Source organism: Beta vulgaris, chromosome 9, assembly GCF_026745355.1.
Source record: "Beta vulgaris subsp. vulgaris cultivar EL10 chromosome 9, EL10.2, whole genome shotgun sequence".
Classification (NCBI taxonomy): domain Eukaryota; kingdom Viridiplantae; phylum Streptophyta; class Magnoliopsida; order Caryophyllales; family Amaranthaceae; genus Beta; species Beta vulgaris.
Window position 1 is genome coordinate 23,824,098 of NC_079210.1, and position 72,089 is coordinate 23,896,186.

Below are 72,089 nucleotides of genomic sequence, written 5' to 3' on the forward strand. Positions count from 1 at the left end.
CTGATGAGCGCCATGTGTTAGAGCCTGAAGATTCAGATAGATAGTAGCCTCACATATGAGGAAAGACCTGTCAAGATTCTCGACAGGAAAGTGCGTAGTAGCGAACAAGGATGTTCATATTGTCAAAGTTCTTTGGTCTAACCACGAGTCAGAAGAGGCAACGTGGGAAGCCGAAGAGGATATGAAGAAAAAGTATCCAGACCTATTCCTTGAGGTGAGTTACGAGGGCGTAACTCGTTTTCTTTAAGGGGGGTAGAATGCGATAAATTTCGCGCTTTTGCTATTTTTATGAGATTTTCATGCATATGTATGCCTATGTTGGGCAATTTGCACATGTTAGTGCAAAAGAAGTAGAGTCTCCGCATAAGAAAAGTGTTCATAAGTAACACAAGTGTTTTAAAAATGGGAAAGTGCACGAGAGGCACTACCTTTTCTCCAAAAGTTTTCGAAATGTTAGTTCAAACTTTTGAAAGTACGAGGGTTTTGTGTTAAGTTTCGGGACGAAACTTCTTTTAAGGGGGGTAGACTGTAATCCCCCACAATTTTAAAGGATTTTCATAAATATATTAAAGTATTTATGTAGTTATATTTAAATCCAAATGAGTTTGGAAAATGATTTGATTTTAAAAAGGGTTGACTATTTTAAAAGTCAACTAAAAATATTTTTCATAGCTTAATAAATTTGTAATATTTTAATTAAGCATGTTTTAATAAGAGTTTAATTATTAAAAGCATATTTGAAAAGAAAGTTAATGGAATCGAAAGCCCAAAAGTAATAAAAAGGGAAAGGATATTTGATGACTAAAGTCCTAAAAGCCCATCTTGATTAGTCATCAAAGTTTTAATTATTGAAATCTCTTTTCCTAAGCCCAAAGGATTAGCCTATTTAAATATCCTAAAAACCCAAATATTTTACCCTACACTTATTTCTCTTCCTCCCTTGCACGTGAACTTTCTTTCTCTCTCACCGCTTTTCTCTCTCCTCTTCCTTTGTGCGTGAGTTTCATATTTTTCTCTCAAAGATTGTTTCTTCTTCGCTAAGTAACGTTTCTTGTTGAACAAGAAACGTCACAAACTTTTTGAACCAAGAAAGCTGCTGCCGCCGCCCCTTGCTGCTGTCACAGCCTGCCGGTGCCCTTCCTTCCTCTTGTTTTGGTTGTTTTTCTTTTCTTCTCCTCTAAGATTCCATTAAAGTATTAATTTTTATTATTTTATTTTTATTAGCATGTTTATGATTTAAATTATTATTTTATATGAAAATATATTTCGGTTGTCATATATGAAAAATAATAAATTTCAGATTTATTATTTTCAGTTTTTATTATGAAAGATATGTTTTAGGGTTTTAATCACTAGAAACTATATATTTAAAGTATAAATATGAGTTTGGTTAGCATATGATTTTATATGTATTAAATATTTTCAGAAGTTTATAAATTTTATAAGTGCTGGAATTCAGAAAGTATGATTTTAAGGTTTTTAATGATTTTTAATCACTAGAATAGTTGTACTATACTAGGGATTAAAAATAACGAAAGTTTAATACATAAAAACGATTTTAAAGACGTTTAAAAGGGTTTGGGACTTTTTAAAGTTGCTGTAATTTTTAGTTCAAGTATTTATTTATTATTTTATTTTCTAGGCGGAGAATTCATAGTAGGGAACTTTTAGAGCGTAAAAGTGGCCTACGATTCGTTTAACAAGGTACGTACATAGTCTACGTGCTATATGATTTAGAAACATGCTTTAGGGATTTTTATTTAAGTATCATGTATAGGACTTGTTGTTCTATATATGATTTACTGAATTGTTTTACATGTTATTTGCCTATGTGCTACATGTAAACTAGAAGATTTTATGAGTATGTTTGTATGGAAGTTTGATGCAAGCAGATAAGTCAGTTATGTATTAATTCGTGAGTGAATTAATGTAAGTAAGTTGAATCATGTGTTACATAGATTCTGAGTATTTTATTTATCTTATAAGAACCGCGGATCTTATTTGGTAAGTATGAGTTATATATATATAAAGATACAGTTTACTGTTGGCTAGGTTCAACAGGCAAGTTAGTAAAGAATAAAAGAAGTTAAAGGAGTCTTGGATGATAAGTTGTGAACACTTGTTAATTCTAAGATAAAAAGGAGTTTTGTGATGTTTATGTGATTATTAGTTATATGTGTTATGTGCTTGGTTGGTGTCAACACAAGTATTAAAATGAATGCAACGTAAAGTGAAACGAGAGTAGGTTATAGACTTTAGACTGGTGCACGTCTAGAGTTGGACACTAAGGGTTGGGATACATAGTCGCCGTGATATGTATTTTCTAGGATTGGATTGATCACCTTTCCTTTTAGCTCAAAGGTTCTCGATATCGCAGGTCAATTTGGAATATGTGTAGCTCCATATCTCCTACTTCAGTATAGACAACTCGTCCCATAACTATTCCATTAAAGAAGAAATAAAAGTTTGGTCTAGTTCAGTAGGAGTCGTCTGCAGATTGTTATATTTTTATTATTATCTATTCCTGCAAGTTATGTTTTTCTAGTATCATGTTTAGGGTTATGTATGTCTGATATGTAGTACTCAGCTTTGCTGATTACGTGCTTGTCTGTGTTTGTGATCATGGCTTTGCCTATTGATCCTGTGGTGATCCTTCGGGGAAGCAGAATCAAGACATCATTGACATTACAGGTTCGATGATGCATATCATTGGGAAATCTGGAATGGAGAGGCTCTTGTGACATTAGTTTTATTTAAGTTGTTTTCTAGGAGTTTATATTTTCAGACAATAGTTTAAGTTGGTGTGTTTAATTCTGACATTGTCAGTTGGTTTCATAAGTTTTAATAAAGTTGATTTTTAATAAGTTTTCCGCTGCAAAATTCTGAGTAAGCCGAAACGTTATCACACGGGCGATAATGCCTGGGTAATTCTCTAAGGTTTATTATAAAGTTATTTCTAGAAAAAGAGAATTATCGGGGTGTTACATACATACACCCCCCACTTGAGGAAAACAATACCCTCGTTGCGTCTAAGAACTCCATATATTAAGCAAAAACAACTTGTGGGTCGCCCCAGCCTAAAAACTAATCACATAATCGATTCCAGTCGCCGATATAACCCCAGTATCCTCCCCCCCATTAGGTGATTAACCTTGGATTAATTATCCACACAATCAGCACACAGTCGTAGGGTTGTCCTGATCTATTTGTAACACTCGACCCATCCGAAGTCGAGTCTATCGTCATTAATGCGCAACTGTCCTGAATAACCAACACAAGTTCTTGTGATGGGTTTTGTCCTCATTTATGCGTACCCTGAGAAACCTTCAAGAAGATCACCCATCCCAATAATACTCCGAGTCAATTATGCTTAACCGTGGAATAACTAAGGAATTGAACTCCCTAGAAAATAGATGCATCTTGTTGCAAAAAATGACCTGCTAAATCCTTTAAAGCAATCATGCGGAATAGACGACGGATTTAGGCAAGCTGATATTGCAAACAACAAATTAAATAGGTGCATCGTCATACTAAACATCAGTAAACCAATAAGTGTTGTTATGGTATTGTTCAAGTTGTGCTATTCACATCATACTTTGAGCTAGCAATAGCCGACCCAAACTACCAACCCAATCCGAAATTAACCTAATAATAACAAATTAGGTCAAAATTTTATGCCTGTTTGAATAAATGGGTCGACCCAATCCAACTTGTGTAATTAAATGAGTTTTTTCAGCCTAATTTCAACCCATTTAACCCGTTTATTTAAATGGGTCAAATTCGAGTTGGATTAACCCACTAACCAATTTGTTTTTCCATCCAAAAAACAAATTTCCAAGTTAAACGACAATAAAAATGTATTTTATTTAAATTTGTCTTCTTGTGCTGTATACTTTTTAGTACTTCAAAGTTCCTCGAATGTAAAATACCAAGTAATTAATAAACGAATTGCAGCTAATAGATATTAGAAGATGCTTTTCAGGTAGACCCAATGATTATCGGGTTGTGTCAAAAATCCCAACCCGTTTAACTAAACAGGTTGGATTGGGTTGGGTTGGGCATGTCAACCTGTTTAAGTAAATGGGCCAATCCGAACCCAACCCAAGTCGATCAATTGCCAGCCCCTAGCGGTAACTTATCCTGCTTGAACCCGAAGCATCAATTAGAAAGTCCCTAGTGGAAAATTGATAAGTAAAAAAAGCACAAATTTCACTTTAGGATACTTATGAACATTGAACTTCAATCTAAGTAGACTTCAAAGTTGTAATGAACAATCATCTCTATGCCGATTCTCGAAATTACAACACTCAAGGCGAAGACACCTCCATACAATGACAGCTATACGGAACAGCATGTAACACAAATTTCGGTTAAAAATTGGAAAAAGTAAAAGAAAATAGTTGAACCATTATTGGACATTCACACATCACATCTTTCCACATTTTTCATTATGCACAGCCCGCAGGTAAGAAGTTTCAATGTCAATGTAGGTGGTTCAAAGTTCAATCAATGATTCAATTGTAGAGCCAGCCACAGCGATCTGTCCATTAAATTTCACGCGACGTTAAAATATTACAAATTTGCAATGATAGAGGATGAGATCTAACGCGTTTAAATTGAAAAACTGCGGATGCATCTTTCTAACCCCATTGGAAGAAAAAGGAATGGAAAGGATGCAAGATTGAGTGAAGGAAACACCTATGCTGCCTCCTCGCAGTCTTCTGATTTGTCCAACTCTGAACTCAAGATACGATGGAGTAGTATATCAACTCTTTGGCTTCGTGATTTATGTCTGAAGAAAAAATTTCAGATTATCAGCTTCTCAAATAGATTTTGCTATAGGCTACCTAATTCTAATGCATACCCAGTATATCGGCGGCGGCGGCGATCTGTTTTTGTTTTCTCCTGTAGACAGAAGTAAGCAATGGTTATTTAGCTTCAACATGCATAGTAGGATGACTTCGAACAAATGAACACATAAATCACGCAATAGTAACCTGACATCTATTATGTTCTCGCAAAAAAAGTGGAATGAGTCGCAACAAAAATAAAGTCCCAAGGATAATTAGTTAGTGAACGCCACTGACCTTCTCTTCATCAGCTTCTTCTTCTGATTCCTCAAGCTCCAGTTCTGAGAAGAATGCTTCCAACACAAACGCAATAATCTGGAACCATTCAACGCTTTCCGTTAGTTGTCACAATAGAAACTACTAAAATATGTCAGCAAATCAATGATATAGGAATACCTCTCTATGCAAATGTAAACTAGCAGCTCTATTGTTAAAGAAGTTTAACCATCTACAGACCATAGGTTATCATATAAAGTAATCATTTTTTGTTTTTTCTAAATTCTGGGACATAGAAGCTTAATCTTCAATAGATAGAGTCCAAATAATAAAAATAATATATAGGATATAGTTCTAGACGTGAGAATAGTGGCATCACAATCTACATATTAGTAAAAATGTAATCCATTATAGTAGATAGATACTGCATGGCAATCGTTTTTTTTAAAATGCAATCCTTTTGGAATCTTGGCCCCCAAAGGAAAAAAATTGTTACATTTTAGCTAAGATGGATTACTACATAATGTTCTCACGTACTCATGTAAGAATTTGGTCTATATCTATTACTATATACTAAAAGAGAATACACTATTCAGCTTTTCTCCAAAAACTATCCTACGTGACATGTTCTGGTCATTCTAAATCCCACCTAAATGTACAGATGATGTCATGCTCTTTTTTAAAAAAAAACTGAACTTGCTTCTTTCTTGGAAAAAAAGTAGTCTGACGTTATTTGTTTCCAATAAAAAGCATTTATGATTATCCCTTTTTCTTTTGGTTTATCTTCCTGGCAAAATTCACATATCTATCCCATATTCATTCCCTTCATCTTCCTGGCGCACAGTTCTCTGTCCTTCATTCTCTATTACTCAAACTTGAAACGCAAAAAAAAAAATTGTAATGGGTCTTCCTTTAATTAATCTTTCTATTAAATATGATCATTATCTTCCTCCTTATTTATCTTTGATGTTGATATTACTGAGATTTGTTACGAAATTCGAAAAAAAAGAATGATGAAAATGACGTATACAATGTTGAAACTCAGGTAATTGTTTTATAGTTTGATCTGATTGCAAATGTTATTAGAAAATTTCTTATGTTTTGTTTATTCTCCTTAATCTACATTCCATTTGTGTAGAAAATTTTGTTACTCTATCATCTGATTTAGTAGTAATTCCCATAAATACCTTCTCCCTCTTTCCCCCTTTTTTTTTGTTAATCTATCATCAGATTTGTTAGTAATTAACAAAAGTGAAATCAATAAAAAATCGGAGCCTCCCCCATACGAATACAAGCGCCAGTGTTTTGAGAAAACTACTATAGGTGAAACCCAGATTCTTACCCCTAATTTGATTGTTTATGTAGGCCCGCAATCGATCTAAAGTTCATATCTAATACTGTCACCAGCCACCAAGATGTTGAATACTTGTTTCAAGTTTCCCTTTTTTCCTACCCAGAATTACTAATGACAAATCTCGGTGGGCTCAGCGCAGCCCACACAAGAGAAGAGTATGACCACACACAAGCCCAATGGGGTTCCATCCTAAAACCATATGGTGATAGGTGGAGTAACCCATTAGCTTATATATTAGTCATATACTTTCAATTCTTCCAATGTGGGACACATGTGGATTACACTCTCAACAACTAAATATTCGATTAATAAGAAGGATTTTTTAACTACAAAAATATAAAATTTTGCTTGTTCTCTCTCTCGCAATAACAAAACTTTTGAATATTTTTTAATAATATAAACTTTACATCAAAATTGTAACCGGTAAAACAAAATGATATAGATATTTTTTTTCCCTCCTCCCCCAACCCCCACCCACCTGAACCACCTCAACTTGTTACCTAATACAATAAGTTAATAACTAGTATTGCCTTACTGGAAATATTTTGATCAAAAGTTTGTATTATTAAAAAACGTCAAAAGTTTATATTATTGCGAAAAAATGTATAAAAGTTTGTATTATTCTTATTAAAAAAATCCTAATAAGAACATAAGGGGAAAATTTATTTGTTTTACTTTTGGAAAGAAAGAATGAGGGACGGGAGATGAAGATGATAGAAGTTTTTGTCCACCGTCTAATATCACTTTTAGTTCTATTACTTATATGTTGTTTTTTTTTTCTTTCTGGTACTTTCTAGGCAACTTGTAATGTAAGATGATAAAACATAAATGATAATGTCCATTTTTTTCTTTGGCCATTGTCGTATAGACCATTTTCTCCTTTTTTTTTTTCTTTAAATATAAGTAGTTGTGTTATCTAACTTTTCTTTGTAAGGAAAATCACTTCTTTTAACAAAAAAAAACTTATATTATCCTATTAAAAAAAGTTATATTATCATATTATAATATAAAGCTCTTTCTCCTGAATAAATGAAGAACAGGACAAATTTTTTGGAGGAGAAAAGAGTAGGGAGAAATGTTCGGGTGAGTAAAGTGTGGAAACCAACTAAAAACAATCATTTCTAAAAAAGCATGTGACAAATATATGAACAATTCAAAAAGACATTTGTGGCAATTAATATAAGAAATATAGAATATGGTTTTGCGTATATTATATCTTAGTATATAATTAAGTAATAATTAGATTATTTAAAAATTCTTTAATACACCATCAATACCAAGAATTAATTATGTCAAATTTTAAATAATACCTTTATTATTAAAAAGAACCATACATTTTATTTTTTTACAGCCGTGCATAGCACGGGTACTAACCTAGTTTATATATATAGAATAAAGTTTAGGTGAGAACAACTCTTACTTAAGAATGTGAGAACAATGGAATAGTAATCCCGTTTTGTAAACATATAATCATGTTTTAAGATGGGTTTTATTTTATTTTATTATGCCTTGTGTTCTTTAGTTTCTACATTATACCCCAACCTTTTTAACATCCTACATGGTACCTTCAAACTCAGTTTTTTAATGCACAATACCCCTATCGCTAATTATACCCCATTAATTTCATTTACTTTTTAGGGAAAATTTTATAAAATTACCTTTTATAATCAAATTTTTTCAAAAAACTACCTTTTAAAAATTTTCTTTAAGAAAGCTACCTTATATAACAAATTTGTTTCAATATACTACCATTTTACCATAAATGGGGTCTAATAACTAATAATCGAGTAATCTAAGGATTGTGAACGGAACTTTTCTCTCTCCCCTCTCTCCTCCCTACTTTCAAAAACCCTAGCCTCCATTGTTGATTTTTAAAGGGGCTTCCATCGGTTTTTACCGTTGGAAAGCCCCCACCTTTGTTTTTTATTTGTTTTTAGGTTTCCAATAACGATTTCTCCCTCGAAAGAAAGGGTTTTCGATCTCCTTCGTAAGAAAAGGTTTTTCGATCTCCTTCGAAAGACAAGGTTTTTCGACCTCCTTCGAAAGACAGGGTTTTTCTCCTCTTTTAGAGGGGGAATTTCTACAGGTTACAATCCGGGATACTAGATCTAATGGATTGCCGTGAATTTATTTTGTTGGTGAAGAATTATGCGGGATCACAAAGGTTATCAATTTTTCGAATACGGTCAGATGAATCCGACAGAATTCATCCTGACGACTACAAGGGATCGTTAGATTGTCTCTCCAACAAGGCTGTATTTTCCAGCGATATAAGCGGGAGATGTTCCACATTGCAAGATTTGTTTGACGATCGTAGTTTTTATAAAGGAAATTTTTGTTTGATTCAACTTATGTATTTGTTTGATTCGATTGCTTATGTAGATGTCGTATGACTTTTTATTAATGAATTAATTTTACTATTCAAAAAAAAAAAAAAAAAAAAATAATAATCGAGTCATCGTAAATTGCTATTATTTCCTCCTTATCGTTTCTCTCTTTTTTTCTTGCTACTATTGATTACTATTCGATATAAACGTAACATGGTATTATATTGAAAGCAATATGTTATATTAGGTAGTTTTTTGAAAGAAAATTTTTTCAAAGGTAGTTTTTTAAAAAAAAGTTGTTTATAAAAGTTTTTTGAAATTTTTCCTATTTTTTGTAATTCAGTGGAGCTAATCTAATTTGTAAATTTTTTTCTCCAATGTTTAAGACAATGAATAAGTTAAATTACCTCCACTAAATTAACAAAATAAACGAAATTAACAATGTATAAATAGCGGTAGGGACATTTGTCCATTAAAAAATGTTAGTTTAAGGGTTCCCCTAAAAAAAAAAAAAAAAAGTTTAAGGGTACTGTATAAAAACTTTGAAAACATTGGGGTACAATGTAGAAACTAAAAAAACACTAGGGTATAACGTAGAAAAACTCTTTAAGATGTTACATGGTAATCCTTTTTCCTCAAAATTGTAATCCTTTTGGGATATATATAATTTCTTTAAACCAATAATGTAGGTAGCCATTTTGGTTGAATTGTACTTGTTTTTCCTTTATGGGGCCAATTTTCTAAAATAGCTTAATTTTAAGAAAAATGATTACCATGTACTATCTTGAGAAAGATTAAATTTTTACTAAAATGGATTACTATTCCATTATTCTCTCCTGAAGTTTATTCTACATATATATATATATATATATATATATATATATATATATATATATATATATATATATATATATATATATATATATATATATATATATATATAGGATTGGGTTTCCATGAAAGTGATCTTTATATAAGAACATGAAAACAATAACACTATGTTTGGATAAGAGGAATAAGAAAAGGGGGTTTGGGAAGGAAGGAGAGGGATAGAGAGGGATCCCTTATATGAACACCATCTCTTTAACATTGGAGAGATTTGGAGGTAAATTGGAGCTCCACCTTTCCCCTCCCCTTCCTCCTCTTTCCCTCCCCTTAGTTCCTTTCCCTTCCATGTTCCTATCCAAACCAATTGTAAGTAGTAATCCTTCTCACCAATAAATAATCTATTTTAGCTACTATGTAACCATTTTCTCGCTTGTGGGACCAATCTTCCAAAAGTATTACATTTTTAAGTTAACCAAAGGAATACATTTTTACAAAAATAGATTACTATTTGCTATGAATCAATATTAGGGGGAGGGGCATATTAGGTAGTGTAATATAATTCACTTAGAAGTGTGTTGAGGAGGAAGATAAGGGACTTAGTTAGAGTAGTACTACTATAAATAAGAGAAGATTACGAAGGGATTGGCATGTTGAAATTTGTGGTGAGAAATTAGTAGTGTTAGCTTGGGAGAGTGTCATTCCTCTCGAAAGAGTGGCTAGGTTGTAACCGGTGATTTGTCCACTCAATTCAGTACTATCATCACTTGTTCTTACCTAATCATTTTTCTCCCTCCCATAATCTACTGTTTTTGGTCAGTCCTCTATGTAAATTCATAGCACTATTCCACTATTCTCATACAATGAGTTTTCTCATTTATAAATATAAGATAATGTTCTCATAAAACATTCTTTATATGAGAACATGAGAATAGTGGCATTGTAATCCATTTTAGTGAATATGTAATCTCTTACTAAGATATTACATGGCAATATTTTTTTCTTTTTTTCTTTTCCTTTTTTTTTCCCTTAAAATGTAACTCTTTTGGATGATTGACCCCACAAGGTAAAAATTGGTTACATTTCAGCCAAAATGGAATACTTATTGGTTAAAAAGGATTACTACTTAGTGTTTCCACAATCTCATATAAGAGTTGTTCTCACACGAATGTAATCTACAAATAGAAAGTTCTATCAGACTGCAAATGATGTCAACCTATGTTCTTCGGTAATGCCTCCAAAAAGGGAATAATATGCAACTTATATGAGCAAGAGTGAACGAAGCAATTCAAAGTATGTTAATAAAAAAGAGCTACTTACCAAATTCAAGATAAGCATCACTGATATGAGGTAAAAGCTAACAAAGTAAACCAGAGTCCAAGATGTTCCCGTCAATGCGCTGTATGTCTGGAAAAAAAACGAGTCCCTTTGAATAATAGAGTAACAATTAACATCCAATTATAACTGTTTGCACTTTGTAAAGAGTCGAAGAGAGAGATGAACACTGCTCATTCAATGATAAGATACAATGTCATATGACTATTTCGTATTATGTTTATATGCATGCTGAATCAATATATTAGCATAGAGTATATCATAATGTATCATTATGACTGCCCAACAAATCGAAAGACGAAGTTGCCAAGCGGCATAGGACTTGCCAAGAGCTTATTTCAAGTTTCTTCTTTTTGATCTCCTTGACTGGACTATGGAGTCCCAACTCCGAAATTTCTCCCTACTTCCATTTACAAGGTTCCTTTGACAAAACCAAGCCACCCAGCTACTTACAAATGTGTTTGGCCTTTCTAAGACCAATGATCAATGGCAGTGAATGGCACCAAATACTCTAGCTTGCGTCTTATTTAAGCAAATATAGAAATCCCTAACCTAATATCCCATAAATCCAAAAAAAACTAAAAACCACAATATCCACTTGAATGCAATAAAAAAGTACCCTAAGCTTCAACCTGTAAAGAAATAAGTCCATAAGCAATATTCCTTCTAGTAGTAACCCTAAAATAATGAACATGAAGCAGTAATGGATGGGAAGAGTGAAGGGGGGGGGGGGGGGAAGGTGATGATGGATGAGGAGGGGGAGGAAACGAAGACAAAACAGATAGACACACCACAACTAATTACTGTAGAAAATGATTGAGAGCTCAGGTAAAAAAGTAACCCTTTCTACAGGTAAGACAAGCTAGAAAACATACAAACAAAGACAGAAAATACATAAACAAGGAATACCTGCATCCAGGCTTGCCAGTTCCCCATGACTACTAAATTGAATGTTGTCACCATTGCATTGGGATAGTCATTAAAGTTGAAAAGAAAATAACTGAAGTGGTTAAGGAAGTCAAAACATGCAATTCCTCAATTGAAAAGGGAAAAAAATGCTACAAGGCAAAAATCAGAAATGCTAGCAAAGAGAATAGCAAAAGAATATTTCTTTTCCCATTACCATTGTCCCAAACAGAATAACAGCTGAAATTTGGCACATGTTAAAATCTCAGGAAAAGGATACTCGCTGTCAGCAAGATCAGTTCCTTCTAATGAAGCATTCCCTGCATTCACAATCCCGCCAAAAATCTGCCAAGTGAAAATTAATATAAAAAAAACACGACTGGTTAGCGACACCAACAGCAGGATTTGTACTTGGGCGTGTTCACAAAACCATTACAGAAATAGAGAATATGGGGAGGGGGAGGAATGACCACAAAATAATATTGTATGGGACTAAGTACTAACGCTGGTATCAATAAGAAGGTGAAGAGAACAGTTTTGCGAGCACCTTTAAGGAAAAAATAAATATATGCACGTCTGTCTCAGCCTTCAAGCAAGCGTATGCTAAATTTAGAAAACTGGGGGATTCCTAGATTGCCTAATTTTAAGGGACCATTTGAAGTTGAGAGAATTATCTGAAGCATGACTAAAGGTATCTCTTGCATTTAAAACACTAGTAGACTTGCATGGTGTTGGAACTATAATTAAATGTGTTTGTAGGTTACATATATGATGTTTATTATACTTGGTGTTGTGGAGTATAGGTATAAATATATAATATGAATTAAGAGGTTTTCAATATGTCTTTTGGTGTGAAGCAACACCTTATTTTGGACATTTCCTCTAACTATCTCCTATACTACAAATAGGGATGTGTAATATGTATTGTGGATGTGAGAGATTATTATTCCATGATACTTGCTTAGAGAATGAGATTCTCTTGTGTTTTTCTCTAAACAAAATCAAACTACAAACTCTTGTTGGGATTGTTTCTTGTTAACAACCAAGATTCAATGATTTTTTCTTCGTATCTCACAAGTATTACCGTGATACTTGTTGTTCTTAGTGGGTTGGTAAATAACTAACTATTATTCCATGGTACGTGCTTACGAGATCATTTATCCGGTTACTAACTATTATATCCATAGTTCCATACACATCTCTACCACATGGAAGTATAAAAAAATTATTTGATAAAAGATATTATATAATCATCAGATGTGTAATATCAAGAATTGAAATTCAGTGGAGAACACATTACACACCTGCACACCAAGAGAGCTATAGATGCACATGACACAAAAAACAGTCCCAAGATATGGCATCAAGCTAGGGATTAGAGTCAAGAATGTTGCAACAAATGCTCGGTAACGCTTGACTCGCATCAGCAGTCTTATTAAACGTAACACTCTAGCAAGGATAAGATAACGGATCCTGTTCATATATAATAAAGGAGAAAATTAATTATCGTATCAAAATTAAGCAATGTAACTGAAATATTCAGAAGATAAATAATAAAGGAGAAGATGACGGATCCTGTTCTTATATAATAAAGGAGAAATTTACTTTTCTTATCAAAATTTCAGCATTGTAACTGAAATATTCAGTAGATATATAAAAAGATTTCCTAATCAAAGGGAACACAGATCAGAAACATGATGAAGGGATCCTTCACTTCTCTAATCAGAGCATGGGCAAACCCAGATACATGTATATATCAAGCATTCACAAGGGAAACCAATATAGAGGAGCAAAATGCGAATAATATGCCCATCAGATATCTCTCTCAGTGTGTAATTAAACTCTACTCTACTTTCAGCCTAAAGATCAACTACACATCTTATAGCATGTAAGATGTAACAGTGACCATTGGAGTCTTGGATCAGAATTTGGTAAAGCCAAACATATATATAAGTATATATGAAACAAATCAATCTTGACTATCATGCATTCTTCTTCCTTTCTTTTGGGCATCATAATCCAAAATTTGAAAATCTACAAAACATCTGATGCTGAGCAATGATGAGAAATACAGATGTGGACACATTTCCATGAAAGAGTTGTTGACAATTATTAATTGCCCTATATATTCTCCTTTAACGAAGCTCTCAACACGAAACAGGTCCTAGCTACCCCCATCCACATTTCAGTAAAATCAACTATCAAACCCAATAGAACGTTGACAGTATATGTGGACAAAGCAAGAACATATCGGCTATACGGCAGACATAAAATAACCAAAACAGCATTGACAATAGCTGGAGCGAGCTTCGCTCCTCTGCTAGAGCAACATAGAAATCCTTTAAAAATAACCATGACATTAGTAATGCAAATTGAGGGGCTGTTTTGTTTAGTAAGGAGAAAGGGGAATGAGAGGAAGTAAAACCCTTCAAATGCCCTAATATGTTCGGTTCAGTAGGAAAGGATTTTTACAAACCTTGTGATAAGGTTCCAAGAGAAGTGCTTTGGTGGACAAGTCGAAGAGTGGTATACAATGTAAATAAAGACTCAACTATGGACATGAATCGTTTTCCGAAAACAAATTTTCATGACGTGTGGAAGAGTAAGAAAGGATTTCCATATAATGATAGCGAGGATCTCCAATAAGTCCCTTCCTAGCATGTTAGATGAAATAAAATGGCCACTCCAAGATGAGATCTTGTGGTGCATGTTGTTCGCGGATGAAATCGATATTCTGGTCGACAAGACTAGAGATGTCGTTAATGCTTAAATTGGAGTGATGGAGTCAAACGTTAGAAATTTCAGTTTGAAAACCAAGTCAAAGCAAAACGGAGTACTTGAAAGGGAACTCAATTGTGGATGTAGTAACCTTGAATGGAAATGGAGATATTGACCAAGACATATGATACAATGACGGTGGCAACTGCGGTTTTGTGAGACCATATATTACCTCTAAAGTTAAGCGGAATACATGAGATCTGTTAGACCAGTGTTATTATATAGGTTGGAGTGCCGGGCATAGATGGGTAGCCGAGATGTACATCTTTGAGATGAATGTGCGGAAACACATTAAGGCATAAAATTCGGGACGAAGATATGTAAGAAAAGGTTGGAGTTGCAACTACTGAGGAAACATAGGAGAACTGGTTATGAGTCTCCTAATGGAGCAAAACTTATGCAGATACCATAGATATATGAAACAAGAAACAAATAATATTTTCACTATTGAAAACAATGGGGAAAAAGAAGAGAGAAGCTACTCGAACTGAAATCATCGAAAGTAAAAATTTCTAACGCCTACAAAGATAAGCATGCCAACACCGGGGACCTATGTGTGGTCTTGGATAGCCCGTGCCCCCACCATTTTTCTAATCCGTGAATTGTGCTCCCATAATGCAAAATAGAACATTTACGAAAACGAACATTTTACTTTTAAAGTGGAACATTACAAGAATTCACTTATGCAAACGAAAATTTTAGTGTTGAAGTGGAACATTACAAGAGTTCACTTACGAAAACGAACATTTTGCTGTTGAAGTGGAACATTACCAGAATTCAATTACGAAAATGAATATTTGACTGTTGAAGTGGAACATTACCAGAATTCAATTACTTAAATAGAACATTTGCTCATCAATATGGGACATATTTTCACGGAAAATAGAACATATTTTTTGCTGAAAAATAAGTTTAAAACGAACATTTATTGAAATAGAACATTTGCTCATTGAAAATAGAACAATTTTCACAGAAAATAGAACATTTTACTGAAAAATATGCTTAAAATGAACATTTGTTGAAATAGAACATTTTCTCATTGAAAATAGAATAATTTTCACGGGAAATAGAACATATTGTTTCGCTGAAAATTCGCATAAAACGAACATTTGTTGAAATAGAACATTTACTCATCGAAAGTGGAACAAATTTACTGACCGTGCTCTTGGGAGCACAATAGAATTTTCACCATTTTTCTAATAATTAATTGAGTACTCTTGGGGGGAAAATAAGCAAAAATAAAAGAGAAAGCTACATCGTGCATATATGTAATGGTCAGCTATTTAACTTCCCTAATTTCCTAGACTAAAATCCAAAAAGTACTTTCCTGTTAAAAAAAAAATGAAACCCACAAGGTACTGTTTTGAGTCTGACTAGAGAGAAGAAAAAAACAATTTTAAATTGAATATTCCTATAATAAAATTGTTAATACACTCGATTATTGATGATCATTATAATCTAATTAAACTTGTCAATTCGAAAATCATGAGCTTCCTTAAAGACCTTCTGGAGCAACAAATCGTAGGTTTAGCCAAAAATGATGAAAAATTACAAAAAAATTATTAGAAGTTAGATAACTTTGCTAGGGTTATTCTATGATTGTTGGATTTTTTAGAATTTTGGTATACTATTGGGTCGGTTGATTTCGATGCCCCACCAAATTTACAATTGTGGATCCCCCTCTCATATTAATGACCATAAACATAACCAAAGTAAGCATTCAGCATGATAAAGAGAATATGACAAGGACAAGGAAACGATTTAAATTGAGCATTCAAATCAAAGAAGTGCATTTCTGAATCCAGCGCACTCATCCAAACTTCAATTGGAACCATGGAAATTCTGTGAAGTTATGCAGAAGAAGTATTCACATTCTGGAAGCTAGTAGTGTTACCATTCTCCGTTGGAAAGAAAACTTTGACCTTCAGGTGAAATGAAGGTTGCTGTTTCGCCAACAACTGCAAAAAAAAAATCAAGGGAAGAGAAGCAGAGTGGTAGAATAAGTTGATCAGATAAAAAAATAATAAATTAGTATAAATATATATCAATAATCAAACACATTAAGCTGAAAATACAACTTTTTTCCTTTTAGAGTGTGCCCATGACTGACTATAGATGCTTCGAGTTTAACCAAAACTGTAATCTGTTATGCAAATCATTATTAAAAACCATATTGGTTCAGCATCCAATCTCAATCTAAGTGAGAGCAGGCATTGTGTGGTATTGAATGAGTGAAAGTCTCCAGTTTCTGTGCTAACAAGAAAGTAACCATTTCAAGGAGTGAGCTAGAGTTTACTTTCATATTATGACAACTTCCCCTACCAAGAGGTGAGTTCGTGAGGACAAAATCGAAGATGAAAATTTTTAGCCAAAATATATCCCTGATAAATAAAGAAATAAATGATTAATTAAAAGAAGTATGCTATCATTATAAGATTACCTATCACACAAGTTATGACAAAATCGAAGCGATTTTGACCATCCCTCCAGTAATTCACAAAACCATATGCATAGATCTTTAGAGCCATTTCAAGCACATATATCCAACCTGTCCAAAGAAGGGGGAATAACTGCATTATTACTTCCTTGACCAACAATTACCAGGACCAATTAATGCACAAACTGTTGCATAGGCGATAAGCTACATAATTTGGGTTAAACTGTTTAGGGTGATGGAGAAGCATATGGTATCTACAGTCAGTACCACTATAGCCTACCCAGCATGTTGGGAAATTTTTTGTGTTCAGGCGCGGAAGCTAAAAAACATGAAACAACTCTTCATAATACATTTGAGACCAAAATTCATTGGTTAATTTGGACAGAACAAATACACGATACTCTCACATATTCGAGTCAGGAGTTAATAGACAAGCACACCCATAGCATGTAAAAAGCTTTTCTTGATAGAATTAGGTTTCTTTGGACGCCATTTCTTTTTATAATTTCAAGGATAGTTTGTAATTCTAATATCTTTGCTTCTTACCTTTTCTACAAAGATTCTCATCTTACCAATAATATCTTTTTCTTCGATTACCATTATAAATCAAAGATGACTTCGGAATTAGGCGGTGTAGATATAAACATATGCAACACACAAAATCACTAAAATTTACAGCTGAGATCGTATTGATGCAAAAATATACTTCCTCCGTTTTATTTAATTGCAATATTTCCTTTATTTGGAATTTTCATATTAATTGCAATGTTTCCTTATTTGGTTATGTCTTCTCTCTATCTCTCTCCTATTATATGGATCCCACTTTTAATTTATCTCTATCTCTCTCCTCTTCACATGGATTTCTTAATAAATGTGTAAAAGGGTGATGTTGCAATAATGATGGAACAAAGGAAGTGTCTTAGAATAATTACACCGACAAACACTATCAATTGATTATGACAACTTCATGATCCTAGTTAGTTTTTGATTTTTCCTTGCATAGGCAAATCTGTAACAAAAGATATTGTCCCCCATTCTATTTTTATTTGTCCCTAACTGCCTATTGACTTCTTTTTTTCTTGTTTTTACTTTTGCAAAAGAACTTGGGTAGACCAGGTTCATAATAAGCTATTGTGCACCCCAAATGGATTTGTTGACATAAAAATTGACTATAATAGAAACGACAATATAATACGAAAATTGGTTACATCAGAAAATTGGTTATATTATACAAAAACTAACTATATAAAAGGTGATTATATCATACAAAAATTGTCTATATCAAATCACAACTTACTATATCAAATGAAACTGACTATATCAAATGAAAACTGATTATATCCTATGGTTTCCGGTGCACAATAAGTTATTATGAACTCGGTCCATTTAAGTGTTTGTTTTTTGCTTTTAATAGGCCTATTATCCTCCTTGGTTGATAAAGAAGACTATGTACTTTTTTATCCAATTAACTTTTTGTGTTCCTTCTACACTAATATACTTATATACTAGAGTTTTTTGTCATAAACAACCTTTTATAGTCACTTTTTTGGGAGAAATAACATTTTAATTTTTTTTGCAACTTACAACCTAAAAGTAATTTTTTTTTTTAAATGAAACTTAAGCCAATTTTCCGGTGTTGATTGTGTTCTTTCCGGCGTCGACCACTAGTTCCATTTAATTATATTTCTTTTGTTTCATTTTCACTACCTTCTTAACCACAATTACACATAAACCTTGATGCGTATGAGTGCTAATTATCTAGTATCCTAATTCTGTTAGGAAACTATGTAATTTAGATATTTTAATTGTAATAGGATTCTTTTGCCTATAGGTTTTTACCTTTCACTTAAAAAGGTTTTTCCTATTTGAGGCCTTATTTTATTTCTTGTTTTAAGAGTTAGAATTACATTAGGAATTATTGTAGTATTAGTCGTGTGGTTTGTTTCACATAGGCGTGTAATAGGTTTAGTTTGTTATTCATGTTTACCTTTTATAGTTTCCTAGTTCTACTTGGTTTACGAATGTATGAGCTACATATATTTCGGCCATGATGAATAATGAGACAGTTTTGAGTTTTGATTAAAGTAATTCTATTGTGAATTATTGTTTTGGGTGAGAAGAAAATTGTTTTAGCTGTGAAAGCACAAGCCCTAGATGATAATCAACTTAGAATAGTTGATTATCTTCATATCCTTCCTTTAATTCGACCAGCATTGTTGTTTATTCATCAAAGTATTTGACTACTTGAATTTCTCTCCAAATAACTACAAATATTCAATCTTTAATTCAAGAAACTTAAAGAAACATTGAAATCCATCCAAGATTGTTCAAGAAATTGTGGCGATTGGACTCTTACATAAATGGGTGTCACGAAGGGAGGATCGGGATGGTGAAAAAAATGTTTTTACAGGTGCTTTATATGGTGGTGTATTCGAGAGGGGCGATGCCAAAGACTCCTGGTGGTGGTTCGGGTTTCTTGGTCGGAAATTGTAAGCTAAGTGTTGGAGCTGCCACTTTTGGTGGTATGAAGAGGGAAGGAGAGGGATTCATGAACTGCGCATTGGAGCTGCCACTTTTGGTGGTCTGAAGAGGGAAGGAGAGGGATTCATGAAGGGCACATTTGAGGTAAGCAGGTCGTTCAGGGGGGTCAGGAGATTTTCTGGGTAAAAACTACAATCCTAGTTGCGGAGAGACGAATATGGGTACGGGTTCAGATCCAGGTCCGGGTACAGGGACAGAAAACGGCAAGATTTTGAAATTTTAGGAATGGGTACGCGTACTCATACATGAAACGTATCGTGTCGGGCACGGTACGGGTACGAGTACGTGACCTAGAAGAAATACCCGAGCTACATAGGTACAAGCGCCAACGAAAGTTTTGGTTGTGAAGCAAGGTGGCACCTACCTTTGGGTCTTGCTGCGGAACTTTCCAGAAGATGAGCATAAGGGAAGAAGCATGGCTGCGATTTGCATTGGCTTGAAGAGGAAGCCAGTTAGGGAACAGGATAGTAAGGGCAAAAATGCAACATGGTAAAAGGCACAGAGAATGATATCATGTTGATGTGAGGCCTTCTAGGCCCTATCCAATTATCCAGGACTTGCCTTCTCCATTTGACGGCAAGCTAGACACAAGGTAACCACCTATTTAAACATTATTCTATGAAATGAACTAGATCTACTCATTCCACCCAATCTTTGGAGAATTGGGGCCCTTGTCTACCTTTTCTAAAATCTTGGCCAGTTCATCAACCCAAATTTTAGGAAATCTCTCCACTCAATTTCTAGATTCCATTTTCCTCCACCCCTCACCACCTAAACCATCAGAACTCAATTGTTTTTATTACTCCAACCCTCTATTCAAGACCCACCCCAAATCTCCCAACATCATCCTGCCCAAATTTTGCGACCCAAATTCTCCACCGCACAACTCAATCATCCCACCCATCAATATCTTTTTCAACTAAATTTCTCTTTTGATTTTTAAAATCCAAAACCTTACAATCAGCCATCACACATTATCACTTTTATTCACACCTTAATTTCAATGCATGAGAGCTTTCCACCTTTTTAAGACAGCCTGCTTAGTTTGCTGACAACACTGAACAATGAGGAGCTTGAAAGCCAGTGGAAGCTGGGCATCAGTTCAAAATGGCACTGAACAATGAGCATCGCTGTCGAGGTCGGTCATTCAGTGCGAGTTAATATCCACCTTGAGGACAAGGTGGAAGTTTGGGGGTTCGATAATGCAATGAACCGATATTAGGGGAAGGGGCGCCACAGACATTCTGTTTACAATTAGTTAGAGGTAGCTTGGGAAATAAGCTAGGGAGTTTACTAGTGGAAATTAGTATATATAGTGAAAGTTAGAGAGAGGAAAAACATGTTCAAAATTGATGAGTATTTGGGTGAAGCTTTTAAGAGTTCAATGGGAGAGAACAAGCCTCTTAAAAGCTTTTAATTATTAATCTCAGTTTATAAATCAAATCTTCTTCTTCTCCCTTAATTTTTGCCATTAATAGTGTCAAAGCTATGATAATTCATAGCACAATGTCAGAACTTTAACGCAGTCAAGATACAGTCAGCTGCCTGAGTTATCTCTGCTGATCGTCCACATTGATCCTCTGCCTCCATTCCCTTCTATCAAGGGCTATATGCTTCCATAAACTTAATAACTTCATATTATCCCTAAGAACCCTCCATCCAAATCATCTTCAGTCTCCCATGACTTCTTTTTGAATCCCAAGTATCCCAACCTTACACAACCCTAACTTTTGCACCTTCTAGACGACATCTCACATGCCCAAACCCGTCGTAACCTTTTCTCACAATACGTTTGAAGATATTCTCATGTGGATTTATGGAAAGTTTTACTTATATGAAGATTGTAAGTAGACGAATGAGGCTGCTGTCTACTTATTTATCTCCAACAACACTGATTTCGGTTGCAGCAAGACCTTAATTATAGTATATAACGCACTTATCCACTGAAGCTACACCACAAAAGCATACTCAGAAGACACTTGGCAGCAGAACTTTACATCCTACTATCCTAAACCACAAATAACACATATACCATGAAGAGATTATAAGTGCATACCAAACACAAATTCTACCACCTGCCACACTTTCTGAGCTGAATTATCTGCTATATCAAGCTGCACATTTTCAATAATAAATAAACAGACAATAAGTTCACATCATCAGCCACGAAGAAGTAAAATAGTTCCCAAAAAAATCATAAAGATGCTAAACTTGCTTCAGTGATCAGAAGGAAATTTTTACCGTGGTTTCGATGATCACTGCTATCAAATTAATCACAAGGATGAAAGCAATAATGTTTCGGAAAGTGTCACTCCGGATAAAGGTCTTCAACTTTTCAGAGAAAGAACAGTAGTAAATTGATGGAATTGACTCAAAACAGGATGGCTGCAAGAGATGGCAATATGAGATATGCCCATAGGAGTGAGTGTCTCAGTGATCATATAAAAATCTGAAGCACAAAATTTTGGCCATAGAGGTGCAGAAACTTACACAATCTTCCTTTGAAAACTTTAGTGCAATGGCATGACAGAGATCATCAAATTCCTCAGGATTAATCTGCCCAAAATCAGGATCAAAATAAAAACATGGTATTGTATTAGAACTGTCGTATAAAATAAGAATATGACCCTTATTAAAGGAGCCTCAATAGATATAGCATTTAATGCAAAATAGATCAGGGAAAATAAGTTCCATACAATACTACCTTAAAATCATGACTATCATCCAGTTCATCAAATATCAATTCGAAGTCTTCTTTCGATATTTTTGGCAATGTCCTGCAAACACCATGGAGTGCAAACTAATATTATCACAGAGAACACACACAGAAAACAGGTTATGAATTTTGCCAAAGCAAATATATTGTGTTCTTTAAAGTTCAATAAGTAGACGCTGTTAGGAACAATGCAGACTGCAGGTCCATTAATAAAGCAGAACCTTGCTCGTAAACTGATGAATCAAGAAGAGAGATAAACAAGCAAAGCGGCAATTGGAAAACCTAAAATTGCAATCTCTCTCAAAACAGTGTTTGAGGTCCATAGTACAAATTTGTGCAGACTCTCATGTTTGCACCCCTCCTTGAGTTAATCCCCAACTTGTAAACATTATTATTCTTAACGAACTTGGAGACAAAGTTAGTGAGGTAAAGAGCCCTATATAACTACCCTCGCGTCCCACAATTCCTTTTGAAAGTTCCGTCTACATATTTGAGTTTCTTCTACTCTAATATTAATATGAAATCTTTATACCTGTAACACAAGGTTATACAAACGAGAATAGAGTAGTTATATAGAGCCAGTTGCTTGATTGTGTTATCTCCAAAATCTATAAATTACATCTTAAAACTTAATATTAGCAAAGGCCATAGATGATGTGGTGTTTTCCAATCTTTTTGTCTGCGCTTCAAATCTATTGACAACCTAGTACTCCTTTGTTTCTCTTTTGAGCTTCAGTGCTTCACTTTCAAGACCAACACTTTGTACATTCTGATGAGTCCTTCTGAGTAAATATATCTCACAAGATCGTACAACAGTATCAATTCCAAATACAGTTCTAATGAATTTTTTTTGTAATTTTTCATCCAGCTTTATGGAAATATCATCTGTTTCATTTACCATCCCACTCACCACAAATCTCTGTCTATCTTTTAGACAGCTCAAATGTTCTATAAGGATGGTGGGCATTTCATATTTTAAAGGGTTAAGACAAAAGCCTTCCTCCTTTTATTTCATAAATATTATGCTTGAACATAATTATTATCGAATTTTTATCATTGTCCAAGACTGCAAATTATTTATTAGCAAAAAGCATAGCCTTTGATATGAATTATCATCGTACAAATAGATTTAAAAATACAAATATCAAGTGAGATAGACTCTTGAATCTTACTTTCAGAAACTAAACTATATTATTTTTTAATAGTAAAAGATGGGGAAAAACAGACAACATAAATTCCTATATTACTGCTAAATCACCAATGAAGCAATCTTCAAGATGACTGTCTACACCGCAAGTCCTCTGCATCACTAAAGCTTAAGGCTTAAGTATCAAGAAATACAGGGAGAACCATAAATATTTCTAGAGGATGAAAATTATACCTGTATTTGTTCAATTCGTCAAATAGACAAAGACACTGATCTTTGTTTAGATATCCAAGATTCTGTAAATAAAGAGGAACCCTAATCATTACAAATCAATTATAAGCTAAACCTTTTTGAAGAAAGCATTCCAGACCAAGAGAATTAAATGAGCTGTATAATTCAGACATAAGTGGGATGATACTGAGTGGAGGTTAAGAAAGATACACAAAAGTTCTTGCAGTTGCTTCAAACAGAAGCAAACATGTCTCAGAGCATGAAATCCAAAATTACAATAAATCTTCCCGCTCTGCTAGCATGTCAGACTCGATGAAAAGCTCATATAACTGATATAGCAAAGCGGAAAAATAAGGTTACAGTTGAAGAAATTGATTCAAAGAAGAAACCTACCAAGGTTGTAGGAAACATAAATCATTAGCATTCTAATTCTAGTTCATGGTGCATCTCATATCTAGAATCCAAATTAGCAGAGAAAGTAAGACAATCAAGAAGGTATCCCAAAAACTGATCCGAAACAGGCAAATCAGCCCATAACTTATCGTGTATTGGCGTTTATGCTTTATGTAGTAGAGTAGTTTGACTCTCGCTTTAGTTTTGTTATTACATTGTAGTATGAATAGATTAGCTAATGTAATGATTCATTCAACCACTTGACAAATAATAAAATGTAGTCAATATTTTACTCAATTCACTCTCTAGCTCTTCGAGCTCTCAACTAAGCCAACAATGGCTGACCTCACTTTCTTCTGCTTTCTTCCTCCCTGAACCTCTCAATTTCATTATGGTATCACAGCGGATCGCTCCTAAATTATCTCGATCTTGCTCATCTTCTTCCGAAAATACATATTCTTGAAATTTTCGTTACATTTCTTATTTTTTCCGCAGATTTCATGGTGGAATTTCTCTCGAATCTTCTTCCTTCTCGCCTGTAATCAACGTCTTTTTTATTATTTCCTCTTGAATTGTCCGAATTTCCTGTTTGATTTCGATTTTCCAATCAAAAATATGACCTAATTTCGCACCTTTTTCATGTTCTTCTCAATTTGAGAAATTTGTGTCTCAATCGCAACTTGTTGCGAAATTCCTTGGCAAAACAAAAGTGAATTTTGAATTCGGAAATTCAAGTGAAGGCTTGTGGATTCAGATTTGTTCACGAATCTGGAGAAATTAGTGACGAACTTGAAAAGAAGATTTCAGCAAAACTTCATTCATTACATATTTTGTCTTCAGAGTTTCTGGCGGCGTGTTTGAAGTTTTGAGGTGAATTTTTGTTGCCAATCTGCTGTTTCATCGCATGGAGGAGAATTACTTCAGTTGGTGTGTGGATGTCTGAGGTGATAATTGGTTGAATTGAGTGTTAACATGATGCTGCTTATTGATGTTTTGATTTGCAATTTTGGTGAATCACTGAATTGTTGATGATCAGTTATGTTCTAAATCTGGAACTTTTTTCGGAATTTGCGAATTCCAAGTAGCCGCATTGGTTGTTGTTTCTCCATGGAATGGTACTACAAGATTATATTCATTCTTCGGCTACTGCTGGAAATGTCTTTATGATTCCAGAACATCATGGTCACCATGCATCTTCCACAAATTATGGATTTTAAAGTAATTTTGCTTGATATTTCAATGAGCAATGGATGGGATCCATACACTCTGAATTTGGCACTCGGAATTTGCCAATCAGCTGCGATAAGCTGCTGCTGCGGGATAACAAGTTCATCTCTGTTGGCAGCACATTGAGTCCCTTGCTCAACGATCATATGAACTAGATCAGGACATTAAAATCATTAGTCTGACCCTTTGAGGTCATTATGTGACTAACAGAGGTGTTTTTTTTTTTTCACAACCCATAGTGGTGAATTGTGTGACCCAAAGTGGTCCATCTTCATTGATCCATAGAGATCAGTTTCGAGATCAATTGTGTTCTTTCTCAATAGCACAAAGAGGTCATTTCTCGATGAGACCCATGGTTTCTCTCATCTCTATCCATGGCCAACAAGAGGCCATTTCTCGATGAGATCCATGATTTCTCTCATCTCTCTCAATGGCCCAAAAAAGCAACATCGTGCAATCACCCCCTTATGTAATTCGAGCAATTTGGTCCCATTACTCTTGCTAAATGTGCAATTAAACTCAATTATATACTTTTTCGTGCAAATTCTCACCGCGAAAAGTAACATTTTTCTAGTAAGAGCTACGTGGATTACCAAGTCTGGACAGCCGCATCTGTGCATACTTTATGACAAGTTAGTCTCATTTATTGACATTATGCAAAGACGAGGTAAAATGATAGAGATGCGAAGTAAGAATTTTTTGAAAAAACGATCCCAAAATGATAAACAACATCTTATCAGGAATAATTAGTCACATTCTTCTAGGAGCAAAGACCTCCAACTAACCAGAAAAGTTTCTCCTGCTAGCCCACCCACTTCTAATTTATAAAAAGCCCTGATCTACAACTACTCAATATCAATAACAACAAAGAACCCAGAATTGAAGATGATATCATGACAGACAATAGCAGCCAGAAGGATAGCTTAACAGCAACACCACTTTAACATTAGATCGGCTTTATTGGCCAGCTTACCAGCCTTCAAACATCTTTCAAATGACAGAAACAATTTGTGTTAACTTTTCATTATTATTTCAAACTGTCAAACAGGCTGGGCCGCGCCCGCGCCACGCAGGAGTGCAAATCAACTTTACAAGACCAAGGAGTTTCCAACTTAAATTCATATGGCAATAAGGAGAATATCCCCTTAGCCTTATAAAGTGGACACATGTGGGATATACAACCCAACACTCCCCTTAATTCCAAATTCATTAATTGTGGGACAACACTTTCACTCATATATGGGTTTGTTCATGGACTCAACAATCCCCCTCACATGTGAGTTGTCCATAATCGTGGCCGAGATCAATCCAAACCCAACTTAGGCACTGATACCATGTTAAACGTCGGGGCTCTGATATTTTATTAGCGTGTCACTATCATCAATGTCTTCTTAGTCATTATGGTTATAATCCTCAAGTATTACTTTTAAAAAAAATCACACCTCGTATTCTCAAAAGTTTTTTTTTCTAAACCCTGTGAAGGTGGTCCCTAAAATCTCCCAGGCCATTGATACCATGTTAAGTATCTCTACCAATCTCAATATTGGTCACACCTTTTCTCATTAATCAATCACGTATTTATACTACAAGATTTGGGAAACCTTACTAAACACTAACTCCTAAAATATATCCAACTATATCGTACAATAGATAATCTCACTCCCTCTGTTTTCATTTATCTTTGTCACTTTCCTGTGACATCTTTGAACTTAAATATCTTTCATTATATATTAGTAAAAATTATAACGATTGAATATTAATAATGTACTAATTGAGATGAATCAAACAAGACCCCACGTGACTATATTTTTTCTTACAAATTGAAAAAAATGAGAAGATTTTCTTTAAGTATGAATAATGTCAAGATTCTAAGTGTGAACGATAAAAAAAACAGAGGGAGTATCTCCTAATTCTATCTTATTAATTTCAATCATATCTTAATACTAGACTTCTATTATTATAATAATATCATATGTGATATTCTGTCAACTAGGATAACTACATTATCCTCAACACAAACATATTTAAAACGAAAGGAAGGAGACAGAAAAAGCTTGGATACATATGGTGTTTAAATGCTATGTCTCTCGGACATTTCATATGTATTTCAAGTACCCTGTTGGATTATTGACACTTCGGCATGAATACTGATGACAGTTGCATTCATTTCACCAAATATATGGAACTTTTTATAGACTAGTAGAGTCTGACACTTGGACACATACCTGTATCATAAGTCTGAGTAGCATAATCTACAAACCCATTCAAATGGAGAAAAACACAATTATGAAACTTACATATCTATCCATTAGATTGAAGGCCTTGAGCAAAATACTTTTCCTCATATTGTCCATCTCAAAAACTTGTTTTGCAAGCTGTAATAAAAGAAGTAAATATAATATTACAGACATTATTCATTTATTTCATAAAGTGATAAATGTTTATGCAGATTGAGACATGGGAAGCAGGTTAACACACCTCACTTTTAAAGCTGTCATACACAACGGCAAGAATCAAGTTTGTGACGAAGTAGACACCCAGTAAGATGTATAGAACAAAGAACAGGGAATACCAACGCGAAACCCTGAGGTAGAAAACTGAATTTAAGTGCAATAAAAGTGGTATATTCATACATACTAAGAGAAGAAGATGAAAACAAATTTCTCAATGGCCTTGTTGCGATGCTAGAAACAGACAGGAAATAAACCGATCATCACAAGCCAAATGCAAAGATTAGATAACTAAATCTAAAAGAACTCTATATGACACGGGGTTTTTGAAACTTCATTAAACCAAAACCCTTTTAGTTTATAATTCAAGTAATTAATACCTATAGGTTTCACGGAGGTGGAGACAGGAAATTCAAGTATCAAAATGTCAGGATATGGGGCGACAATCCAAATATCAGAAGTCTACTTCTATGTTATACTTCCTCCCTTTATATACTTGCATCATTTGTATTTGAACAAGGACCAATGAGAGGAGAGAGATACAAAGAGACAAAAAGTAACTCATGTTCTAGGAGAGAGAAAGACAATATATTGCCAATGTTAGGAAAGAGTGTTGTAGTGTTTGACTAGTGCGGAACAAATCAATGAAATAATAAGGATGAGAAAAGCAATAAAGAAGATAAAAAAGTGAACACAAGAATTTACGCGGTTCGGGAAAAATAGACCTAGGTCCACAGGTAGGGGATTCGAGCTTCTTCACTATGATGGAGAAGAACAGAGAGAATAATTACAAGGAGTCCTAAAATTCTAACGGCTTAAAGTGTGTGTCAAACAATTGATCACCAAATGTTCCTTTTATGACATAAGGAAACTCTAATAAAACCCTAGAAAAGTCTCATAGTATAACTCTAATGACGGCTTAAAAACTAGGGTTAAAATATATAATAAACCGTGGAAAAACTCGTCACCGAGTTGCCAGGGCAAAACCGCCCGGTCAAGCCAAAATTCGCCCGATCGGGCCAAAATCAGCCCAGTGGGGCGCAAGAGTCGAAAATGCCACGAAGGTAAAACCCAGCCCGCCTGGTCGTGCATTCCAGTCACCCGGTGGGGGAACTTCGCCCGGTCGACCGAGCCAGCAACAAACTTCACGTTCTTAACTCGGTTTCAAGGCATTTAGCCAACAACCAAAAATAGAAATGATGCAAGTAATAGGGAATCGCCAAAAGTGGGAAATACTGCAAATAAAAAAATGGAGGAAGTATATTATAAGTTATAACGTACAAGCCCCTAATACTTGTCCTCATGATGTCAAAACAAGGTTGCATCGTATCGTATCACTCGTGTCGTAAAGGTTTTCGAATCTACCGAACCCGCATCGCAAAGGTGTAAAAAAACCGCATTTTAGGCGGGTTTTAGGGATATTTCATAGTTTAAACCGATATTCAGCGATACGAAAACCGCGTCATCCTCGTTCCCGCATCACCGTGACCGTTACCGCGACCGTGACTGAAACCGTATTTTCGAACTATGCTTGTCCTACAAAAGTTCATAAATTCATCGGGTAGAATCAGTGTAATGCAAATGTACTGATGCACCCAAAGAATTTCAATCATTCAAGAGCACACTAGAACAACCCAATAATCAAAATATTAACACAGCTTATATCTTCATGTGTCCGAAAAGGCAGCAACATCAAAGATACTAGTCATTACGTGACACCAGAATACAAGGAAGCTAACCATTCTCAGAAGTCAATCTTACTTGTATGCAGGAATCCACACATCAGGATTGTTGGAAGTTGTAAATAGAACAAACATCTGATACAATGTAGTACCATATGATGTAAAAACTTCAGCCCCCTGTTTGGTATCTTCAAACATGACATAAGCTATCCAGCTTGAGAACAAGAGAAACAGAAGGGTAAGTGCCTGCGTTAATTAATATATTAGTTAATGAGAACAGACTAGAGATGATAAAGCAAAACAAAATAGTCTAAAAAGAATACGAACTATCACCAACATGTGCAACATAATAAGATCTGGTTTTCTTTAAACAATACCAACTTCACACCTAGTTGTGCAAAATAATACAAGGGTCACCATTTTCAGATCATTCGAGGAAGATTATGCTCAACCAAATTTGGAAAAAAAATTAAAAACGGAAAAGAAGATTTGGAAAATAGGAGATAAATTTTAAGACTCTATGTTACTGAAATTCCAAAATTGGAACCATATATATCTAAATCTAATATTGAGAAAATTATTAGCAAAGTTATACTAAAATCATAGTTCGAAAATGGCGGTTTCGGCCACGATCGCGTTGACAGTTACGGTGATGCGGGAACGAGGATGATGCGGTTGTCGTACCGCCAAATATTGACTTAAGCCATGAGATATCCCTAGAACCTGCCTAAAATGCGGGTTTTTTTTACACCTTTACGATGCGGTAATATTGGTTTAGTAGGTTTAAAAACCTTTACGATACGGGTGATACGATACGATGCGGCCTTATTTTGACACCATAAATAAAATTCAAATTTTATATTTTGAAAAATGAAAAAAATAAAAAATCAATTTTACAAAAAGAAAATAAATTATCAACAAAGTTTAAATCCTAAATTTTATATTTTAAAAAATTATCAAAAAATTAACATTTATAACTTTATGTTTTCATAATTTAATATGTTGTAATACTTGTATTGATAAAAATTCATAACCTTCAATTATTTTATTTATAAGTATTTCATAAATTTGAAATTTGAAATTAGTTTTCAAAAAGTTTCAATACTTTTTGAGGGAATATTCTCGAACTTCTGCTGGCCATGACCCCTCAATCATTTTACAAAAGTAAGGTCTTCAATATTACTAGCCTTATATGCACGCGATGCGTGCAAAAACATGTAGAAAATTAAATTAATAACTAATTACATCTAATAAATCAGGGATTTTCAAAAAATTTAATCAGTTTAACTTTATCCCACTAAATCAGGGAATATTTAATTTTTAAAAAATAAAATAGTTGAGAGGGAAGTAACTCATTGTATTGTAAATATTCACTATTTTCTTTTTATGGTGCAGTTTTCATCTTTTTATTTTTTTAAAAAAATAATTAGGTAGTTACATTTACATCCCTTTTTATTTTTATTTTTTCTTTCTTCTATTTTTTCGTGTTCCACCCCTGTTGTCATATATAGTAGAGATAGTTTGTAGTATCTTCCACGTATCAAATGATAGTTCAGATTGTTATTAGCTAATCTTCCATAAAAAGGATAGCCTAATCTAGTCCAACTAAATTCATAAAAAAAAAAAGAACTTACATATCCTTAACATTCCTAGGACCACCCTATATCATCAATAATGTATGTCAGCTAACAATATCATTGATTTATTTTCCATTCGACTCTCTCAAATCTCAACCCGACTCCCCTTATCCCATTAGGCACTCTCGAGTCTCAACACCCTCCTTCTGCTCTCTCAACCCCAAACCCTTCTCCCACAATAATTCCCCCTAGATTTACTCTTCATCTCCTAACCAAAGCACTAGAACGTAAACATTCCTCTACATCCCCTCCACTACCACCTTAATGCCCAAAGTTACTAAAATTGCAATTCAAATCTTGAAATCTTACGATTTTACTATTCAAAATATGACAGACGATTTGATTCACGATTCTAAACGATTCGATTCATTTCTTTTGACTAGCGAAAACCTCGTAAATCGAAATCATGCTAACAAAGCAAATAATAGATATATATTGTTAGTTATTGCCAATATGGTGGATAAACAACTATTTTTTTCAATTTTTAGGTTTTTTTAACTTATAATTTTAGCTTATTCGATGAAGATTGAGTGGAATATCTTGATTATACATGTTTGTAGAATCGTACGATTTTACGATTCGATCCCAATGGTCTTTTCCGATTTAAACTAAAATCTCAATTTTACCAACCTTGTTCATGCCTACCGTTGTAGCTATTCTCTATGATTGTTGATGTAGGGCCACATATATTACTAATTAAAATGTGATAATCATCATATAAATAAGCCAACTAAAATGGTCCATAAATAATTTAATTTGTTAAAGTTGTAATTGTCATGAAATAATTATTGTGTAGATACCATAGCAATATCAATAATTATGGTGACGGGTCAAATTAGAAATATTGCACTTTTTTATAAGTTTAAGAAATATTGCACCTAAGTTAATTATCAGACAAAGATTATGGCCCCCGGTGCATGTTTGTTTAGTTATGCTCATAAAGATTTAAGTTTTTATTGGGTGAATAAGGGAGAGTAATGAAAGGTAATTAAGGTTGAAATTATGTATCTTCCCCAACCATTACACTCTGGGTCTTTATACAGATCCAAAAATGGACATCACACAACAGCAAAAACAAAATATAGGACTGGAAGGTTCTTCGCTAGACATAACACTTGGGTATTTGAAGAGATAAAATTGGTATTTCTCTCAAGGTAAGTTTCCCAAACAATTCTAATTAATAGATTCATGGATTTATAGGGATTGATATAACTTTACGGTTAGCAATCTCCTTTAGTTGGTATCAAAGGCGACCATGTTAGATTCAAAAATTATGTTATGAGTTGTAATAGCGAAATAAGGTGAATTTTGTTTTTCGTATAATTTTGTAACAATTTTTTTTAGCGATTAAGTGATCTACTGCTGTTTTATCGCGTTAAATGTAGTTTCCTATTGATTTTCGGATGTGAGATGTCAATGTTTTGAGGTTCTGTTTCACATATGTCGTTTTATTTTTCTTGAGTTTCAATGGCATGCTATTAGAAATTTGATTTAAAATGAGCCATTTTTTTGTTTGATGTACTACAAGTTGCTTTCTTCTTATATTTTTAATTTTTGGCCCCACCTTTTGTTTGTTTATAAATAAAAAAAGGATGAAAGAGAAAATTTTGTTGTACTATGTTTTAATATTTTTTGCATCCCGTCATCTTACTTGACCCTTTACCCCCCTCCCCCTCCCTCCCCCCATCTCTTTCTCTCACTTGCGCCGGTCGCCGGCGCGATTAGCGACATCTAGGCTAGGGTTTTCGGCGGGTGGAGGGTGTTCTCGAGGGCTGGGCTAGGGTTTTTGGCTGGTAGGGGTGTTCTCGAGGGCTGGGCTAGGGTTTTTGGCTGGTAGGGGTGTTCTCAAGGGCTGGGCTAGGGTTTTCGGTGGGTGGGGGGTGTTTTCGAGGGCTAGGCTACGGTTTTCGACGGGTGGGGGAGGTTTTCGAGGGTTGGGCTGGCTGGGATTTTCGGCGAGTGGGGGAGGTTTTCGAGGGCTGTGGTGGGTTTTCGAGGGGTGGGGGTGTTTTCGGCGGTTGGGGTGGTGTTTCCAAGGGCTGGGTGGGGTTTCGGCGGCTGGGGGATGTTTTCGGCGGGTGGGGTGGGGTTTTCCACGAGTTGCAGCCTTGCAGGGGGCGGCGACTCAGGTGGAGGGTGGTGGCGGCGACTCAGATGGTCATGGTGGTGGTCAATAGGGTGAGCCTGGACGGTACTGATGGTGATGGTGGTGGTGGTGGTGGTGGGGTGGTGTAGAGGGATTTGGGGGTATCCAAAACCTTGGGGGGCTAGGTAATGGATCTAAGAGTAAGGGGGTAATTCTAAACTGAAAAATGGGTAAAGGAAAAGGAAAAAATCATCAACCAAACATCAAGTAAGGGAAACATAAGTTTGTAAACCCTTTCCCTTTCTTCACACCCTTCAACCAAACACCCCCTAAGTATTTTCATAAGGGGGATACATTCAGTTTATTGTGACTTGTGGGTATATTAGTTTAGGGGTTAGGGTTAGGGTTAGGGTTAGCGTTAGAGAGGGTTAGGGTTTAGGGGAGTTAATGAGGGTTAGAAGGTGGGATTAAGGGCTAATGACTAATGGAAGTCTAACACTGTTAGTCATAAGTGTAGTTTGATGTATTTTTTAAAACGTCGGGGATATATGATAAATTTGGAAACTTGAAAGGGTATATGGTACCAAAAAATTTGACAGGAATATATGGTGAAAAAATTGTTGGATTTGAAGGACACTTTTATTATAACGTCTTTTAGGCGGAACTTGGTTTATGTTTCTTATTTGGACAAGTTGGGTAATTATTAGGAAAATTTTATATGAATAATCCCAACTATGTCCGTTCTGCCAATATTAATCCCAACAACCTATTATCCTGGTATAATCCTAACTATTACGTCTGATTCACAATATTAGTCCTTAAACTTGGTTAACTTGTTATAATGGTGATTAAGGAAGTGTAATTTGTTAGTTTAAGATGAACTTTCTGTTAGGAAAGCAAAGTATTAGTATGTGTTGACTCAACGAATTCTAATTTTGATTCAATTGAGTAAATTGTATGGTTTAAGGACTAATATTGTGAATTCGACATAATAGTTAGGATTATACCAGGATAATAGGTTGTTGGGATTAAAATTAGCAGAACGGCCATAGGTGGGATTATTCATGTGAATTTTTCCTAATTATTATTCTTTTGGAAACTATCAAATTACTTTGTCTTTTAATTCAAATTTGGTAGGATCTAGTTCGTTTATGGTTTATGAAAATCTTTATATGCTTGATATAATAGTTTCCTGTCATGAAAATTTTAATGTTGAATTCCGAGGAACTAAGCGAAAAATTGATGATGCACAATCAAGGGCATTAGGGCACAAGCGATTACGACTCATCTCTAAAAACAATGTTGAACGACTTGTGTCTAATGGCATAATTGATTCCATTGATTTTGTAGATTTCAATGTTTGTGTTGAGTGCATTTAGAGGAAACATACAAGACATAAGATATTAGGTGCATATAGAGATACGGATGTCTTAGAATCCATACACACGGATATTTGTGGACCATTTCCTACTTTTTCATGGAATGGTCAACCATATTTTGTGTCATTCATAGACAATAACTCTAGATATGCATATTTATATCTTATACATGAAAAATCTCTAAGTCTTGGATTTGTTCAAATCATATAAGACTGAAGTTGAAAATCAGCTCCACAAGCGCATTAAGAAAGTCAAAACCGACCGTCATGGTGAATATTACGGTAGATATGACGATTCAAGTGACCAACGTCCAGGATAGTCTGCCAAATGTCTAGAGGAACGTGGGATCGTTCGTCAATACACCATGCCAGGTTCCTCTAGATTGAATGGTGTAGCTCAAAGGCGAAACAGAACCCTTAAAGATATGGTAAGAAGTATGATTTGTCATTCCATCTTCCATGAGTAACTTCTGAGGTGAATGATTCAGAATGCATAAAACACCTTATGAGCTTTGTACAGGAGGAAAACCTAGTCTAAAGCACTTTCGAGTGTGGGGTTGTCTATTTTAGGCGTGGCCTTGTAGGCCACATAAAAAGAAATTGGACCCTAGGACTATAAGCAGCTATTTTGTTGGACATTCAGGACGATCTACGGGCTATAAGTTTTTTTATCCCAAGGAAGAACACAATTTTTGAGACGGAACTGCTACATCTTTGAGGATGTCCAGTTTTGGGGAAAAATAAGGTTAGATGCATTGTCTCTAATGAAGAAACGGTCTTAATTTCATAGCTGCTTCATGCAGATGTTACTTACGAAACTAATGGAGAACCTCAACAAGACAATGTTGTAACTTCTAACCAAATTGAAGATGTTGCTCATGATGAGCAAACTCACCATCCTCAAGAGCATGTAGAGCAAGAACAAGTGCCTTTGCAATGATCACTAGAGAAAGGAGAAGTGCAATTTCAGATGATTATATTGTATTTCTCCATGAACATGAGGAAGATAGTGGTTTGGTGGAAGATGATCCTATCAATTCCGTGAAGGCATGGAAAGTTCTAATTCACAAAAGTGGATCATAGCAATGAATGAAAAGTATAAATTTATGCAAGATAACAAAGTTTGGGAACTTGTTCCGTTACCTAAAGGTATAAAACCTATTGGTTGTAAATGAATTCTAAAACCAAAAGGGATTCTAAGGGTAACGTGGAGAGATATAAGGCTCGTCTTGTAGCTAAGGTTATACTCAAAAGGAAGGGATTGACTATAAAGAGAATTTTCTCTAGTTTCGTCGAAGGACTCCTTTAGGACAATCATGGCTCTTGTTGAGCAGTTTGATTTAGAGCTTGATCAGGTGGGTGTGAAAACATCGTTTCTACATGGTGACATTGATGAAGCAATCTACACGGTGCAACCAGAAAACTTTGTATTAGGAGATCCAAATAAATGGTTTGCAAATTGAGTAAATCCATCTGTGGCCTAAAACAGACGTCTCGGCAATGGTACCACAAGTTTCATAACATATCACCCAGCATATAGTGGTAAGACTGTAAAAAGCTAAAGGGTTACAGGTGAATGGGGAGGGCATGACATTGCAGAATTTGTTAAGTGGTTGAGGACTGATATGGCGTTGTAGTAATTTAATTAGCAAGATGGGGTGGTTCTTTTATTTTTCAGTTGCAGGTTTTTCTGGAACAATGCCTTTAGTTAAGGGTGGTTTTGATCAAAAGAAACCAATAACGAATGAAAAATATACTGTATTTATATTAGCTACAAGCTATTGATAGATTATTAGATGATCAGAACATCCAAAGAAACAAAACAAGCATAAACCCAGATGATGCATCACTAACCCAGACATTGAGATAAGTAGGAAGCATCCCAACAAGGACAATAACACTTCTTCTTAATTCCCTACAAACATATAAAATGAAAAGGATCAGAATTTAGCTGACAGAATCCGACTCTCAAGGAAACAAATTCCAGATCACCGTGACAAGTAATTACAAAGCTGTTATCGTCCAATCTCAACTCATTATATTTTTTTTTTTTTTTTACTTTGGGTGACATGCAAGGGCTATCTATCCTAGAATATTAGAGATTGCATACCATCAAGTTTGACTAAAGAAGCAAATTCAGATCATAACATGAAATCCTATTAGGTTTAAGACTTAAATACATATCATACAATGCCCTATTTTTCACTCAATCATAGAAAAAGTTTCAGCCAGAAAATATTACTTTTTTTTCAGTTTAGAAATTTCTATGGGCTGAAACAATACAATAGGCATGCAACATTCTGTGAAGTTCCCAGCATCAATTTCAAGTTCATATAGTTGTAGCCCTATATTATTTTTGTTACATAATTGTGCAATGACAATAAAAGAAGGCAAATTCAGTGGCTGTGCAACGCAAATCATACCTAATATAAAGAATGAAAAAGAGGACCCGTATGTATGGAGCAATCCTGAAAGGAAGAAAACTGAAAGCCAAAGGCGACAGATAAAGCGCAAATATTATTATATCCGCCGCCAGGACAATGAGGAGGAAAACCTGAAAACAATAAGAAAATAGTAGTCTCAAGTTCATGAGGATGTGAAACATTCCACTTGAAACATATCTTAATACCCTACAGGATAAATTAGAAACTTATAGAAAACCACAAACATGTTTTGGAACTCCAGAGGGGACATAGATGTCTTGGAAGTATGAACAAGAACCTAAAGCACATATTGTATCATTCTCATAGTATGAAGTTGTCTATATAGCTACTACTTAATTTATCGGGTCTTGTTCAGCCAGGAATAAAGATTCAGCGAATAAATTGGAGACGGTCTTATTTGATCGTAAAGCACTTTCAATTTTATCTATCTTAAGGAGAAAGAATAAGCATACTTAATTGCTTAAGTCCCCAATTTTTATCATAAGCAACTAAAATCCACTTTGTATTGGCAAATGTGTAATTAAATGTGCTTATAGTGTATATGGAGTATAAGAAAATTTTGGTGTTTGAGGAGTATTTAAGTTTGATTACATTAGAGAGATTACTTCAGCAGTGGCATATGTATCTAGATGAAAGGAAGTTGTTTTGGAGCAAAAAGAGGTTCGCCCGGTCATCAGGAATCTCAAAGCTTCAGTTTGTTCAGTTACTTGATGATGCTACACACCCAGTTGGGTGGAGGTGGTTGGGCAAGCAAACTCATGCATTGATACAAATTATGTCGTCAAAATGTTTGTTTGTTTATGTTTGACAGATATAACCTGATTTATCAGATATATTTTAATTAATTGAGTATATCTTAGTCCTTTACCCATCATTTTCTATACATAGAGATTATGTGCCATATGTATTTAATTAATTGTATCATCTTTTGTCTTACTTTTCTCGAGAATTACTCTTGTACATTTTTCTTGAGTTTGACAAAGAAATTTCACAAACAATTGTCCGATTTTTCCCATAAACAACCAATTACTCTATGTATCTCAAAAGTATTATCGTGAATACTCTGTTCTTATAATGACACAATAATTTATTTTTTTTTTACGAAGGTGTATGAAGTGCTAGGAAGATCTTATCTGGCCACTCACTTCTACAGATCCTCATTATTTACAACATTTGTTTCTATTGTTTTTAATAGGTAGATGTTATTTCTTTACATGTCATATGATCCAGCTGCTAGCTTTATGTAGACCACCAAAATAACTGATGCAGCATTAGGGAAACTGAAATTACGCTTATTGTAGAAAAATATGAAAGAAGATAAACAGAGTAAACTGGGAGCGTTGTTTGTTTGCTTTGACAGAATCAACTTCAATTCTGGTACAAATGTGTATACGGGAAGCATGCAGTTATTGTCTTATTACCAAACTTGAATAATTTCTATACACATAAGATTGAATCAACATCTTCCTGTGTTGAGAATACCTAAGCACATACAACAATTTAGAGTGAAAGATTTACTCAATGTTACCTAATTCTCTAAATGCCCCACGAATAGCGAATTGAGAAAATCGAATTATGGTCGGTTTATCAACCAAAATCCCTTCATGAGAGTACTGAAAATGTTAAGAGTAGGAGAGCTTGGTAGATATATGAGAGAGTTCATTTTGAGTTTAAGATGGTCAGTTTCAAGGTTTAAAATTAAGTTTCACCTCTTGTTTTACATGAACCACCACTTGGATGTTAGGAAAATGTGGCGTGAAAAGTGAAAACATAAAAGATAGTAATCACAGTTTACGTTCCTCTGTATCTTATGCTTTGAGTAGATAAATATTGATTTGCCCTCACTACTCTTCTGACAAAGTGGCGCCAAACCTAGTGCACTTATGATCATCACAGCTAAGAATGGTACTTTGACATTATTAAGTTTGAACCTCAAAAGATACGCCTACTGTAACTAAATACAGAAGGAGCCTCTAGGAAAAAGAGTAACAGAGGTCAGTGGCCTCTTACCATTGCCCATGAGGGCTTGGGTGATGGAATGGTCAAAAAAGTTTCAAAACAAGCATTAGAATGTTCACAGCACCTCTTTTGAAAATATACACAAAGCAAATTAAAACAACTATCTTAAAATTCTAAGAGTTGGGTATTGTTTGAAAGTAAAGATGATAGAAAAGGAACCAATCTCAGATTATTTTACTGAAGTCTCATTAGTAAAACCATATAAATTTGTGAAGCACATTTGTCAAAAGCTAAGCTTTCCATGCAACATTTGAGGACTAATCAAGCCTCTTAAGTCTTACCAGATAAAAGTGCATATTTCTTCTCTTTATTACATCACAAAGACACAGGTATGATTTGTAGACTAAACCTCACATTCTCAGGCTTTGGCAAGATCAAATAATTAGTATAAAGGGGCATCATCACAAACATCTAGTTTCTATATCCTGCAGCTGAAGAGCAATGCTAGATTATGTATGCACCAAATGAGGATGCACAGATCATGGTACAGTAGATCATTCAAAGTTTCTGTAGCTGTTATGTTTTTCTAGACTCAGGTGCAAAGCTTGATGGGAGGATTGTAAATCCTTAATCTAAAATAAAAGCAAAAATATTGGAGTTTTAGGAAATGTGTATCCTGAGAGGAGCAGATGATACGCACTAGAAGAAACATCATTCCTAAAGCGTGCATCCCACTATTGTCAAAGCTAATTGGAACTTCCAGACAACGCGTTGTGGTAATTAATGGTGTGGCATGCGCTCATTCATATGGCAAAAACACAAACATGCTGCGGGTTCGACTCATATGTACATTGGGTGACAAAAAGTTGTAATCACCAAAAAAAAGTCAAAAATATGTGGACTCAATGGTTTATGCTGGCCCAATCAAAAACTGCTTTATGCCATCTTCATCATCTTTAATAACAAGGACACAACCTTCCCTTCACAACCCCCTCAGTTGGCCCACATATATGACCAACAAAGGTAAAGACTCGTGAACAAGGAGAGACATATAAGCAACAAGCACAAATAGCAACATAAAAAGAGGGAAGCATACATACCTGTAATTTATTTAGGGACTTCTTCCAGTAAATATGTGAACCTTCATACACAAGTGGAAATAAAATGTGGACAAATAGTACTAATAGAGTTATGCCCTGCAAAAAGACAGAAAATTACAAGAAAATTAAATTCAGAAAGAAAGGCAAAAACTTCAAAGCCACAAATCATTAAAATACGCACTAATCATAAGCATGCAAATCCTACATCTAGAGATGAATAAGGCTAGTTTTCAGAGTTCCTTCTAAAAAGATTGTCAAGCATACCTTTGACATGTTATACGATGCTCAAGTTTCCATTATATCATAGAACATAAAGATAAAACTAACTAGTCAAGACTCCAGTTGCGATTGCAGAAAGTAAAGTGGAGAAATATTGGCATTCAACCACAAACAGTATAAAAAAAAAGTGTTATGAGTTTGGCAAGAATCCGGAGAACTAAAAAATTGTAAATTCATAATTAAGAGGCAAACAATTGTCCACTGAATATAAATCGTCAAAATATATTATGTTAAATTCTGAATGATTCAACTATATCTAAAGCAAGCAGTTGCAAGTCTTGCAACAATGGTTGTGTACTTCAAGACATCGCAAAGTGCTTTTAGAATGAAATTTTCCAAACAATCTTTTTATTCTATAGATGGCAATGGACACGTAGCTGCTATAGGAAATGCAAAAATATCAGTTGATCACCCATGTTCATTCGTATCAATGCTTAACATAATAACATGTCAATGCTCAAAAAAAAAAAAAAACCGTCGGTGATTAGCTTAGATGAATCAGGAAACAGCTGGCACAATATGTTGAAATGACCACTATGTGTCAGGCGACAGCATTTGACAAATGCAATGAAAACTTAGAATTCCTATAGTTGCAAATTTTTCTTATCATTTCATCCTATCTCAACCACTCCTAAGTCCTAACCATATTTATGGGACCAAAGTTAGCACTTAGCAGAACCGAGAGCTCTAATATATGTCGCTCTCATAAAACTGGCATCGTCATTGAATTGAAATTAACACAAGTGTCTGATAGCTCAAAGTTTAAATGTTGGCTAAAAGCATTGATTTCTCTCTAGGAGATATACAAAAATATTCAACAAAAACTGTCCACTCAATGCTTTTGTCTATGAGTAGAAATGCTAATAAAAAGTCAGCAGACAAACGAGGGGAGAAAAACATCCTCATAATAGAATAAATCTCCAAAGAAAAAAAATATAAGAATGATGAGATTCCATACCTCGTATATAAGAGATTCAACACCATTTAAGTATGGTAGTTCACCAAGGTAAAAGAAATCTCTATCATTACAAGAGTGTTCATTGTAGTTTCCGCACCACAAAGGTTTCTGCAGAGGTTTTGGACACAGGAGAAACCAGATTTCAGAACTAAAAATCCTCACCATTCACAGAAAAGCACTTTTATATTGACTAAGTTGGTCTCTCGCAATCCTATTTTAAAAGTTCTAAAAGAGAAATCGATATGAGAACAGAAAATATAAACTAATCACCTCAAGAAAATTCAAGACTATCAATGCGAAATAGTTGAGCGTCCAAAGAAAATCGAAGCGAATATAAACAAAATATATTTTTGCTGAAGTTTCAAAGTTTGACTCATCAAGGATCTCCTCTGGTAGACCAGCACCATCCTCTGCCTGCAAAATGAAAAATTTATCTTGGAAGTTGAACAACCCTGAACTTACAGCACATTTATCACTATTCACAAGCTACAAAACAATTGATATATGACACAGAAATCCATGAATGTAGCCCATTTCTTAATATAGGAAAAAGATTTCCATTATAAAGAAAGGAAACAATACATGTACATCAAATATTCAAAAGCGAATAGTAAATGCTCCACAAGCTTGAGGGCGGGAGAAGGCATTAACCAAGAAAGGCTAAGAAAACAACTCCACTCACAATCAGGTCTATGAGAACCATATGAGCTATATAATACTGTTATCGCTCTCACCCACAGCACGCACAATTTTGGCGAAGTATGTTTGTTAATAATTTTTTGCCCTTGTACCTTGCTAAGCAATGCCAAAAAGATGCAAATGCATCATGAAAGGTTACAAGTCATATGGTTGGCATCATTAAAGGTTACAAGACATTTGGTTGTCTCCATGAGCCAGCAGCTCTACAATTGCAAATAAAACAAACAACGGTAATCTTTCTAAATGCATACTGTGTCGAGAACCTCATTGGATAGTAGTCAGTCACATAATAGCTTATCCAGAGTTTTCCTTCACCCAAAGGAGTGAGGTGTCTTGGACACCAGCAATTTGAACCTGGGAAGTGGTGTAAGTAAAAGATCAATGTTATTTGATGGGCACCATCAACTATAACCCTCTTCCCCGAACCAGCCTCTGGGAGAAGGCAGAGCTCCCTCCAGAAGAACTGAATCTGAATGACAGTTTGATCAGCTGCATGGTGCCTCCACTAACAAAAATACCTACTTATTCAAATTTCACATCTTGTAAGATGTACAAAATAATGTCTATCTGGTCACAGCAAACCATGATAATTTAACAGAGAATGATCCTTCCATATGAAGATGTATAATTATGAATTGTCATTTTGATACACACATCCAATATGGACTTCTTCAAACTTTTAAATTTTGCATCGAATCAAGAAAACATTAGATAATCCAAGAAACGTAAACCACAAGTACAGAAAAGTATTGACCTTGTGCAAGTTATCTTCAACTTTAGGTGTGTTAAACTGTTAACCTGAACAATTTGCATGCGAGATGTGTTCAGAGAAGCTCTTATTTTATGATGTATAGAGAGCCACAAATGGCAGTAGTGTAGATGGGATCCAATCACAAGTATTAAATATCAACTCCACAAGAATTTACCTACTTAAGTAGCTAGCATCCGCTGTTTCACAAAGCTCGTGTTAGAACATAAACTCAGTAGCATTAATGACCCCCTCAGCCCTCGCTGCAAACACAAATAGATATTGGAACATTGCCAATCTTATTTTGAAATTTTCACCCCTTGAGACTTGGGAGTCAGAAGGAAGTACTATGTACCAGCTACTCTTGCTCCCTCTATCCTAGCAAGTGCTGCATTAGACTTTTTGTGGTCTACAAGATGCATATATGACTATTACTTTTCAAAAATATTATATTTATTTCTTGTAAAAAGATAGACCAATGCTTTTAATGCAGCATTTATGCCGTTGCATCCAACTAACCTATTTGCAAAAAAAAAAAAAAGCCAAGATTTGTAAACTCACAAGAAGATATCAGCTATAATGATTAAGTAGCAATACAGTGGAATAATAACGATATGAAAATACTGAAATATGTTCTCTTTTTTGACACACTATGATAAGAGTCCAAGCCATTAAAGTTATCTATGGCCTACTCACACAGTATATTTTTAATGCCTAAACTTCGGTTTTTATGGTCAAGGTTAGAAACTTATGACTGTAATTTATCACTATTGTAGACATTAAAACATTATCATGGATCACACTAAATTTGTTTCAATGTGTGTTCTAAAACTACCATCTTATTATAACTTATACTAATAGGTAGATGACTAAAGATATGAAAGATCAAAGATGTGCATACGATAATCTTAATAAACAAGATATTAGTAGTAAAAATGTGCATTTGAGGCAGTGAAAAAGCAAATGTAACCATTAAAAAGATGCAGACAGAATATGCTCTCTCTTTGAGATGGAAACGCCGAAACAATTAAACATTTGGAAGAAAAACAGACAAACCAATCCCCCCTCCACAATATATAAAAGAAAAACTAAATCCACATAATCACTAGAATAGCGATTTCATTGAGTCAAGAGCATTGCAAGTGTCAACTAGACAACTTAATTAAGTCTTGAGGGGTGGATTCAAAGCCCATATTTAGAAGGCATTACCCTCACGATGGTTTCTTTTGACATGAAAACTCTTGAAATTATCTTATATTAACAAATTAGACCTGAACCAAACTTATGTGAACTTATTTTCCCGGAACTTAACTTATGTCAACTCAACTCATCTGCACTTATTAGATCTAAGTAAACATTGGCCTCTTTGACTTATCATCAAAAAAAGAAAATAGTGGACGTCAGCTAGTTTATCTCATCATACAAGGCCTGTAATAGAATCCCGTCTACATCACTACCCAATTTAGCTTTTATACAAGCAAATACAAATACCTACATTGCAACAAAAATCTTCTCTTTATAGGAATATTAAATATGGTAAATCCTAACTCTCATATTAAACCAACACATCGCTCCAATCTTTGGAAAAATTTAAGACTATCTTCAAAACAATAATCCTCCCAACAAAAATTGGCAAAAAAAAAAAAACAACCACCATGAACAATAATAATCAAAACCCAAGAATAAAATTAGAAAGATTTAAGAAGACAAATGTAGAAAAGAAAAAGGGTACCAGATCAACAAGAGCAGCAGCTCTTTGGTAAATAGAGCCATGGGTAATGGCATCAGACCTCCGATGAAAAATGGGCGCACGACTACTACTCTCCCCTCTCAAAAGTGGCTTATCCATCTTTGATCTTTCTTCCCTTCACTTGTTGCTCGGACAGAGATGAAAGAGGTCAGCTCAGCTGGAGAGAGAGAATGAGAGATGAAGGACTTAGATCGTACAATACAGTTAAATTTGGTGACTTTTCTCAAGAGATGACAAAATAGAAATGGTCAATAATCAAAATTATTACTTATTATTTTTTCAAAAATAATCAATTTTTAAATGGTCAATAAATCGGTACGTGTTTTCTTTAAATAATGTTTGTCACTTGTTTTAAGAATTTTTTAACATAATAATACAAATTTTTGTCCGTTCAAATAATACAAACTTTTGATTATTTTTTAATAATGCAAACTTTTGATCAAAATTCTTCCAGTAGGACAATACCGATTGTTAACTTGTTGGAGGAGGTAACAAGGTAAGGTGGTTCAGGTGGGTATGGGTTGGGGGAGGAGGGAGAAAGAAGAAAGATCATTTTATAATTTTTTTTTACCTGTTTTATCGATTACAAGTCAACTTGATCTACTGGAGGAATTTTGATATAAAGTTTTATTATTAAAAAATAATCAAAAGTTTGTATTATTGCAAGAGAACGGGTAAAATTTTGTATTATTGTACTTAAAAAATCCTTGTTTTAATGTATGATAAGAAATTATGGGAATAAATTTAGGGGGAAATAGGAAGAGTTTTGGGAACAAGGTAACAAAAGTTGTGTTTGAATCCTTGGAGTTTTTAAAATAATATTATAAGGTACATATTATCATTGAATAAAACATCAATTTCTTATATATTATTTTTCTAGAATCCTTTCTATTTTATTTCATAAATTCCATCTTTTAATTTTTCCCTCTCACCAATATTAGCCCTTGATTGTAAAATGTATGGTTTAAATATAACTCTGCCTTATATAGTATTATTAACTCTAGAGGATCTGGACTCAAGAAAAGTAGGATGTATTATTGTATTAAGATTAATATCCTTATGTGCATGCGGTGCATACAAAAGCATATAGAAAATTAAATATACTTTGCATTTTGCTTTTTCAAAAACTTATCGTTTAGGTTTAAATGTGGTACTTTTTTCTCTTTTTTGGTTTAAATGAATCAATTAGTTATTACTTTTTTTACTTTTATATTTTTTTTTGGTGTCATCCATTTATTTGTTGGATCAGCACCTCTCACAAATCAGTTAGACCAGCTATAGAGATCAATGCTTAAGGAAATAAAATTTAAAAATATCCCTATTCCTAAAAAATAAATAAATAGTGAAATTAAAACTTGTAACCTCAAAATAATAAGGTGAGTTTTTCACCGCGTCTACCAAATAATCTTGGTTAGTCAATGATGAATATGTTGCTCGAGGTTTTTTGAAAATTGGATTTGGTATGAAAATGTCATGTGATGTTACGAGTTACGACTTACGATTAGGACAGTAGATTTTGACACTTGGACGGTAATAGACTTTTCTTCTTTTAAGGGTTTTTTTGTCGGTAAAGCAGAATATACGAGTACAATATGTGGATACTTCAATTTTTAGAGGGGGAGAAGTGGAGTAGATAAAGCATTGAATATGCGAAGATTGCGATATTGTGGACCTGCTTTGGACATGGTTTGGTTGTGGAATTAATAAACCAATTTACTTTTTCTTTTATATAGACCAGTTAGTGGTACCAAGGAGTAAAGACTAAAGACATCTATGATTGCATCTAATAAACTGATTGTTTATTACAAAATCTGATAGCTGCATCTGCATGATGCACGTTACACGGCACTCCTCTATTTTGGTTTCCTTATACTCTCTCCTTCCATATTAATTACTCCCTCCGTCTCTTTTTATTTGCTACATTTTGCCATTTAGAGGTGTCTCAATTTATTTGCTACATTTGCCAACATTACTACAAATGATAATAAAACAAACATCCAAAAGTTCAGCCCAAAAAATTAGCCCACTTAATCAAATTCCCTAAACCTACCCAACCCACCTAACTCAATTTATTACCCCACTTCCTCCATTTAACCCCACCCCAACCCCCCTATAACTACTCCCTCCAAAACCCTAATCTCATAACTTCCGTCATTTTCTTCTCTCTCCTTCTGACTCTCTCTCTCCTTCTGACTGTCACTTTCTCTCTCTTCTTCTTCTTCAAACCCTCAGATCTAGGGTTTTTTACTCCAAAATTGTTGAAAAAAACAGTAGATTAATTATCTACTCTTTTCTGCGATCATTATAAACCTAGATTTTGTCATTTTGGAGTGATTTCAGAAACGAATCCCCTGTTTCTTCGGTATTTTTGAGTGATTTTGGGTATTTCATGGATGAGTTTACTCCGAAATCAAAGAAACGGCTCTTTGATTTGATGGACGAGTTAGATGCGGAGGCTAAAAATTCTAGGGTTGCAAAAAAAATCGTTGGATTTTGGTTCGTTTTGTTGGTCTTGTGGCGCGCCTTCAAGAAAACCACCAGATCTTGAATTTCGTGGTGTATTTGAGGGCAAAAAACCTGAAAATTGGAAGATCCACCTCCGGAAGGCTTTAAATCATGGCGAGCTTACCTCTCTTGGTATAAAAACCATCTCGAAATGGTTTCGGAGAGTCCCCTTTCAAATTTTGACTCAGATCGGTCCACTCCTTAACTTAAATCTTTGTTTTTAAAATTTTAGGAAGTTTTTTTAACTTGCTTTGCCTGTGGGGTTGCGTTTGATTAGATTGCATGTTTAGGTTTTTGTTTTTTTTCATGTTTTAGCCTCGATTTGTTTATACGCATGTTGTTTATGCCTCGATCTGTTATAAACTTGTTTATTTGCCTTGATTTGTTTAATTTCTGTTTATTTTGCCTTGATTTGTTTAATTTCTGTTTATTTGCCTTGATTGTTTAATTTCTGTTATTTTGCCTTGAGTTGTTCTGTTTATATGATATTTTCCTTGATCTGTTAAACTGTTATTTAAGCCTTGAGTTGTTCTGTTTATATGATATTTTGCCTTGATCTGTAATATATGTTGTTTTACCTTCATTAGTGCTGTTTATATATATTTTCACTTGATCTGTTAAAACATGTTAATTTAAGCCTTAGTTGTTCTGTTTATATGATATTTTGCCTTGATCTGTATATTATGTTGATTTTAGCCTTCATTAGGTCTGTTTATATGATATTTTCACTTGATCTGTTAAAACATGTTAATTTAAGCCTTGAGTTGTTCTGTTTATATGATATTTTGCCTTGATCTGTATATATATGTTGATTTTAGCCTTCATTAGGTCTGTTTATATGATATTTTCACTTGATCTGTTAAAACATGTTATTTAGCCTTGAGTTGTTCTGTTTATATGATATTTTGCCTTGATCTGTTATATAATGTTGATTTTAGCCTTCATTAGTTGTTTATATGATATTTTCACTTGATTGTTAAAACATGTTATTTAAGCCTTGATTGTTCTGTTTATATGATATTTTGCCTTGATCTGTTATAATGTTGATTTTAGCCTCATTAGGTCTGTTTATATGATATTTTCACTTGATCTGTTAAAACATGTTATTTAAGCCTTGATTGTTCTGTTTATATGATATTTTGCCTTGATCTGTTATAATGTTATTTTAGCCTTCATTGTTCTGTTTATATGATATTTTGCCTTGATTTGTTAAAACATGTTCATTTTACCTTGATTGTTCTGTTTATATGATATTTTGCCTTGATTTGTTAAAACATGTTCATTTTACCTTGAATTGTTCTGTTTATATGATATTTTGCCTTGATTTGTTAAAACATGTTCATTTTATCCTTGATTGTTCTGTTTATATGATATTTGCCTTGATTTGTTAAAACATGTTCATTTTATCCTTGAATTGTTCTGTTTATATGATATTTGCCTTGATTTGTTAAAACATGTTCATTTTATCCTTGAATTGTTCTGTTTATATGATATTTAGCCTTGATTTGTTAAAACATGTTCATTTTATCCTTGAATTGTTCTGTTTATATGATATTTTGCCTTGATTTGTTAAAACATGTTCATTTTATCCTTGAATTGTTCTGTTTATATGATATTTTGCCTTGATTTGTTAAAACATGTTCATTTTCCTTGAATTGTTCTGTTTATATGATATTTGCCTTGATTTGTTAAAACATGTTCATTTTATCCTTGAATTGTTCTGTTTATATGATATTTTGCCTTGATTTGTTAAAACATGTTCATTTATCCTTGAATTGTTCTGTTTTATGATATTTTGCCTTGATTTGTTAAAACATGTTCATTTTATCCTTGAATTGTTCTGTTTATATGATATTTAGCCTTGATTTGTTAAAACATGTTCATTTTATCCTTGAATTGTTCTGTTTATATGATAGTTTGCCTTGATTTGTTAAAACTTGTGCATTTGACCCTTGATTAGTTCTGTTTATATGATATTTTGTTATATATAGTTCATTTGCCTTTATTTGTGTGTGTGTTGGTGTGATCCTCTATGATGAAATAGGATGTTACATCCAAATAGTTACTCCATTTTGCATTTAATCAGTGGTAAAATGAATAGAATTGTAGTATAAAGAATTGATGAGGCATTTGTGTTATATTTTGGTTTTTGTTTGGCTGTCCAATTTAGTTTTAATGACATATACAAAGTTTACATGAGAGGTGCACTATGTTCCTCAATGATGAATGAGGTCAGATGATTTATACTAAGGACATTATGCCTTTTAAGACCAGTATACTCATGTTGCCACCAATTTTTTGTGCTCTTCTTTTCAACTTTTCCTCTGTTTTAATAGCATGTGTTGAGTAATATGGATGAGTGGGGACTCCCTGAGAGGAACTTAAATCATGCCTTGATCTGTGTTTTATTGAAATTGGCCTTCATTATCATTTTGTCTTAAATATGATCGAGAAAAAAATGAAATCTAATTGAAGTTTTTGTGAAACAATGTTCAATTTGATTTTCTTTTTTTCTCGATCATTTGTTTGATACAATGATACCCTGTTTTTTGTTGTTAACCTCACATGAACTTTTTTTTTACTAACTGTTTTTTGCACTACAGTTTTTGTAAACCTAACTAAACTTGAACTTTTATTTTTACTAACTGTTTTTTTATGGATGATATATCAAGTGTTTTATTTTTTTAACTTAACATAACCCAACATGTTTACATATTATAAATGTAAGATTTAGTACAAAATGTTTTTAACTACATATACAAAATGTTTAACAACCTATATATGTTGTATTTTACTTACAAAATGTTCTTGCACTCTAATGCCCAAAAAAATTGGCCTTCAAATGCCCATTGCTTGCTGTTTTTGCTTTATATTATCCCAAACCATCATCTGAATCTTCATCCCCATAGTTTGCTTCTTCTTGATCATCTTCAAGATGACCTTCTTCTGCCCATTTTCTGCTCTCTTCTACTAATTGTGGGCTAATGAATCTTGTTGGTAACTCACCCCTCCTCTCAAGTGATTTCTTCCCCATATGTGGTATGTGGTAATTGTTGTTACCCTTAACTATTAGAGTCTCCTTCATCACTTGTTGTAGAGTTAACCAAATGTGATTGCATAGCTTAGGATCATAGTTGTCAAATGCCTTGTTCACTGCCTTCACCAACTGTTTCACACTCCTAGGTGCTATTTGATCTTTTAAGGTTTGAATTGCATTAAAAAAACCAAGATCTAACACATTCATATCTGGTGACTGTGCTGGCTGATTGATTAATCTGATATCAAAACCATCTTTTTGTGCTTCCAACATGAACTGCTCATCAGTACTTGCTATGTGTGGCCTTGCATTGTCTTGGACAATCCATATTTGCTTGCATCCATTATCTGGCCACTTGTTTCTTATAGATGGCAGTATGTGATTTATGAGTTTCTCCCTTATGACATCTTTTGTGATGCTTAATTGAGCTTTGGTTTCAATCACCCCAGCATCTCTGTTACAACTTGACCTCTTTGCTGCCACCTCTTCTATGAATGGGAAGATTCCTATCTTCCCATCAAAACTGACCTCTCCACTTAGTGCTATGTGTGGCCTTGCTAGTGCAGCTATGAACATCACTTTGACAATGAACCTCTTGCTTTTGCATCTTCTATATGGCTCTGTTTCACCAGGAGCTAAGTAGTACCTTTGAGAAATTTTGCTCATGCAAAACCATTTCTCATCCACATGCACCAAATTATACATGTTGCTGAATTTTGGTATTGTTTGGATAGTGTTTGGTATGATAGAACCCAAACACCACAAAACCCTTGCAATTTTATGTGCTGGAGTCAGGTGTGGTTTTATGGCATTAGTGTGTTTTTTGATTGCTCCCCTTTTCACCAATCTGTGCAATGTAGACCTGTGTATGCCTAGGGATGCTGCTGTTGCTCTTATAGTAGTCCTCTTTCTTAGAGGAATTGCCATTAACCTTTGAGGATCTAATTGAATTCGTTTTCTTCCTACCCTCCCTGTTTTTCTGTGATTCACATCTATTCTTGCATCTTCTTGAAGTTGTTGTCTTAACTTCTTCCATATTCTTCCAATTGTCCACCTTGAAGTATTCAATTCAATGGCAATTTTTTTGATAGCCCCTTGAGGTATAGTGAATATGCCATTAAATTTTGTGTAAGCTACTTGTTGTAGCCTGTTTGCAACATGACATCTTGAGTTGTTGTGCAAAAAATGTGTGCTGTTGACCACTATTTCTGGCTGTTGCTGTTCTTCATGTTCTTCATGTTCTTCATGTTTCTCTGATTCACTATCTGTCCAATCATATTCTGAGACGTGTACATCTGAATCATCATCTAACCATTCAGCACCAACTCTTCTTCATCATTCCCATGTTCCATTGCTGAGAAGTTATTTTCTTCTTCTTCACTTGATGTTGCTGGTGCTCTGTTAAGATCAAAGGCCTCTTGTTGTGGTTGAACTTGTAAGTCTGGTAATGGTTGTGGTTCTGGTTCTGGTTCTGGTTCTGGCAGTGGGTCATTCAGATCAAAATTGGGTAAGTTGGTGGTGAATTAAGAGCTGATGGGGATGGTGTTGAAGTGTTATCAGTAGAACTGTCTAGGGGGGCCATAGCTAAGCTATGGATGCCAGACATGTTCAAGCTGAGAAAGCTTCCACACTTTCCTCAAGTGAAGCTATGAAATCAGAAATGGCTTGTATAAAACTCTATGATGATTTTGCTCTGAGAGTTAATCTACCCAAACCCCCCCCCCAAGGAAATGGCTACTGCTGGGTGGTTTTTATGGTGGTTTAAGCTGCTGGTTGGTGTCTTTGATGGTGGTGGTGGCTGGCTGCTGGTTGGTCTGTTTGGTTATGTTGATGGAAGTGGTGAAAATAATAAATGCAAGTGTAAAAGTGGTTGTGTATATATAGTCCACAATTTGTTAGGATTTTTTTCTTTTTAGGGGGAAAATTCAATTCCCCCTTAAGTTCGAATTTTTGGGTAAAATTTCAATACCTGTTATGTAATCTACCTTTAAAATTTTGGAGGGAAATTTTTGTTCCCTTTGGTTGTATAATTGTAACAGAATAGTTTAGTTGTATTGCTTGTATAAAAATTTTGGAGGGAAATGAAATCCCTCTTTCTATATAAATGGCGCCTTCAAAAAAAAAAAATGTGGGCCAACTCTTTTTTTTGCCTCTAATCTGCTTTTTCACATCTTAATTAACCACAATTACTTTTCTTCAAAACACCCACTGCACACCCACTGTACACCCACTGTACAGTGGTCCCCACCCTTTTCCTTGGTCTTTGTGATAAAGTGCTTGTAGCAAATAAAAAGAGACAGAGGGAGTATCATATTTGGACAATTAATATACAGAGATTTTTGTCAGAAACAACCTTTTAAAAGTGTCATTTTATGATAAACAACCTTATAATTTTTTTTTGCCAAACAACCTTTAAATGCGGTTTTCTTGTCAGATCAGACCCTTCGACCATTTTCCGGCATTGACTTGAATTTTCCGACGAAAACTTTTTTTTACCCCCTTCCCTCTCTTTTTCCCTCCAATTTCTTATTTCAAACCATTCTCTCTCCTCTTGTTCACTTCCTTCCCTGACCCTCATTCTCTCATGCAGCATCTCTCTCGCCTTCTCCTTCTCTCTCTCCTCCACCCTTTGCTAAACGCTGCCACTGAACACCATCACTGCTGCTCATCCTCTTTCCTTCTCTCCCAAATTTGCCGCCTCTGTTTTCTATCTCCATTCTTACTGTAAGTGGCAACAAGCTTGGGGGGGAGGGAGTTTTCTTAGGTTAACAACATTAGAGGGCCATGGTGTCTTACTGGTTAATGGCAACAAGTTGAGTTTTTTGTGCAACCATGGTGAGATGAGAGAAAAGAGATGAAATGACAAGTTCACAAGAGATTCAAATGGGGGCTGACATTTGAAAGAGATGAAAGAGAGAATGGTTTCTATAGGTTTGAAATACGGGGCTCTGCCCTAGACTTCCGGCCAGTGCTGATGTGGTGGCTTCTTGTACGAAGGAGAAGGGGAGAGGGTGAGGATGCAAGATGGAGAAGGGAGATGAGGCTGGAGGTTGGGATTGGGTTGGGAGGAAGAAATTGGAGGGGAAAAGAGAGGGAAGAGGGTAAAAAAAAATCTTCTCCAAAAAATTCAAGTTTTTGCCGGAAAAATCAAGTCAATGTCGGAAAAGGGTCAAAGGGTCTGATCTTACAAGAAAACCGCATTGAAAGGTTGTCTCTCACAAAAAAAAAATTATAAGGTTGTTTCTGACAAAATGATACTTTTAAAAGGTTGATTCTGACAAAAAACTCTAATATAACTAAGGGAACACAATAATTGTATAAACCTAGTTCACATTAAATTCAATGTGAACTAATGCATATATGTGATTTATGAAAAAAAAAAATGTTTGAGTAACCCTTAATATTATAGATGTAAAGGAGTAGTAGTCATAAATTATAAAGGGTGACATGTAATGAAAAAATGTTATTATGTTATAAAGTGTAAATTTCATTATAATAAACGAGTGTAAGAAAGGATGATTAAATAAAAAGCAAAAAATTTAAAAAACAACGTTTTACAACCAAATTTTTTTAATATACTATCATTTTACGTTTGTATTTAATGCTAATTGATAAATGTGAATCGACATAGGTGTCGTTGCCAGTGTAGTAGCGATAAAAAAAGGAAAGAAAAGAGAGGAGAAGAAAGAAAAGCAATTAATTGGTGATTTAATTATTGTGATTTAACACCATATATGTTAAAATGGTAGTATATTGAAAAAAATTATTGCATAAGGTAATTTTTGAAAGAAATTTTTAGAAGGTAGTTTTCTTTTAAAAAAATTATTATAAAAGATAGTTTTATGAAAATTTTCCAATATAAAAATATATACGGTCATTATATTAAATTATGATAGATTAGTGTAACTTCATATTATAAAAGGTGACTATATATGAAAAAGGATCAGTGTGTTACATGGATGGCTTTGGTCCACATTAATATTAGTGTATACTAGGTCCACACATTACTAAGTAACTTAGACAATTATTAATTTAGGGTATTCAAAAATAGAAATTTTGACAAATGAAATTAGATAAAGAGAGTAGAAAAAAGGGAATTTCCTAATGGTAGGCTCCTATTCTTGATAATTTTCAATGATAGGCTCCTATTCTTGATAATTGTCGATGGTAGATTATTCAACTTTTTTCCCCCAATTGATAGGCCTCAGTTTTCCTAATTTATCCGAATGTAGCATTAATGAGACTTCAATGTTAATTTCATATTTAGTTTTAATACTTTTGCTAAGTTTTGCCTGACCCCTACTAATCATAATTTATTTAAGTCTTAGACTCCTAATTGACTAATACATTTTTTTCATCCAAATTAAATTTCACTTCCAAGCCAACAACGCATATATTAAGTTTCAAAACAAAACATCAATTTTTTTTTGAAAGAGAAATCTAATTAATAGAAGGTCAAACGACATCTACAATAAAAGTTAAAGAAAATTAAGATACAATTAAACATGTTAAATCAAATTTGTCTTTGAAAAAACTACAATGAACAAGATCGAGTAATACAATGCAGCCTCCTTGTATTTGCTGAATCAAGATGAGAAAGTCTAACTTTCTGACATAGTTTAAAAATCTCATTCTTGATCGAGCCATGTTAACCGCATTCGAGATTCCAATACCTTCATGTTAAGTCTCGAGGTTCAACCAATGAGAACAATTTCTCATATTTAAAAACAAAAAAACCATACTCACAATTCACATAGGAGAGAAGGAGATGTCCACACTAGAGACTAAAAATCTCATAGCAAGGTTTGAAGAAATCTCAAAAAGAGATATTAATTTGTTCAACAAAACAAGAAATGAACTAAAAACTGAAAATAAAAGGAAAAAAAGGACTTACCATTAATGAAATCACTCATAACAGCCCCTAATGGATGAAAAAGGAGTAGGAGATGCTAGGATTTCAGAGAGAAGGAGGGTTTCGGAAATTTCTTACTTTACAAAAGATCAAGTTGATGGTACATTGCTATGGTCCTTACAAGATATGAGCCAAAGGTCTCAACTTGTGAACTTATTTTTCATTTCTATTTTTAAGATTTAGAATCAGTTGTACAACAAAACTGAAATCAATGGCCCTGAACTTATCACTAACAAAATGCAATTTTTAATATCATTATAATAATAACATTTTTTTTTACATCAATGCTGGTGGATTTCATTTTGCAGCTTCGTAGTTAAATACCATAAATTCAACCAAATCTGAAAAAGCTCTTTGTCCTCGTAGGATTCATATATAGACTAATAATGAGAAATTCAAATTCGTAACAGAGGAACATTAATTAAAAAAATTAAGAGAATTGAGTTTGGTGTATTCGTATCTTACTTTTTTGTCTTTAATTGAGAAAAAGAAACCCTATTGCTATTGAATTCCAAATTAAGAGCCCTTATTCAGCGATCAGAGCCCCTCTCCACGAATAAAAATCGCCAGTAGTAAACTTGATTCAACCCCAAATTCAACAACCGCAGAGATCAACAAGTGAAGAATTACAATCAGTGTAAAGTGACAAAGAAAGGAGCAAATTCTAGACAGTTGGATGAAGAATCATCAGTTGAATGATGAGTGTTTGAATAAGAAAAGTGAACAGTTTTGAAGAGGAGAGTAAATGAAGTAAAGTGTGGGCAAAAAAATATATATATAGTTTTTTCACCAGGTATTCTCGAATCTCTTAATATTGACCTGGTATCCTTGTATTTTCCAAAATTCACCAGATGTCCTTGTGGTTTTGAAAAATTCCTGACGTGACTCTACCGTTAACTTTCCGTTAACTACGATCCTAAAAAAGATTAATTAACCCTAATCCCTAACCCTAACCCCTAACCCTAACCCCTAACCTTCCCACCAGCCCCTCCCCCACCCTCCCACCACCCCAGCCCCTCCCCCACCCCCGTGCAATGCCTCCCCCACCCCCTCGCAGCCCCCAATGAAATTTTCCCTTCCTCCCACCTCCGTCGAATTTCTCTCCCCTCCCCCCATCGAGTTTCGCTCCCCTCCCCTTACTCCTTGCAGTCGCCCACTGAAAGTGCCAATTGGAGCCCAGAAAATCGACGAGGGTGGGGATTGAAATTCTATGGGGGTGGGGAGAGGGGAACGAAATTCGACGGGGTGGGAGGGAGGGGAAATCAACGTTGCGCGGGGGGTGAGGGCTGTTGGGGTGTGGAAGGGGACCAGGGTTGGTGGGAGGGTGTGGAGTGGGTGGTGGGGTGGTTGTGTTGGTGGTTAGGGCTGCGACATTGAAAAGGAAAAGCTCGGTTTGGGTGCTGCGGCTGATGGGTGGTGGTGCTGGGTTAACGGTGAGGTACGGTCGGGGCTAGCGTCGGGTTGTCGGTGCTGCAACTGCTGGGTGGGGGCTGCAAGGGTGGGGTAAAGGGAGGTGGTGGGGTTTCGGTGGTTGGACATTAGGGTGGGGTGGGGTTAGGGAGAGCGATAAGTTAATTAGGTTTTTAAAATATTAATTAGGCTTAATTAGAGTTAATTATGATTAATTAGTATTAATTACATTAATTAAGGGTTAATTTGGTTGATTTATTGTGGAGATTGTATGAATTGATTTGATCTTATGCTCATTACCCTCTCTAAAACCCTCTTTGCTGGCGTACGATAAGGGTTTATTCTATCCGACGCCGACGGCTGGTTATGGGGCAGAAAAAGAAGACTCTGGGTCAGACGAGTAGCTCGATGACTCCGGGGAGCTCTAGCAAGGTGGATCAAGCTGAAAAGGAGCAATTTTCTTCGGGAAATATAGCAAAAACGAATGGAATAGTAACCGTTGTACTTGTTGCCAAGGAGAACCATGCTCCAGCTCTGGTGACGGAAAGTGATGGAAAAGATGACCATGTGGAAGCTGCACAACAGAGATGGAAGAGTTTTACAGCTCAAAATAGGATCTCCGGTAGAGGTATGGGGTTGAAATTTGTAGCTCCTGTTATTATAAATGGTGATAGAGTAGCAAAACTAGACAAAATAGAGATTGAAAAGCAAAGCGAAAGTTGGATTAATGCTCTTGTGGTGTATGTGCTGGGGCAAAATCCTACGCTAAACTCTATTTCTCAATATATCAATGCTCAGTGGGCCTGTAAGGAAGAGCCTGCCAAATTTAAGCATGATGAAGGCTTTTTCATTGTTAGATTGAAATCGAGGGAGGAACGAGACAAGGTGTTATATACAGGGCCCCATTTGTTCTATGGAAAGCCAATGATTATCAAACATTAGTGTGCTAACTTTAACTTTCATGATGAAATTCTAAAAGTGATTCCTATTTGGGCTAAATTTCCTAATCTTCCTTTAATTAGTTGTCGGGGGGAGGATTCTTTAAGCAAAATTGGGAGTTTGATTGGTGTGCCTCTGTATGCGAATGAATGCACAAGAGTTAAGGGTATCTTATGCTTGGGTGTTAATTGAAGTAGATGTTACTCAAGATATCCCTAGAGAAGTTGCAGTGGAAGATCCTAATGGGCGGGTTTTTAAGCAAAAGGTGATGTTTGATTGGTTGCCACCTTTCTGCAAAAAATGTCAAATGGTGGGTCATAACTGTAATAAGAACTCAATCTCAGTTGCTAGTAAGATCACCCATAAATGGGTCCCTAAACACTAGTGGAAAAAACCTTATATGTCACTTAGTAGCAGATGCGATTTTTGTAAAACAGCATCTGAAAATCAACCAAAAAATATGAAGAAAATTTGGCACACAAAATCGAATGCGGTCCTTAAAAAACCGCATCAGATTTAAAATCTGATACGGTTTTTCATGAGCCTGACGCGGTTCATGGACCGCATCCGAAAATCGTTCCATAAACTAACCCATCAAACAACATGCACGACCCAATTACTTAAACGACCCAAATTCCGCCTAAAAGGGCGACCCATTCTCTTGTCTCTCTCTCTATTCATTTCCTCAAACCCTACCTCCCTCACACGCAGCCCCCATTCCCCTCCCTCTCTCTCTCTTCGTCCCAACCACTTCCTCAAACCCTAACTCCCTCACAGACCAAATTCCTACTCACCTCTCTCCCTCCTCTCTACTCTTCCCTCACAAAACAAAGGGAATCCCGAAGAACGAGTGAATTAAGAGCAAAGAAGATCGAAAAAGAAGGATGAAAAAGAAGAACAAGTATGAGAGCGAATATTGAAGATCGAAGTGACGAGTGAATGAAGAGTCGAAGATACACAAGAAATTGGTTTGTTTGAGTTTTCATGGGATTTAGTTTTAGGTTTTTTTTCGTTAATTTTGGATTTTGTTTTTAGATCTGGTTTGGTTTAGGTTTTTATTTCGTTTTTCGTTTTAGAATCCATTTTCGTTTCCTTTTTTTAGGCTTCATTTTCGTTTGATTTTTTTGTTTGATTCTTAATTTTCGTTTTATCTGGGTAGTGTTTTTTAATTCATCGTTTTCTAATTTTCGGTATTTTTTCGTATTTTAATTTTTTTTTCTCTTTTTCTTTTTTTAGTTCCTTCGTTTACTAATTTTAGTTTTTAGATCTAATTTTCGATTTCATTTCAAGTATTTCGTATAATTACTGGATAATTGCTATTATTTCATGAACAAACTGAAATTTTCGTGTAATTAGTATTGTTGCAATTTTTCGTATAATGAGTTTTTAGATCTAATTTTCGTTTCGTTTTTATATATAAATTCTCATTATTGATGATTATTTTAGGATTTAGTTTTTAATTTTCTTATAGTCTCAATTTTTAGGTTTGTAATATTCTGTATATAAGTTAAATTTTTATTTTTGTATATATGTTTATGTAATTTTCTTTATTTATATCATAATGTTATTTCTATGAATTTATTTAGTTTGCATGTATAAATTCTTATTTATATGTATTTTGTATAATTTTATTTCTATGTATTTTCGATTATTGTTGTATATATATATGTTTGGTTTGGTATATTGCCCCAAAAAAGCGCCAAAACTTGAGGATTAGTGTAGACCTGCAGCTTGCAGGTCTACATTTTTTATACATCATTTTACCAATTCTGATACGGTTCTAATGTAAAATCGCATCAGATTGTTCCCATAATCTGATGCGGTTTTTCCCATGAACCGCATCAGATTATGGTTTCTGATGCGGTTTTGGACTGCATCAGAATTTGTTAGAGAGCTGATGTGACCCCACCTGATGCAGACCAAAACCACATTTAAAAGGTTAGTTTTGACCGCATCAGGTGGGGTTTTTTCCGTTAGTGAAAAAAGGAACTGAAATGGTGATGAATGAAAAGGAAGTGGTCCAGGAAGTAAGAGTAGATGTTGCAGAAGAAGTGCCTGAAGCAATTGGAGGCAATGAAGGAAGGGGCTCTCAACTTGAGCTTGTGGTGATAACACCAGTAGCTACTCCAACTGGAAACCAAGGAAAAGAAACTGAGGAAGGAGGAGCATGGAAAATGGTGACGAGGAAGACAAAGGATAAAGGAAAGAGTATTTAAAGTGGAGTCCAGTTGCAATTTGGCTCAGGTTTACCTAGGGTAGCTAGGGGGCCTAACCCTATCTCTCATAATGATAGTTGCTAGCTAGAATGTAAGGGGCATGAATGACCCCTTCAAAGTGAAGGAAATTAAGCATTTCCTTCACTCTCAACATGTTACTATTTGTTCTCTTTTGGGAACAAGGGTGAGGAGCCATAATAAATTGAAGATTCAAAAGATATTTGGTGATAGGTGGTGCTGGACTTGTAATTATGATTCTTCACCTAGGGGAAGGATTTGGGTAGGCTGGGTGAAATCTGATGCAAATGTGAGTGTTGAGTTCATATTTTAACATCTTATTATTGTTAAGGTTAACAATAGCAATGGGGGTTATCTCTTTCACTTTGTAGCAGTGTATGGTTTGCATACAATTTAGGATAGGAGGCCTCTATGGGTGGAGTTGGGTAACTTTGTTACCAATACTCAAGCTCCTTGCCTAATGATGGGTGACTACAATGCAGTGAGGTATGCAAATGATAGGATTCAGGGTACTGATGTGAGTCAGACTGAAACAGTGGATTTTAGTAACTTTATGGAGGATAATCAACTGACTAAAGCTCCCTCTTGTGGGATGTTCTACTCCTGGAATAATAAAGGTGTGGGTTATGGTAGGACTCAGAGTAGAATTGACAAAGCCATAGTAAATAGTGCTTGGATAGCTATATATTCTGATGTAGTGATCAAGTATCTTCCAGCTGGAGTTTCTGATCATACTCCCTTATTATTCTCCCTTGCTAGACAACCTCAGGAGGGTGGGAGACCATTTAGATTCCTCAACTTCTTGGCAGAGCAAGAGGGGTTGCTGGAGCTGGTGCAACAGGCTTGGGAAGCTACTCTCAGTTCGTAGTAATAGAATGACGAATTTATGGGAGAATTTGAAAGTGGTGAAGAGGGCTCTCAAAGGGTTTCATGGCACGAAATTTTCTAAAGCTCACTTTAAAGTTGAAGAGCTTAGAAATAAGCTTGCAGAGTTTCAGAACCTCCCTGATTTGCAATTTGATTGTAGGGTGCAAAATGATGAAAAAGAAACTCTTGAGCTTTTGAAGAAATGGTCTAATATTGATGAGAGCATATTAAAACAAAAATCCAGAATTAGTTGGCTTGCTATGGGTGACTCTAATTTTAAGTTTTTCTACACTGCAACAAGAGTGAGAAATGCTAAAAACAAAATCTCACTCTTATACAACACTGTTGGAGAGGTATTAACTGAGCCTCATGATATCCAGAATGAAATTATTGTGTTTTATAAGGAGCTTCTAGGTTCCCATGCTGATTCTCTAGAGGGTCTTGATCTGAATATTGTTAGAATTGGTCCAAGGTTATCTCATTAAGCTTGTTAGATGTTAACTAAGCAGGTAAGTTTTGCTGAGTTTGATGAAGCTTTAGCTAATATTGATGATAATAAAGCTCCTGGTCTTGATGGGTTTAATGCAGTTTTCTTTTAAAAAAACTTGGCACATTATCAAGGCAGATGTGTATGATGGTATTATCGATTTCTTTGATAATGCAATCTGTTACAAACCAGCTAATTGCACTTCCATTACTCTAATACCTAAGATTGCGCGCAAATGCTACATCTGCAAAGGACTTTAGGCCTATTGCATGTTGCACTGTTGTCTATAAGTTAATATCTAAGATCCTCACTTATAGACTCCAACAAGTCATTACAGAGGTGGTGGATTGCTCCCAAGCTAGTTTCATACCTGGTTGGCAGATTGTTGATAATATCCTTTTGGCTACTGAACTGATTAAAGGGTATACCAGATGTCATATGTCTCCTAGATGTGTTATTTAAAGTAGATATCAAGAAAGCTTATGACTATGTGGAGTGGAGTTTTCTGGAGCATTTGATGAAGGAATTGGGGTTTCCAATGCAGTACATTCATTGGGTTATGGCCTGTTTTAATTCTATTTCCTACTCCATTCTGATAAATGGAGTCCCTACAGTACCATTTCTAGCTCATAAAGGTTTGAGACAGGGTGACCCCTTATCCCCTTTCCTATTTGCCATCAGCATGGAATATTTTAGTAGAAGCCTTGGCAGTATGAGTAAACAACCTGGCTTCAACTACCATCCCAAATGTAAGAGAATTCAGTTGACTCATCTCATGTTTGCTGATGATTTACTTATGTTTGTGAGAGCTGATCACACTTCAATGAAGAGAATGATGGAAGCTTTTAAGAAATTTTCTAAGGCTTCAGGTTTGGAGGCTAACAATGAGAAGAACTGCATTTATTTATGTGGAATTCCTAATGTGGAAGCTATGCAAATAGCTAGTAGTATTCAAAAGCCTATTGTGCATTTCCTTTAGGTATCTTGGAGTGCCACTTGCTACCAAGAAGCTAACATTCTCTCAGTATAAACCTTTGATGGACAAAATTAGAGCCAGAGCTCAAGGTTGGATGGCTCATTGTCTCTCTTATGCTGGCAGATTGCAGCTTGTCAAAGTTATCCTACAGAGTATGCAAAATTACTGGGCTCAAATCTTCCCACTGCCTAAAAAATTAATAAAGGTTGTTGAGACTATCAATAAAAGATTCTTATGGACTGGTGCAGTTGAATTCTCAAGGAAGGCACCAGTGGCTTGGTCTTTTATTCAGCTGCCCAAAATAGCAGGAGGGTTAAATATGGTGAACATGGTTAATTGGAACAAAGCAGCTTTGCTGAAGCTATTATGGGCTATTGCATTTAAACAGGATAAGCTGTGGGTGAGATGGATTAATGCTTATTATATCAAGAGAAACAATATTTATGATGTTGCTATTACAGGTAACATAACATGGGTGTTGAGAAAGATTATTGCATCCAGAGATCTTCTGCCAAGTGTGGGAGGTTGGAGTTCAATTAACTCCCCTTTCTACTTCAGTGTTAAGAAGACTTACCATAAACTGCAGGCAGAAAATGAGAGGATTGAATGGAGAAGGATGGTGTGCAATAACAAAGCTTCCCCAAAGAGTATATTCATACTATGGCTTAACTTGCTTAATAGGCTCTCTATTGCAACTAGGTTGCATCAATGGGATAGCAATGTTAGCATGGGTGTGTGATCAGGAACCTGAAACTGTTCGACATCTCTTTTTCAGTTGTAGTTACAGCAAAGAGATATGGAAGAGTGTGCTGGAATTAGGGATGGCAATGGGGCGGGTCTGGGGCGGGTCCAGCTGGACCCAGACCCAGACCCGTTTATTTTTCACAGACCCAGACCCGCCCCAAATCCGTTGGGTCTAGATTTTTCAGACCCAGACCCAGATCCGCTGGGTCTAGCGGGTCCGTGGGTCCTTACTGGGTCCTAAATGGGTCCTTCTTAGTTTTAATTTTTCATCACATTTTTGAATATATGTAATTAAAAACTTTCGCCTAATATATATATGTTTTTGTATCCATGGTTAAAGCATTCTCTAAATAAAATTTTAAGAATTAACTCATAAAATATTAAAATGTTACAACTTATAAAGTTACATGTCTTAGTGGAGTTACAACACTAACGAGTTCACAAAATCAAAACTCATAAAATTATAGAGTTTAGGTAAAAAAAAAAAATATAATATGTAAATGGGTCCGTGGGGCGGGTCTGGGTCTAGCATGTGGACCCGGACCCAGACCCGACCCACACTCTTTGGGACCCAGACCAGACCGGGACCCATTGGGTCTAAAATTTCTGGACCCAGACCCTTATAAATGGGTCGGGTCCTAGCGGGTCTGGGTCGGGTCCAAGACCCATTGCCATCCCTAGCTGGAATATATCAACTGGCAACCCAGGCAGATGCACAAGAAGAGCTGGTGAAAGCTGTGAAGAAAGCCAAAAGTAAGAAAATCAAGGATAGAATTTTTGTGATGCTCTATATAGAGAGCTTATATGCAGTCTGGATGTAGAGAAACACTAAGGTTTTTAATCATACATTAATGAGTCCTAACATTATTGTTAAGGACATCATTTATAGAGTGTCTTGTAGGTGTAGTAAGCAAGCAAGGGATAAACTGATTAAATAAGCTAGGAGTTTGAGTCTAACCTCGGGGTTAGGCTGTTGTATCAGGCAGCATGTTGCCTTAGTGGTGTCTTTGTAATTGTTTTTTTGGTTATCAATAATTACTTTGAATTGCCAAAAAAAAAATTTGGTTGATTTAACCTTAATGACTGACGGAGTTGACGACCTTTAGTCATTAAGGATATTCTGAGTATTTTTCAAAACCTCAGTGGCACCAGGTGAATTGTTGAAAACGCGAGGATACCAAGTGAATATTGTGAAACCTCAGGGGTACCTGGTGAAAAACCGTAAAAAAATAAAAAGAGGGAAAAGTAATAGGGTGGAGTAGCTAATTTAGGTTTAACCATAGTCAGGGAGTTAATAGAATAATTAATGCCAACCCCTGTTATTGACGAAAAACCATCACTAATGCCACATTCAGCAAATAAAAATAGTTGACGCCTAGTAATAGGAAAAAAAAAGTTGAATCTACCATTGAAAATTATAAAAAATAAGATCCTATCATTTAAATTTTTCCTAGAAAAAAAGAATAATATAAAGTGTCTTAACCCATTTTTTAAGAATGACCCCCACATTTGCTTGTTGTCTCATGTAACATTATAATCCCGAATTTCAAGACTTGAATATACTTAACAATATTGAATACAAATAAAGTGTAATCCATAATTTTATATTTTCTAAATTCCATAATTTTTATTGTCACGAAAAAACTTCAGTTGCTGGTACTTATTGTTGAGGAAGACTAACTATTGCAGCCACATATGTTGATGACAATGCCACACTTTCTTGCTTCTTTTACTTCTAAGAAATGACACATGTAAGCGTTTTTTTTTTTGCCTATGCGGTGTGAGCGCGTATTCGACTACCTCATTTAAGGGTTTGATTAAAAAACGTTTATGAAGTCGCCAAAAGTCTTTAAAGAAATACTCATTAACCTAATTGGATATTTGGAAATCTTATGGACAACTTTGGGACTTATCTAATGTAGATTTCTCCGTCATGACTGCATTGTTGGTCTTGAACGAAGGATGAGTTCACGGTGAGCGTCCGAATATGATTAGGAATCGTGTTCGGCCATTGCTGGCCTCTACTTAATACGACTTGTAGCAAGTTTTTATGAAATATAACAACCAAACAATATTTGTCAACACCCTAAAAAAGATTAGTCTAGTTTGGTTCATTAAACACATAAATACTACTTTTTTAGTGGCAAGTTACTACCAATCAACTTACTGGATTGCTAGATGGTTGTCCGTATTATTTAGGTCTTGATTGACAATAATATAAAAGGTGAAAATATTGCAATCAAGTACAAAAAAAATATACATGAAAGAGAAATAAAAATCAGAAAAGAAAATATTGCAGGGAGTTGGTTGTAATACATAACTACTTACTGTCGCAGGAAAACGTTAACAATCTTCATCATGAATAAAATGTTCGTAACTTGAAGAAAAATAATTGTTGAACCCTAGTTTTCATGATGAGAAAGGAACAAAGATACAAATTAAGTTATAAACTAACAATTTGTTAAGTAAATGGTATGTCTAAGGAAGAAATCAAGTTAGATTTTTGAAACTAAATGAAGATGTTCAATGAACTAATACTCGAGAAGCATTGGAGCAAAAGATTCAAAGCGAGGCTCTTTGTTGTTAGTTCCAATGTAAAAGGAACGAGTAAGACATGGTAAGGAACAATGACAAAGTTACAAGAGAATGTTTATTAGTTCCTTTGTAAGGAATAGACGAACATGCACTAATAAGTTCAGTTAAAAAAAACTCATGAATTAAAAGGAACTAGACATATGTTATAATGTGCAATGGTTAATTTGTGTCGTTTAAGTGATTAATGCCTACTAAATAGGAAACCTTTTTGTTTAATAAAAATCTAATTTTAAGAAAATTATTTTTAAAAAGATTTTATCTTTGTTGAAAATAAATATCCTTTTCGGTTTTTCGAAGAAAATATTTAAAGATATTATGTTAATAAAAGGATTTAATATTAGTTTTATTCATTAAAATACTTTTTAATTAAAAAATCAGATTTATGTTTGTTGCATAAGTAGTTGCTAAAATTAAGGAAGCAATATTAATCCTCTAATCCACATTCATTAAAATCATAGAATTCATGGGTAAATAACACTACCACATAAATGACTTAATGTAACACTCTATGACAAGACTTTTTGAGAACCAATTTTCATTGACATGTATGTAATACTTTATTGATATGTAACAGTTACATGTAACACTTTTTGATAGGTAACACTTGTCCATAGGGAGTTTGGCTAGGCGTTGAATATTTTATGGACTCAAGTCGGGGTCATAGGGTCATTCTACTTGCAAAGAAAGTTGAGGAAATGGATGGTAAGTTGGTAACACACGTGCGATTGAATCAACAAAGGACCAATTTTCCCCTTTAACAATTTATCTCTCCAAACTCAACTTTCTCCCACTTGAAAAATTCTATCACTTTCATCTGCTTCCTCCAGACGGAATTCAATCCGGAGGCTGCAACAACGACTCCGATAGCGGCAGCGACACCCACCACAGTGAAAAAAGTGATGGATGTTTTTATGCGGCTGATGTGGCCGTATAAATAGCAGATTAAGGGGCATCATCTTCTAATTTTACTTTTTTATTATTTTTTTACATGTATACATCGAACATAACCGAAAATTGCATGCAAGTAAAAGTAATTAGTATCTGAAATGGAATTCTAATTTAATTAACTAATATTAAAAAGAAAAAGAAAAATTTCATACTTTTTGATTATGTGTTATTTTTTCTTTATGCACTCAGGTTATGATGTTGGTTAATGAGGGTGAGAATTTGGGAATTAATTTGTTTCTAATGCTGTGGGAATTTTTCCTATTTATGATTGTTTTCATTTGACTCTTGTATTAGATTCTGATTTTATTTGGTTGAACTTGAGCTCTTTACAAAACCTTGTTGTTGTTTTGACGGAAAAATAATGGTAATAATCTAGTGTAAGTAGGGAATAATCTAACTCTAATAATGAGGTTGCACATGCTATAACCAGCTTTCGTATATATCCATGACTATAGTCGTAAGTATACTGATAGAATATGTAAAGTAAATAGCTAATTGCTACAAATAAAAGACTAGATTGGTAATAAATAAAGTCAAGATGCACTAGTGGAAAAAACCTTATATGTCACTTAGTAACAGATAATCAACCAAAAAATGAGAGGGAACTTTGGCAAAAAAATCTGATCAGGTCCTTAAAAAACCGCATCAAATTGTAAATATGATGCGATTTTTCACGAACCTGATGCGGTTCATGGGACTGCATCCGAAAATCTGTTACTAATTCCCTCCCCTAAAAAAATCCCGCGTTTCAGCTTTCATTTTCCCTTCCCTCAAAACTCACTGCACTTAGCTTACTCCTTGAGCTCCACACCACTGCCCCAGCTAGATGCACCACCACACCACACTAGCAACCACCTCAGTTTTGCGCACCGCCACCGCCAACCAGCTAAAGCTCGCGCACCACCACCAACACCGGCCACTTGCGCACCTGAAGCTTCCACCACCAGCTGGGCGCGCCATCACTGCTGCCCAGCTTCGCGCCATCACTGCTGCCCAGCTTCGCGCCATCACTGCTGCCCAGCTTCGCGCCACCACTGCTGCTCCCCAGCTCAGCGCCACCACTGCTGTCCTAGCTAGCATGCGCCCCCTAACAACTACGTTCCTACTCCCCTCCCTAAACAACTACATTATTCCTCCTCCACCTTTCCCTAGCTAGGTAACTAAAATTTCATAAATTTTATTGTAATCTCATAAATTTATAATTCATTGTAATTTTATGAATGTTGTTAGTGAAATTAGGTTGTATAATAGTTAAAGGGTTTTAATTTGATTGATTTGAGTTAATTAATTTTAGTTTAAGTAGTTAGTTTGATTAATAGGTTAAAAAAACTAGGTCTTTGGTGGGGTTGTTGTAGTTGTGGTTGTTATTTTTGTGGTGGTTGATGTGTTTTTGTTATTGTTGTTATTGTTGTTGTACTTAATTAGTAACTAGTTTAGTTTAGTTTAGTTTACTTTAGTTTAGTTTAGTTTAGTTTAGTTTACTTTAGTTTGTTTAGTTTAGTTTAGTTTAGTTTAGTTTACAGTTTTGTTTTGTTTTGTTTTGTTTTCTTTGCTTTGCTAATTTATACTAATTTCAACTTTAAACTTTGTTGTTGATTATTGAAGCTAGCTAGTGAAGGAGTGTTGAGTTCGATTTCCCTATTTACAACCTTGATATTGGCATGTTATCGCGCATATTTAACTTTCTTTCAAAGTAAATTGGTTTATATGTGCAAATATGTAATATGTATCGTTGAATCAAGATTAGATGTAATATGCTTTGTTGTTTAAAAACCTATGTATGCATCATTATATCATATTCCTAAGTACCCATTCAAGACTTACTCATTAGGAGTAAGTCTTGAATAGTCCCCTGTTTGGGACTGTTCTTAGATGTTTAATCTCACTTAGGTGGTGAATGTATGTCTTTATTTCGATTCTATAGAGGAAATTTTTGGCTCGTCGTTTCCCTAGTTTTGTTATCTGGGTACATATATGTAGATATAAGTAACTGTATATCTACGTCATGTACTTGGAGAACTGTAGGGAAATGCTGCCGAATTTTCGTAGAATCGAAAAGAAGACATGCATTCACTAGTGAGATTAAATATCTAAGGATGCGTTAGGTTGGAGTGATAAGGACTCTTGGAAAGCATGCCTAATTTCATTAAATGTATATCATTCATAAACTCTAACCATGTAATGAAGTTCGTTATTGACATGAGGTACTTGTTGCTTGTGTTTAATTAGAGGTTTGATTGAAATGAATCGTGCACGGATGTATGGTAGTCGTGACACGTGTGAATTCGTGGATGGGGTCTTTGAATTTTGTGATGTTGCATTAAGTCATCAGTCTACAACGGGAACTGAGGGGTTTTATTGTCCTTGGTATTGATTATAGTGATGTGGGCATGATTAGTAACATTGGGTTGCTGAGGGAGCATATCCTTCGTCGCGGGTTTAGGCAAGACTACCATGTATGGGTTTGGCACGGTGAGAGGGTATATATGATGGTGGGAATGCCGTTGTTAACGATGTGCATGAAAGAGGTGAGTTTGATATCATTGAGAATAACAAGAACCTCGAGGACGAATATGAGAATATTGAAGTAGAGGATGATGATGATGATGATGATGATGGGGACCATATCGAGGAGCTGATGGAGGGGTGGATGATCATGCTGGGAAACGACCTCGTATTTTTGAGTGCATGGTCGAGGCATCTCGAATATTGTTGTATCCCGGTTGTACGAGGTACACCAAGCTGACGGCCGTGATAACACTCTTTGATATCAAGACGAAAACCGGTATAAGTGACTCTGCTTTCACTTCCTTGTTGCAAGTATTTGGTGTTATGTTGCCGGACGACCATGAACTACCTAAGCCGAACTACTATGCTAAGAAACTGATGTGTCCATTAGGTTTGAAGTACTAGAGGATACATGCTTGTCCAAACGATTGTGTGCTATATCGAAATGAATATACGAATATGGATGAGTGTCCTCGATGTGGGAAGTCGCTACAGGCGCGCAGGGGTTGGTGATAAGAAAGGGCCTCCAACAAAGGTGATGTGGTATCTTCCTATTATACCACGATTCAAGCGCATGTTTTCAATCAAAAAAGATGCTAAGGACTTGAGGTGGCTTGCAGAACGAAGGAAAAAGGACAGTTTTCTCAAATATCCGATTGATGCTCCTGAGTGGAAAGGTATTAATCGTCTGCATAAGACCTGTGCTGCCGATGATAGAAATTTGAGGCTTGGCCTATGTACGGATGGGATGAACCCATTTGGCACTCTTAGTTCTCAACATAGTACATGGCCAATTCTTCTAGTTATATACAACTTGCCTCCTTGGTTATGCATGAAACGCAAGTACATCATGTTGTCAATTCTTATTTCAGGGCCGAAACAGCCTGGAAACGACATAGATATCTACCTCCAACCACTTGTTGATGATTTGAGAAAAATGTGGGATGAAGGAGTTTTCGTGTATGATCCACATGTCGATGAGGTATTCACATTGCGTGCCAGACTTTCATATACTCTTAATGACTTTCCTGCTTATGGGAACTTATCCGGGTTCAAGAATAAAGGGAAGAAAGCATGCCCGATTTGCATCGGCAACACAGAATCTAAATACATTTCTACTTGTCACAAAGAAGTTTATAGGCGGACCTGAAGGTTCATTCGACGCGACCATCCTTATTGTAATAAGAAGAAGGCATTCGATGGAACAATTGAGGAAGGGGTTGCTCGTAGGCCATTGACTGGTATTGAGGTTTTTGATCATGTCAAGGGTATTGAAATGATATTCGGTAAAGGAGCGGGTGATGGTGGTAAGGGACTTTGGAAAAAGGAGTCTATTATGTGGAAACTTCCATATTGGAGGGATCTAGAGGTTAGACATTGTCTCAACGTCATGCACATAGAGAAAAATGTATGTGACGCCATTCTGGAGACACTTATGAAGTTTCCACAAAAGACAAAGGATAGCAAAGGAGTATGACTGTACCTGGAAAGTGAGGGACTTTGACCAAAGCTATGGGCTCAAAAGAGGGACACTAAGAAAAGAAAGAAAAAAGAGAAAGTGTATGGCAAAGGAAAAGGAAAGGGAAAAAAAGAAGAAATTGAAGAAGGGTTAGCTGCAAGAATTGAAGGAAAAGGAAAGAAAAAGCTGATTGATGATGATAGGAAGTATTTTCCTCCGGCTTGCTACACTCTATTTAGAGCTGAGAAATGGCTTTTTTGCAAGTTTTTGTACAACATTAAGGCTCCATCAGGGTACTCATCAAACATGAAAAGATTTGTTACCTTAGATGGTGAGTTGAAGCTATCGAGTATGAAGTCTCACGATTGTCATGTAATGATGCAAGTATTCTTATCGTTGCAATTCGAGGGATATTGCCGAAACACGTGAAACATACCATAACAGAGTTGTGTTCTTTTTCCAATACTATATGTAGCAAAACATTACAACCGTCGTAGCTTGATGCTATCCAGACTGGTGTGATAGAGACTTTGTGCAAGTTTGAGATGTATTTTCCACCTGCTTTCTTCGACATTATGGTCCATTTGGTCGTACATCTAGTTCGAGAGATTAAGCTATGTCGTCCGGTGTTTTTGAGGTGGTGCTATCCCTTTGAGAGACATATGGGCTGTTTGAAAAATAAAGTAATGAATTCAGCGCAACAAAAGGAAGTATAATTCAGGGGATTGTGAGTGAAGAGGTCGGTAATTTTGTGGCTGAGTTCTTAAATAATGTTGATCCTATTGGACTTCCTACATCTCGACACGAGGGCAGACTCCAAGGTAAAGGTACACTTGGCTCCAAAGTGATTGTACCTCCTGTTGAAATGCGCATATAAGCACACTTATTTGTATTGCAGCATATAGTACAGGTCCATCCCTACTTGGATGAGCATATATATGGAGGAGTTGCATGATCAGAATCCAGGTAAGCATTGATGCAGTTGCATAATAAGACGTTTATTAATTGGTTCCATAACCGATTAATGCGTAAAGTAGATTTCACTGTTTCAGAAACTCTTAAGTGGCTAACATTTGATCCTCGAGAAGTTGGGCACACCTATGAGGGTTATGATGTTAATGGATATACATTTTATATAGATCGTCAAGATAAAAAAATCGAGATCTTTGCAGAATAATGGCGTTTTAGTAGAGGCATCATCTACACAGTATGCAAGTGCCAAAGACAAGTCTCCTATTTATGCTACATTGTTATACTATGGGAAGGTTCAAGATATATGGGAGCTTGAGTACTATGGTTTCACGGTTTGCTTATTTTGATGCAAGTGGGTTGATTATAACCGACGCTACATAAGAAAAGATGACCCTTGTGGATTTACTCTTGTAGACTTGGGTCGGTTGCGTGATAGTGAAGAGCCATTCGTGCTTGCATCACAAGTTAAGCAAGTATTCTATGTAACTGACCCTTCTGATAACAAGTGGTCAATTGTTGTCCCGGGGAAAATAAGCATACTTAGAGTTGGTGATGTTGAGGATGAGGAGGAGTATGATGCGTTTGAAGACACCCCGCCTTTCACCATTCCCAACTCCGATGTCACTGATGTGGAGTTAGCGACAAATTACATGCGTGCAGATCATGGGGAAGGGATAATGGTTGAAACTTCATTGGAAGGTGGCAAAAGTGAAGAATAGGCTCGACTTCTCAATTTCAAATTCCGAATTTCGGTTTTTCAAGGTCATTTGACTTAATTTCTCACTTTTAGTAGCATGTAATGTTATGTATAGTTCTTATATATATATAATTATAATATATATAATATATATATATATATATAATATATATATATATATATATATATATATATATATATATATATGTATTACAATCAACTAAATTCGCTTCACATGTTTTGGGCCCCAATTTGGATAAGAGAATTTTAATTTTGGGCTGATTTCGGCTTTTCAAGCTCAATTTCTTTAATTTATCACTTTTAGCCTCACATAGGTCATTTATAG

The 72,089-nt window shown here is 35.1% G+C and overlaps 3 protein-coding genes across 4 annotated transcripts; 1 reads left to right on the forward strand and 2 right to left on the reverse strand.

Moving 5' to 3' along the window:
* Positions 1–4,188: 4,188 nt before the first annotated feature.
* Positions 4,189–44,670, reverse strand: LOC104902804 (two pore calcium channel protein 1A). 2 transcript variants are annotated; one of them, XR_008967643.1, is made up of 24 exons: positions 44,436–44,670; positions 41,527–41,670; positions 41,257–41,364; positions 40,020–40,115; positions 36,940–37,070; positions 36,371–36,431; positions 29,495–29,661; positions 27,762–27,867; positions 27,581–27,658; positions 23,667–23,728; positions 22,274–22,346; positions 22,060–22,125; positions 21,811–21,954; positions 21,626–21,683; positions 17,032–17,139; positions 16,486–16,549; positions 13,118–13,286; positions 12,094–12,158; positions 11,817–11,907; positions 10,893–10,979; positions 5,088–5,165; positions 4,865–4,905; positions 4,646–4,792; positions 4,189–4,540 (listed from the first exon to the last, which is right to left on the reverse strand). XR_008967643.1 is itself a non-coding variant. In XM_010690707.4 (24 exons), exons 1-23 carry the CDS (start codon positions 44,550–44,552, stop codon positions 4,699–4,701), a joined length of 2,208 nt encoding a protein of 735 aa, XP_010689009.1. In that variant the 5' UTR covers positions 44,553–44,669; the 3' UTR covers positions 4,189–4,540. The 2 variants fall into 2 exon arrangements, 1 of the variants encoding a protein (XP_010689009.1); XM_010690707.4 differs by having other exon boundaries at positions 4,699–4,792; positions 44,436–44,669.
* A 5,160-nt stretch (positions 44,671–49,830) lies between these two features.
* Positions 49,831–51,347, reverse strand: LOC130590181 (uncharacterized). The gene is made up of 2 exons (XM_057392210.1): positions 51,308–51,347; positions 49,831–51,260 (listed from the first exon to the last, which is right to left on the reverse strand). The coding sequence occupies exons 1-2, from the start codon at positions 51,345–51,347 to the stop codon at positions 49,831–49,833; spliced, it is 1,470 nt and encodes a 489-aa protein (XP_057248193.1).
* Positions 51,348–59,250: 7,903 nt separating this feature from the next.
* Positions 59,251–60,358, forward strand: LOC125493538 (uncharacterized). Its single transcript, XM_048636992.1, has 2 exons — positions 59,251–59,433; positions 59,888–60,358. Exons 1-2 carry the CDS (start codon positions 59,251–59,253, stop codon positions 60,356–60,358), a joined length of 654 nt encoding a protein of 217 aa, XP_048492949.1.
* Positions 60,359–72,089: the final 11,731 nt, after the last annotated feature.

Bases quoted from the DNA above. Each gene is read 5' to 3' on its own strand.
- LOC125493538 (XM_048636992.1), top strand. From the start codon at position 59,251: ATGGTGATGAATGAAAAGGAAGTGGTCCAGGAAGTAAGAGTAGATGTT. The intron at 59,434-59,887 runs GTGACGAGGAAG...CATACAATTTAG, and splicing joins AAGGAGGAGCATGGAAAATG to GATAGGAGGCCTCTATGGGT.
- LOC130590181 (XM_057392210.1), bottom strand. From the start codon at position 51,347: ATGGAACATGGGAATGATGAAGAAGAGTTGGTGCTGAATG. The intron at 51,261-51,307 runs GTTAGATGATGA...ATGATTGGACAG, and splicing joins AGAAGAGTTGGTGCTGAATG to ATAGTGAATCAGAGAAACAT.
- LOC104902804 (XM_010690707.4), bottom strand. From the start codon at position 44,552: ATGGATAAGCCACTTTTGAGAGGGGAGAGTAGTAGTCGTGCGCCCATT. The intron at 40,116-41,256 runs GTATGGAATCTC...GTCTTTTTGCAG, and splicing joins TTGAATCTCTTATATACGAG to GGCATAACTCTATTAGTACT. The intron at 22,347-23,666 runs GTATAATTTTCA...TGGTGTTTGCAG, and splicing joins GACGAATTGAACAAATACAG to GACATTGCCAAAAATATCGA.